General features: G+C 45.1%; 3 protein-coding genes and 1 pseudogene across 6 annotated transcripts; 1 reads left to right on the top strand and 3 right to left on the bottom strand.

Moving 5' to 3' along the window:
* Positions 1 to 7,479: 7,479 nt before the first annotated feature.
* Positions 7,480 to 13,221, bottom strand: LOC123145745 (protein FIP1). The gene is made up of 14 exons (XM_044565230.1): positions 12,921 to 13,221; positions 12,085 to 12,172; positions 11,770 to 11,878; positions 11,620 to 11,669; positions 11,247 to 11,313; positions 10,893 to 10,965; positions 10,372 to 10,427; positions 9,804 to 9,903; positions 9,197 to 9,278; positions 8,738 to 8,800; positions 8,531 to 8,590; positions 8,142 to 8,234; positions 7,970 to 8,032; positions 7,480 to 7,883 (listed from the first exon to the last, which is right to left on the bottom strand). The coding sequence occupies exons 1-14, from the start codon at positions 12,983 to 12,985 to the stop codon at positions 7,785 to 7,787; spliced, it is 1,068 nt and encodes a 355-aa protein (XP_044421165.1). The 5' UTR covers positions 12,986 to 13,221; the 3' UTR covers positions 7,480 to 7,784.
* A 2,117-nt stretch (positions 13,222 to 15,338) lies between these two features.
* LOC123145744 (probable histone acetyltransferase HAC-like 1) lies at positions 15,339 to 20,580 on the bottom strand. 2 transcript variants are annotated; one of them, XM_044565228.1, is made up of 10 exons: positions 20,274 to 20,580; positions 19,164 to 19,485; positions 18,795 to 19,070; positions 17,719 to 17,847; positions 17,437 to 17,637; positions 17,137 to 17,276; positions 16,743 to 17,055; positions 16,463 to 16,602; positions 15,825 to 15,903; positions 15,339 to 15,743 (listed from the first exon to the last, which is right to left on the bottom strand). In XM_044565228.1, exons 1-10 carry the CDS (start codon positions 20,306 to 20,308, stop codon positions 15,555 to 15,557), a joined length of 1,824 nt encoding a protein of 607 aa, XP_044421163.1. In that variant the 5' UTR covers positions 20,309 to 20,580; the 3' UTR covers positions 15,339 to 15,554. The 2 variants fall into 2 exon arrangements, with proteins under 2 accessions (XP_044421163.1, XP_044421164.1); XM_044565229.1 differs by lacking the exon at positions 20,274 to 20,580 and adding an exon at positions 19,895 to 19,913.
* A 1,739-nt stretch (positions 20,581 to 22,319) lies between these two features.
* LOC123145743 (isoleucine--tRNA ligase, chloroplastic/mitochondrial) lies at positions 22,320 to 33,638 on the bottom strand. Of its 3 annotated transcripts, XM_044565225.1 has the most exons (22): positions 33,376 to 33,638; positions 33,133 to 33,301; positions 31,935 to 32,089; positions 31,750 to 31,851; positions 31,027 to 31,096; positions 30,761 to 30,873; positions 30,467 to 30,535; positions 29,883 to 29,990; positions 29,114 to 29,258; positions 28,302 to 28,533; positions 27,942 to 28,228; positions 27,698 to 27,834; positions 27,187 to 27,334; positions 26,404 to 26,535; positions 25,866 to 25,994; positions 25,372 to 25,499; positions 25,138 to 25,302; positions 24,596 to 24,721; positions 24,132 to 24,205; positions 23,781 to 24,030; positions 22,931 to 23,110; positions 22,320 to 22,842 (listed from the first exon to the last, which is right to left on the bottom strand). In XM_044565225.1, exons 1-22 carry the CDS (start codon positions 33,397 to 33,399, stop codon positions 22,594 to 22,596), a joined length of 3,192 nt encoding a protein of 1,063 aa, XP_044421160.1. In that variant the 5' UTR covers positions 33,400 to 33,638; the 3' UTR covers positions 22,320 to 22,593. The 3 variants fall into 3 exon arrangements, with proteins under 3 accessions (XP_044421160.1, XP_044421159.1, XP_044421161.1); XM_044565224.1 differs by having other exon boundaries at positions 25,138 to 25,499; XM_044565226.1 differs by lacking the exons at positions 29,883 to 29,990; positions 30,467 to 30,535; positions 30,761 to 30,873; ... (3 more) ...; positions 33,133 to 33,301; positions 33,376 to 33,638 and having other exon boundaries at positions 25,138 to 25,499; positions 28,306 to 28,533.
* Positions 33,639 to 45,735: 12,097 nt separating this feature from the next.
* On the top strand, positions 45,736 to 48,647 carry LOC123142675 (disease resistance protein Pik-2-like; annotated as a pseudogene).
* The last annotated feature ends 12,301 nt before the right edge of the window (positions 48,648 to 60,948 follow it).

Raw genomic sequence — 60,948 nt, 5'->3', positions numbered from 1 at the left:
GATCGCGCCCTGATTAAGTTTGTCATAGGTAGATCTTGCTGTATACATGCCCGAAGGGTCATGCGGCCAAGCAAAGGCATCCTCCATGTGCACATCTCGTTGAACAGTGGCGACTGCGTGTCTCAGGTGGACAGTTTGTAGAAGTGCCCCAAAAGAAGTCTGTGGTTGGACATCGAATGCCCATCTCTCATCTTCCAAGGCCTGAGCGACCATACGGGAGTTCCTGATCCTCATTTCCACACCAGCCACCAGCGTGGGCGCAATATCTCTGACAGAGAAGCCGTGGATCCATCTATCTTTCCAGAAAAGTACCTTATTTCCTTTGCCCACCGTGATCTGAATCAAACTGTCAAAGACCTGTCTAGCATCATTGTCCACCATGAGATCCAATCCATGCCACGGCCTTTGCGGGTCCGTGCGCCCTTGCAGACTTAGGTTTTTCACCCCAAGACCACCGAAACAGGTTGGCTTGCAGATTGAACTCCATGCCACTAGGCATTGGCCTCTGTTAACTCGATCTTTTCCTGCCCAGAAAAACGCGCGCATCCAGCCATCGATGTCCTCCAAAACCCAGCCTGGGGCCTTCATTACGAGCAAATGATGCACTGGTCTCGCCTGAAGCACCGACTTGACAAGCACAAGCCGACTTGATCTCTGCAATAAGCCTCTCTGCCAAGCCGGGAGGCAGTGCCGAACTTGATCCAAGAGAGGCCGCCAATGCGCCTTGGTGAGGTGCTTGATGGCCAGCTGCAGCCCAAGATACTTGCATGGGAATTCTCCAATGGGGTACTGCGCAGTATCTGCTCGACTCTTGCTTTGTCTTCATGATCTTGAGAGATCAAGATAGCCGAAGATTTCCTATAGTTTACTCTCAGACCCGAAGCATCTCCAAATAGTTGCAGCGCGATTCGGACAAATAGGAGATCTTGGGGTGTAGGTTTGACGAATAGTGCCACATCGTCCGCATATATGGATAGGCGCTGCGTCGCCGTAATTCCAGTGAAGGAGCTCAACACACCGTCAGACATGGCTTTAGAGATCATGGCCGTGAGGGCGTCCATGGCGATAACGAAAAGTAGAGGAGAGACCGGGTCCCCTTGTCGCAGTCCTTTTGCATGCCAAATTCTCCTTCCCGGTACTCCGTTCACCAACACTCTGGTGCTCGAGGATTGCAGTAGCACCGCCAACCATCCGAGACATCGATTTCCAAATCCCTTGGCCCGGAGCACTTCAAATAAGAAAGGCCAAGACAAGGAGTCAAAGGCACGGGAGATATCCAACTTGAGAAAAACACCTCTGTTCTTTCTGGCGTGTATTTTCCTGGCCACTTGCTTCACTAACAGATAGTTGTCATGCAGATTTCTGCCACGGATGAAAGCCGACTGGTTGGTGGCCACAAGGTCCTTCATGCACGGTCGGATTCGATTAGCCAGGAGCTTGGCGAACAGCTTGGAGAAGCTATGTGTCAAACTGATCGGTCGATAATCACCCACTTCTAGGGCATCCGGATTTTTAGGTATTAGCACGATCAACGCACGATTTAACCTCGCAAATCCACGGCCATCTCCTACGCAAAGTTTGAGTAGCGCTGCCATAATGTCGTCCTTGATAATAGGCCAGGCTCTTTGGTAGAACTCGGCAGTAAATCCATCCGGTCCAGGAGCCCGATCCGGTGCCATCTCCTTGACAACTGACCAAACCTCCTCGTCCGTGAACAGCACATCCAGACAGCCCAGATCAAGCATGTTCATGCCCAGCGACTGTAGGTTTAGCGTGTGCACTCTTGCCTGTGCCGTGCCAAGCAAGTTATGAAAAGCCTCTGTGAAAATTTCTTCCTTGCGGCTCTGATCAGTGGCGATCTCCTCGCCTCGCCGAACCTGGGGTATGAAGTTCTTAGCTCTCCTCCCGTTGGCGACCAGCTGAAAAAACTTGGTATTGGCATCTCCCTCACGAAGCCATCTGTGTCTCGATCTTTGCCTCTCGATCGTGCGCTCGAGCGAAGCAAGCCCTAGAGTGCAAGCTTAAGGGTTCTTCTTAGCCACATCTCCAACTCGGTGAGCCCTCTAGTTTCCATTGCTTGATCCAGGCGAAAGATCACCGCCGTGGCAATCGCCATCTGAAGTTTAATATTCCCTACTTTCCGCTGTCCCCACGCTTGAAGTGCTGCCGCTGCGTTGCGGAAGAGTGCATCGAGTCTCTTGAAAGGATCCACGATGGCCTGATCGCAAACCCATGCATCCTTCACCGCCTGCTCAAAGCCCTCTAGCTTGACCCAAAAGCTCTCAAATCGAAATCTTTTCCTCGGCCAGTAAGTAGCATTTGTCGAAAGATGGAGTGGGGCATGATCGGAAACGCTAGTCGAGAGTGCTTGCAATAAGTAGTCTGGCCGCGCCAATTCCCAATCCACCGAGACGAGGATCCTGTCGATTTTAGTCATTGTCGGGGCATCTCTCTCGTTCGACCACGTAAAATGACGCCCATGCATGTAGAGCTCTTTAAGTTCGTTATTGTCGACGAAGCTCCTAAACTTGTTCATCATGGCCCTGTTAAGATTCAAGTTGTTTTTCTCCGAAGCTCTAAGGATTAGGTTGAAATCGCCGAGGACCATCCATGGCCCCAGGCAAGCTGCTCGCCTCGCTGTCAGCTCCTCGAGGAATAGTGTCTTGAGGTCGTCTCCTTGTGGCCCATAGACCACCGTGACCCACCAATCCTCCCCTGACTTGGGGTGTACCAACCCAGTGATGGAGTTTGTGTCACGCGAGATGTGATCAACTATCATCACAGTGGTATCCCATGCAAGAATAATCCCACCTCTCGTATCGATCGCCGGTAGATAAGCAAAGCCGTCTAAGGACGGTCCACAGCATTGCATTAAGAGAAAGTTATCGACTACATCGAGCTTAGTTTTTCTTGTAAACACACTAGATTAGGCCGCACCGACACTAGGAAGTCTTTGACCGCTTGTCTCTTCGCTGGGTTGTTCAAACCTCGAACGTTCCAGCACGTCACCGATGGGTTTAAATCCATGGAACAGATTTGCACCCCCACCCCTCTCGGAGCACGCTCAGTGTGCGCTGATTCCCTCCGTCGCTCCGGTACTAGCTCCAGAAAGCTGCCCAGGCAAAGCCTTGCCAAACAGGGCTGCAATCACCCGTACATGCTGCTCGCGTAGAGGAGAGTCGAAGAGCGACTTGAGCTCTTGCACAGCCGTGTCCGTCATCTCCAGATATTCCGGCACAATTCCCAATGTGCGCAGGAGCACATTCTCCGCAGGTGTGGCTCTTTGCGTGTTCTGCCGAGCCGATTTCTTGGTTGCCCGAGTGGTTCTTTTGGGGGTGAATGGTTTTGCTTCAAGCCGCAAGGTGGAAGCCTGGACTTCCTTGAGAATTGGTGGTGCTAGCTTCTTCACAATGAAAGAGCAGAAAGCCTTGAGTTTCGCGTACATCTCCACCTCCTTGGGTGTCAGTCCATTGGCTGGGTTGTTGGTCACTACCATCTCTAGGCACGTCTCTTTGGCGCCCTCTGCCACAGGCCCCTCGGCAAACCTTTCTCTTTCTGCATGCACAATCAGTGGCACAACTACGTGAACAGAGTCACATGCAACGCTTGCATGAATCCCATCAGGGTGGGCCCCGACCGACGCGTGACCATCCGCTGGCTGCATGGCTTCCACTACCAAGGCCACGCCAGGTGGCACCACCGCAAGCACCTCCAACGCGCTATCATGCCTTGGGTCCGCTGCCACCTGCTTGTCCACAAGCGACACGTCCGTCATCGGGTTGGATGGGCCTCCCCGCGGCGCCACATGCAGATTATCTGCGCCAATCGAGCACCCAATATACTCTCTCCCTTGGGATCCCAGCTCCTCCACATCGACTGCCACCTGCTCGAGGATTGGCCCCACTTTTTCGAAGGCGACAGGAATCTTTGGAGCTGTCACCTGCGGCCCCGCCATCAGCGCACCAGACTGGACAGCCATAGCGCATGTGCCCACCACTTCCTCCCGTTGGTCTGTCGCCACATGCCCTTGCGGCCGGGGCGAGAGGATTTCACTCGGTTCTGCGCCAACGTTCTGCCCTCCTCCACTTGCTCTGAGGCCAGCACCAATTGTCCGGCCAACCTTCCTCCGGTCTCATTTGAAATCTCAACGTCCTTGCTGGTCGAAGCATCCCGATTGGCTTGACCAGTCAAGCGCTTGAAAGCAGACAAGCGCCGCGTCAGCCTGCTCAGGATAGGGACAGCTGGGGTTTCCATCGCGGCGACAGGTGGGGACTCCACGGGGGGGAGGCGCCAGTCATGTCCCACTGGTCTGGACCAGGCCCCACCCCCTTCTCCGGCGGCGGCACCGCCGTGACCGCCGATGCGGACATCCGGAACACCGAACTGCCATGCCAGCCTACGCGGCCTCGGACCGCCACCCGCAAGATCACCATCATGGCTGTCTGGAAGGCCACTTTGACCACTGTCCGAAGAGCTCCCGAAGAACCACGGCTCGCCGGCCTCCCTCAAGTCCATGACCATGCGATGTGAATGAGAACCTTATATTGCAGAAGGGCGGGCGGCGCCTCCATGCCCGGCTCCGGCACAGCCAACCAACGGGTCGTGGGGATATCTTGTGGGCTCGCCGTCCATGCCGTGAGCTTGAACGAGGACAAGTCGGAGCGGGAAGCCGTCTCTGGAGCCACCGCCTCCACCTTGCAAGACGACCCGAGCAGCTCCTCCACCACTGAGCGATCCCAAGCATGGGGGGATGCCCTCAATTACCAGCCACACCTTGAAACCAAACACCGAATGAACTGCCTGCGATTGCCGATTCCATGGCCTGAAGTGTAGTCTGTCTCCTTCGAACTCCACCGAGGGGCAAGCCGCCACTCTGTTCCGCACCTCCGCCGAAGCAAAAACCACCAGAAAATCCTCTGGCCTGTAGCAATGCACTGACATGAGCTCTGGGGGGATGTCCAGCCTCCCAGCAAGAATCTCTTTCACGCGCGCCGGCGCAAGCACCCTCCTTTGGCCGCCCACGTAGGCCACCATGGCGAACTGAAGGCGACGCTCCAGATCGGACACCATCGCGGAGCGCCTGACGACGCAGAGCTCCGCGGGCACCTCGACGGCCCTGGACTCCACTTGAAGCCGCGGCGGCGCCAGGGGTGGCCACGCCGAATGGACACTCCGAGACGCAGACTGGGGCGCCATGAACTGGCCAGAGCCGCTGGGCGCCGCCGCGGGTGCCGGCCGCGGGGAAGGAGCCGAGCGACGCGCGACCTTGGCCACCGCCTCCCTGCGCAGCTCATCTACCGACGAGGGGCTTCTCGGCCGCTTGCAGTCCTTGGAGCCGTGGCCAGGCAGGCCGCATCTGAAGCAGACGATCTGGTTGGTGCACTCTGGTCCAGCCAACAGACACCGAGTCGAACTCTCTTCGAATAAAAAAGGTCCTTAGGTTCCCGGCTTAATATAGATCGAGACGGCACCGCCGCCTTCACCGCCCCAAAATCCGCCCCACTTTCCGCGGCGAGCCAGTAGCCAGTAAATCCGCCCGCCCACCAATGCCCGGCATCAAAAGGAAGGCGGCCGGCTCCGGCGATGCTCCCAACGCCGGGGCGGGCGAGGCGTCCCCGAGGCGGCGGGAGAGGCTCAAGGCAAGTCTGCTAAGCTTCCCCGAGGCGGCGGCGCTGGACGAGCTTCAGCTGGACGATGCGGCCGACAGGATCTTCAGGGAGTACGACCCCTCCACGGCGACCCCGACCCCCGAAGGCATGGTTCGCCTGGACGACGAGAGCATCATCGCCGCCTTCAGCTTCGCCAACCGGTTCTTGACCTCCACCGCCGAGGACGAACCGCCCGCCGGGGTGGATCCGCTAGGGTGGCTGGATGAGCGGAGGCGGACGCTAGACGAGGAGACGAAGAGGTCTGAGCCCAACAACTCGCGGCTCGTCATCGCCAAGATACGCGTCGACTTGCTCACCAAGGGCTACGTTGAGCTCCCCAGGGCGTACGTTGAGTGCATTCCCGTATAGCCCGCCCAAGAACATGACAGCAGTGGTGGATGGATGAAGCAGCTATGCAAAGTATGATAGATATATAGATATTAGATAGATAGACATGATAAATATAGGTGCAGGACATGTCAACCATGTTTATACTCCTTAGCTTCTGTTATGAGTCTTATATGACTTGCTTTTTGGTATGAATTGAAAAAAAAAAATTTGAACCGGGCGTACCCCTTTCCATTTGCATTAATGCATTAAACGGAAATACAGTAGTTCCAGACATAACCAGGAAGAAGGGAAAGGGGATAGCTAGTTCAACGCATCACCAGAAAACCCATTGTGCCCGTCCGCCATCGAAACGAGCACTATGGGGCGAAAACCTGACAGCATCACTAAAGTATATCAGATTACAGAGCCGGACCCAAGGTATCATATTTATCTAAACATATCCCAGCAAAAGACGCCTGAATAGAGAGTCGCGACGTAGAGCGGCCGAACATCGGTCCCATGTACCGTCCTGTTGACTTTGGTTACTTATAAATAACCTGTCGAGTTTTCATCTTTAAATTGTCGTGATCTGTTGACAGCTAACCTTTTTTTAAACCAACATTCTTCATGTTTTGCCATTTATGCGAAATAAACAGTATAGTTTGAGTATGTAGTTGACTTTGGTTATACTCATTAATGTAGTACGTATCAAGTGTGCATCTTTAAATCCGTCATGATCTGTTGACAGCCTCCCTTTTAAAAATCAACATTCTTCCAGTTTTGCCTTTTTTAAGCAAAATATATCATATTATTTTAAAGCAAAGAATACCATGTAATTGGAGTATCGGCTAAAAAGGACGCTCAAACTGGGAGCATTTTTCATCAGAAGAATCTCATGTGCTTAATTTCCGCCAGATGAATCTGATACTTTATTCTGCTGCACTTCATGAAAAAAATAATGAGCATGTTTCTTTTGATCTCTTCAACGAGTGCCATGGTTATTGCAATTTATATTACATGTATGAGATTACTGGCAGCTTATACAGGTCGACTTTACCTAGAATTTTAGCTCCTGAAGAATCTTGTGTGCTTAATTTTCCCCCAGGTGAATCTGATTCCTTATTCTGCTGCACTTTATGCAAAAAAAAAAAAGTTCTGTTTGATATCTTCCATGAGTGACATGGCTATTGCAATATACTCCCAATATAAGAGCATTTAGATCACTATAGAGGGAGTATATTAAATGGCAGCTTATAAGGGTCGACTTTATCTAGAATTTTAAATCCTGGACGTGAAAGCTCACAGGCTCATGCTTCTCCACAAATACATACATGTATGATGTGTTTTTTCTAGGTCAACAGTTCACCGCCTTCACTGTCATAAAAAAGTGTTGACCACCTTCCATACTGTAATTTGTCGGCAAATAATACGCTGCTCTTTACATGCCAAGGTGTCATTGCAGAAGCATCAAATAGAAAGGCTCAAGACCCAACCAAGCCTATGCTAAATCCCCCATAATCCATTAAGGCATTAACCAACTCTTTTCAGATTTATACATCACACTGTGCATTCACAAGAGCTGCCACATACGCCTATTCCTTCTTCAGATGCATATCAGGCAGCATACTGATCCTGTACTACGTTACAATTTTAGTGAAACTGCTGATGCTCCTGGAGTTCTAAGACCTCACATGGGATGATTATCTTTGGTCAGTTGTCCTGGGCGAAACCGTCGGCAGGTGAAGAGTTGCTAACCAGCTATTACACACCACCAGATGAATCTATTCTATTCCTAGAACAGGGGAATCAGACGTGTTGCTCCTTATGCAATTGCCCTCGGAATTTTGCAATGTTCTTCCGCAGTTCAATGTTTGACAGTCGCTCTGCCTCCAGTGCCCGTTCAAGCTGTTGAGCGCATCCAAAATGTTATGACGGGGGAGAGTATGAGAATGCTACAGGTCAAACAATAGCAATTAAATTATCCAGAGTACCTTTGCGGCTCGAGAACTCCATTCTCCAAGAATAGCTCTGAGTCTATCATTTTCTTCAACATACTGCACCCAGCATGTTCATAATCAAGTAAGAATGCTTTGCAAGCAGGCGTGGGAAACATTGACTTGATCGTCACGCTATGGAAGAATGCTAGTATTTGCTAAAACATACCTGACTGTTGCTCAAACGAATACGCTGGATCTCCGAGTCCTTTTCATCAATCAAGCCACGAGCAAGCTGAAGCTCTGAGTGCACTTGATTCATCTGAACATTTAATTAGTATGGGATGCTTCACGATGGAAGATTCACTAATGGAGTTAAAGATGAATGACTCAAGTAAATGGTTCTCATATCAATATTCACAGCTTTTCTAAATTATAGTATGATTTTCAAATTAAAAGACACATGGCAGTGCCAGCAACTAGTTTGCACAGAAGATATGTACTCTTATGTAATAAGTTCATGTAAGCATTTCCTTTAAGTGGCCCGACACAGGTGGGCACATGCCTTGCAAGCTGATGAAAAATGGCCGCCTTGCTTAAGATAGTACAGACTATTACCTCGGCGGAGAGTGCTCGAAGTTCTTGGTCACGAGATGCTAAAAGATGGACAAGATCAACCTGCAGAATTAGAGAAGGGAATAACTTCAGGCAATCCACCACTTCATATAGTTCATATAACAGCTGAGTTTCTTCTCCAATTTTGAGCCTATGAAAGTGCCAGTTACAGAAAACTAATGCAGAATAAGTAGTCAGTGTCGTACAGACCTGAGGAGTGTTCCCAACATCAGTTCTCTGGTATTTGCTCAAACATTCTTGCAAGCGCAGCACCTTTCAAGAACAGAAAAAGAAAACGGTTGGTCAACAACCAAAGTTCTCAACGTGCAACTGACTTAGTATTATAATCCGTGTTAATTTGACCAGAAATGTAATCTAATCCTTCAGTGCCAAGTATGATCTGACTGAGGAAGGCAGCGGAGAATTAGAAAGGTTCAGCTCATTCCTCCTTTCAGGAAATAATATGACTAAAAGTTCAGCTGCTTATGTTGCACAAAGATTTAAATGAAACAATCGCGATTTAAGGCAATAAGATTTTAAAATGCACATAGTTACGCTACATGTTACCTTCTCTAAAACTGTTAAAAGGATCTAAGTATACAAAAGAGAATAGATTTAGTGAGATAGGTCTTGACTTCAGTATCACAGCTGTTTTCATTTTCTACGTACCTCCTCACTCAGGTAATGAATATTCTCCCTTTGGTATTGAAGTAATGCCATCTGCTGGTCAGAGAGACGGCCATCATAATATCTGGTGGAAAATAAATGCATCAGTGCGCCTAGCTAGCTCTACTAGCAGTACCATGTTCAGTGATCTATATAATCTATATAACATAGTTTTAACTCTTTGAAGTCACTTGCTGCTAGACATGAGTTCGGTAGATATATTTGAATATTTTTGTTTCTGTAGATATGAGTTCGAGAATCCTATCCGACACAGGAACCCCCCCCCCCCCCCCCCCCCCCCAAAAAAGTCTGCCGTGGTGCAGACTGTGTGAAGAAGACAGATGTTGTATGTGCAGTTATAAATATCGTTTGTATCGGCTGGCTGCTGATACTGAGTATCGGTCAATATTTTGGTCAATATCGGTCGATACTTCAGTCATAACACTCCTTTCAGGCTAAGCCAGTATGAGCCCAATGTCTGATATTTTGAACCTTGATGTGCACAGACAAGAGTAACCAGCGAATTTTCAAATATGAAAATATAAGATATATATAAATCAGTTAACATAGGAAAGTGCAGCTTATCTGCAGTGCCCTGCTACTTAGGTACCTTCGATCTTCCAAAGTCGTAGTAGATGGTTGAAGTGCAGAATATAATGACTGCAAGATATCAGGCCGCCCATCCAAAGAGTTGTACTTATGGATATACCCTGTAAAAGGAACCAATCCGACGTTGCATCTTAAGACCATCTAATGGGAGCAAACATGCATTTATAAGGGGATAAAACACAAGGCACATGTATTTATTTAGGTAGATGAACTGAAAAAAAATCATGAGAAACATGTGGAATACCATTCAAGGAATGGCAGCGTTGCTTGATTAATATAATTCCGAAAGAAATAAACCTAATCGTGGTTGTAAAAATAAAGATTTCACAGAAATTTGAAGATGTGTGCCATGGTAACAAACTTGCAGAACAAATTGACATGATTCTAGCTATCTAAAAGGTACTCCCTCCGTTCACAAATATAAGATATTTTGGATAATTCAATATGGATTATACATCTGAAATGAGTGAATAAAAACACGAAAACGTGTATATACATCCGATTCAGAAAAAAGTTAGAACATCTTATATTTGTGAACGGAGGGAGTAACAAACAACAATTTAACTCACATATGTATAAGCTCATAAAGCATCCAGCAAATGTCGCTTCAACCACGATAGCAATCCTGCATTATGGCAACTGGAATTGTAAGATCAGTTTAGCTTGGCATACTATACTATAAAAGTTAGAAACAGGCTCCCCGAAGCGATAAACATGTTAAACTTCAGCCCAGGAACTCTGATCTTTGGGCCAACTGACAGCTGAACTTATGTCAACAGAACAGAATACTAGAATACGGGTTTAAGCACAACAACATAAGTAACCAACTGAAACTTTAGAATGAAACAACAGAAACATGCCATATACGCCCATCCATTGCCTTCTCTTGCCATTTTGCTTGAGAACATGCCCATGTATTTTGCTTTGTAGTACAATGTATAGATCAAGTTAAATGGCATAATGCTTTTCTTGCCAAGTTGCAGAAAATCATCCCAGGTAAGCTTAGGTATCCTCAACTTCCATTAAACAATTATGATTCAAGAGAGATCTCACAAATTTACAGAGGCTAAATACAGTGGCAAAGGCGTACCTTAGTAACAGTGAAATTGATAGTATATGTACAAAAGGTTGCCAGATTATGAGTAAGAGCATTAAAGCAGTGCCTGCAGAAGCAATACACAATAACAATGAGTCAGTTTGACTGAGAAACATTAGAATGCATGAATCACCTAGACCTTAATTCATTGTGTTAATAGATTATTAAATCAGCCCTAAGAAGATAAAAATTAGAACCAAAAGCTATACACACTCTCAAGAGATGGAACCAAGGTGAAATGTGATCACATAAATAAAGCAGCAGCTCACTATAATGCTAGTTATAATTTATAAAATAATGATAAATTCTGGTTTAGAGCATCGGGCAAATTTGTTTGGTACTGCTCACCATAAGCAATAGTGGCAAATGGAAGTCGAGCAATGTGCTTCAGTTTCTGGCTAAAATCGTAATAGCCCTGCATGTCAAAAAGAGACGCAGCATGTTAAAGTACAATAAAAGGAAAGGTAACAAAATGCGACTATAGCACAAAAGGTAACAGAATGATAAGGGAACATAAAAGCTGATCATATTTATATTCAAACATAATATTGAAACATATTGAGGAGAATAATCGAAAAGACTTTTCACTGGGAAGCATATATTCATGAAACTTACAAAGTGTCGATCAAATTGATTACTCCAACAAACATATCACCACTATTGCATGAAATATTTAGAAATAAAACACACTAAAGTAAAGTATCTTTTTGATCAGCCGTACCTGCAACCTTACTTTCCTGACCTGGTGAACCCAATATTGTTGAAAAATGCCTGCGTTGAATTTCGCATGAACATTAAGTAAATAAATCACATCAAGAGACATAACTTGAAACAAACAAAAAAAAATGAGTCAGTCAATCTGATAGAAAACCTGTAAGAAGCAGAAGGATAACATTGGAGCTGCATAGCAATGGAGGGATCATGCCTGGTACACGAAGAAATATCCATGGAGCTGACACACACACAGCAGCATAACCTACCTAGAGAATAAGAAAGCACAGCTATAATAAAAGTGGATACAGAAAGTGAAACAACATTTTGCTGACTAATGACAGTCCCATGGGATAATAAAATACATAATTTTGTAGTTGGTTTGGATAATTTACAAAACAAACTTATACCCAAGGTAATCTTCTTTATGCATGATAACAATAAATGAGATTGGTATTAAGAAACTTGTCCTTACCAACAATATACAGTACAAGGTGCCACTGACTATGCTCCTAGGCTCTCGATGGCCAGACAGGGGAGCTTCATGTAGTAAATCGATAAACCTACATAAAAAAGAAGGATTACACATACAGAAGAAACAGTATGATTGCCAAAAAGTAAAGCAGTAAGAACTATACAAGGATAACGCTAAATGCTGAGACAGCTCAGCTAACTATCTCTGTTTCCGCTAACTAACTCTGTTTCTGCATCACCCTTGGTCGTGCCGCTAGCTATCATGGAGTTCACACAAAATTCAGTTAACAATTGCACTGGGATTAATCCTGCATTGCAACTTAAGCTAATCCGAGCAGCCAATCGACGAATCACTCAATCCAATCACTAGCCCCATGGACAGGCAAATGGCTTCAGATCATCCAGAAGGATGCCTACGCACAAGCACCAAACAGTAACATGGGGGAAGAAATGCAGATTCAGAAAACTAGCCCCACGCCTTGTTTTCACATAACTGCTGCAAACTTCACACACCTTCAACACAACTCCAGACTACACACAGGGCACAAATACAGAAGGCCAAAACGTTAGCCAACGCTGTGCCCCTCCCTCCCCACCTCTGCTCTCGCATTCAACGCACTAGCGCGGAAATTTTCAACCCATGGCTGGGGCACGCGGCACCAACACCGCGGAACCAAAACCCTGCCGCGAGTGAATTGCGGACCACAGCGCGGAACCTGACACGGGCCGAAATTTCACCGCCATTGCCGCGGAATTGAGATCAGAGATCATCGCAGGCGCGCGCACAGACGGAGCATCTACTGGACCGACCTAGAGGGGTTAGGGCGGCGGACTCACAGCGCGTCCTCCTCGGGGGCGGGGGCGGGGACGGCGGGCGGCGCCCCGCCCCGCTCGTGCGGCATCGCCGATGCCGCTTGCCGGTCCAGGGGAGGAGTCCGCTGCCCGCGCGCGCCTCCTCCGACCTCCGGGTCGATCCGAGGGGTGGTCGCGGGCGGAGCGACTCAGGCCGCGACTCCAATCTGATTAATGCGCGCCTTGGTGGAATTGACGCGAGCTCGCTCCGGTTTGATTGATGATCTGTGCGGGGGGTAACGTCAGCCCCTCTCCCTCTCCCTCCCTCCCGCCGATGAAGAAGACAAGGTGCGAGTGGCTAGTGCTCTGGGCAGTCTTGCGACGTCATCTAGTCGTACTCTTTCTGAGGCTGCCGGTGGGTCCCACCCCACAGCCTCTCTCGGAAACTTTTTGCAAACAAAAAAATCAGATCTATTAGAAAATTTCAACAAAGTACAAATCACCTCAAACATAATAATAATAATTACTTCGAGGTCTCTAGACCAGCGAACAACCACTACCATCGTCGTCAGAATGAACCGTTGACGCGTTGTTATCGACGCTCACCTGCCGGAGCCGGTTTGACCTTGTCGATAAGTTTTCGTGCATGTGCCTCTAAGGACCAGCATCCTGAAGCCGCGGTCGTCATCATTAAACCCGGATAAATGTGAAGAAATTGACACCAAACCTCATTGTCGCGCACACACGATAAGAAACCGTAACCTCGCCCTTCCAAGGAGATGGTGATAATCTACGTCGGAGCTTCGCCGACTACGTCTAATGGACAAACTCGAGGAGGGTCGAAGCACTGAAGGCAAACTCGAAGAAAAAGCGTCATCATCCGCCTTGGCGCCGCACTTGCGAGGATTGAAAAACTCTAACCTAAACTACTAGTCAAAGCGAAGGCACCGGGATCCCCTCCACACCATCGGCCATCGGAGCGGTAGGTAGGGGGGAGGCGAATTCATGGACTCAACAGCAAAGCTCCAGAGGAGAGAGTTTGCCCTACCGCAGCGTCTCTCAAGTAATATCACACCCCATTTGATTACAATGGAACTTGTAGTTCACCTCATCTGCAGTTTTTTGAAGCCATTGTAATGGTTTATCAATCTGAATTATCAGTGCCATAGTTTTCTTATTAGCAACATGCACATGGCTTAGTGCCATACCTAGTTTATTTTCTTTTTCCCCCGGCAAAGTGCCATACATAGTTTGTGCACAAAACTGAATCACAATTTTGTGCTCTTCAATGCAATTACAGTAAGGTCAAAACTTTAATACTGCAGGTAAAGATTGTATGTTGCACATGAGAAAAAATATAAGGTTCAAAAGATGTAAGTGACGGCTACGGCTACAGATCTAATCTCTTTCGGCTCCACCGACCAACCCATCGATTGTCCTTCCTCTGCCTGCCACTACAACGGCCGGTGATGGGGAGGGTTGGGTTATCATTTTAGCATGGATGGCGTCCAGGTGGATGGCGTCGTCTCACCTTTGAGTTGGACTTTCGGGTTTTGATCCTCCTCGAGTTCATCCATCAAAACGGGTTCAATGGAGCTCGGCATAGATTCCTTTCATCTCCTTCGGGCAGCAAGGTTAGGGTATCTCGGCCCGTCTTCGCATGTCAAGCGCTTCATATCGATTCAAGGGTTCAGTCGTGCCGGCTGCAGCTCTAGGCAGTGGCGGAGCTACAAATACAAAGTTGGGCAGGCTAGACCAAAACTGACACCAAGTCTAGGCTGCTGATCCTATGTAGTATAGTTTTGTAATTTTACTAAAAGTCTGGACGGGCCATGGCCTATTCAGCAACAACGTAGCTCCGCTGGTGGCTCTAGTTTGTTGGTCCTTAGAGGCACGTGCACAAAGACTTCTCGACTGTCATTAAGGTCAAGCCAACCGACTTCGGTAGGGAAGCAGTGACAATGGCACATTAACACCTCGTTCTGGTGGTGGTAGTGGTCGTCCGATGGTCCAAGGACCTCGGTATAGTTTTAATTATGTTTGGAATTTTGTGTACTTCTGATGAACCTTTATAATAGATCTAGATCCTTTCACCCAAAAAAAAAAGAAACAAGTTCCAGATACCCCTATATCTCCTCTTCTATCTTGTTCAGTCGAGATTCGGTATAACAGTCACCGGTCACACAGCTTTCTCCGTGGAGCAAAGATCGATGAATTCGGTAAAACAGTCACTGCCGTTTCTCGGCCTAGTCTTAATCAGACTGTCAACGAGCATAGTAGCAGTAAGCAGCTTGTACTGTTGAATGGTAAGTGGCATTCCAAATTCAGGGGCCACAAACAGCATTTAGAACTCGCGACATTTTGCACATTTCTTGAAAGTGTCCAGGTGGAAAATGACTGCAGAAAGCTAAGCCATAAGTAGCAGCACTAAGTAATGCATGTGGGCATGAAACATCAAACTCATATCCAGCAACATCAACACACTCCTCAATCGCCTCTTGTTCAGTTGAGATTCGGTATAAAAGTCACAGCTTTCTCCGTGGAGCAAAGATCGATGAATTCGGTAAAACAGTCACTACCGTTTCTCGGCCTGCTTCATAAGTGGAACGTCAGGGCCGGTCCTGACATATATATGTAGATATATATACCCCTATGGACGGGAGTAACTACACAGCACCATTAGACTACAGTGGGATTATGTAGGCGGTACAACACCATCATCGACGAATGCTTGGCACGGCGAAGGGTGTCAAATTGGTAATGGTTCTCTTGACAAAGACTGAGAAACGCGTGCCTGGTGTCGAAAAACTTGCTTTCTATGATACCGTCTCCGTCCTTTGTCTCTTCAGGCACACCCACAATGTCAACCTAAATGAAAAGCATCAAGTTAGATTTCCTCTTTTCTTTTTCTAAAGAGAAGAGAGAAGAGAGTCTTGGTTAGCTAGTTACCGGATGGAGCTCATGAGTTTCTCTACTATTGCTCGGATGCCTCTCCCTCTCTTCAAGCTCTTGTTCTGCGCTGTAGCACCTGCATGCAACAGGAAGACACAAATGTTCACAAACACAACTTCAGAGGAGCTAAAGGTTTTTCGAAAATGGCGAGCTGTATACGTAACTGCAAAGTACAAACAACTCATCCCAAGGATAGAATACTTCTTATATATACAGAATTTCCCAGCACATGTAGTTAATTTCATCAGGCCCCAGCTAGCCCTGATGCCGTGGTTGGGGTGGACATCAGTCCCCCCTTGCCTTTCCAGGGGAGGATTATGCGGTCATCTGGGGTGAGCCCAAGAGACACCCCAGTTCAAGGATACAACAGTTTGTGTGGTAGACAAAGCTACTGGGGAAACCCTTTTTCTCAAAAAATTATTACCTCCGTCCCAAATCTAAGACAACTAATTCGGGACGGAGGGAGTATATAATTTGTCATGCAAGTGCCTAGGCACCTGGCCCTGAGGAAGAGCAATGATGCAAAAACCTGTTGGCACATACAGATGCTTTCGATTTCAATTGTGATCACATATAGATCAAGTACATGTGGGCTCTATAGCACAGGCGTCATATGGTTCAAGAAATTGACTTACTTGTCACAGATGTAAAAACTTCTGCATTGATGACAAGCCCAACGTTTTCCAGACGACATAAAGCTACGACAGTTGCTACAAGAATACTGCAAATGGACCATAATGAAATCCTCCTTCATTGGATAAATGGTTTCCCCAAGCTGCATACATCAAAATCGAATTCATGGTAAAGATGTCATCGAACTGAAACAAACAATAAGTACATTTTCACAAAAATGAGGGGGTTCCGAGAGATATACAGTATTACAAGAGGTGCAAGAGAATCACAGAATAAAATTACCTTTTGCATCAGCATATCATCCTCGGAAGCGTTCCCACTTAGATCAGTGTGGCCAGCAGCTTCAAGAGCTCTTTTTCTAATAATTTTCTTTGCATTACCCTTTTTCTGAAGCTTTTGGTCATCTTCTTCTTGATGCAGTTGATTGACCATATCTTCGGCAACTCCTGGCCAGTAATCTCCATCGAAGTAAGGCAAACGAGAAGCAGTAACTTTAGCCTTGCACTCTCCCGTAGTAATGAAGAAATGGTCATACAGATTTGTAAGCTCAACAACAATCTCCTCCTTAGTAGCTTTTCGAATCATGGCTAAGCACCTGAGTGTGTAAGACATTGGAAATCATGCAACCAGGAGCTAAATGTAAGCAGAGTAACACGTGTGTCAACCAAGGCCTTACCACTCCCGGAGTTTGTCAGATGTTCGAGTCGTCTGAATCGTAGGATTGCAATAAAAAATATTATCACCTTCCAGAGGTGGGCGAGCCCATATATAACAGCTTGTGAATCCACGCTGCTTGCAGTATTCAAGATATCCTATCTGTACACATCGAGAACTGGTGTAAGATTACAGGAAAATGCTAGCTCAGAGAGGAAGACATCACGTCTAGTAGTTTCATACAGGAATTTTTTCTGACTAGCCTAGCAACAGAAAATATATTCACAACTGTGATTAAAATCCAGCATATGCAGCAAGTTACCAGAATTTCATGGTAGACGAATGTACACAAGGCCTCTCCAGTGGCTGCTTTAATCCCAGGTCTTAAGTATTTCACAGAATCCAGGTATGACAAGTAAACACGACGTTGGTTCGGGAAAGCGCATTCAGCACCAAATTCTTGAACATACATTCCAAATAAGCAGACTTCTACACCATCTATTTTCTGGAACAAAAGAACAGCCTGCCAACAATCATAGGAATAGAATCATGGATATCACTCTCTGTTGTCAGCATAATTTATACTTTAGGCATAAGTTCCTACCTTGGACTTGTAAGGGAATTCCGTCGGGTAATTATCTTCTTGAAAAGTTTCCAAAAAACGTGGTTTAACTCCAACCTTCTTATCCACTGATGAAACAACTCTGACCACAAGACCATCTGCTCCAGCAACCTAACAAATATGGAACAATTAGACTTTAAAAGTGATGGAGGAAACATTTCTATCAAAATACTAGTTCACAATGATGCCAAAATATATGGTGTCTGATGTGATTCAAGTTACAGGAAGTCCCTGTCTCAAATAATACATAATCAGAACTCAACAAGACATCATAGAAAAAGAAGCGCATAAAACATCAAGATATATAACATACTTCAAGTACACAAGTAAGCAAAGCTCATATACACTTCAGACTTCAGGTCTCTGAGCTGCCAAAAAGATCATTCCTATGTTGATTTTTCAAGTCATCCATCTTTTTTGTAGTCCATTTGCTGTTATTGTGTTTTTTTATTGGGTCGTAAATAATTAGATGAAATTTTTTTGCACTATATGCCTGCGTTGCAAACTATAAATACAATACAATCTGTTTTTTTTTCATATAAGCCTTTGATATATAGTTGAAGCACCCCTTCCGAACAATAAATGGGTAATTCATACTATTAGTTAATTCTCCAAAATGGTATACCCCATTACGGGTTGAGATCCTCTGCAGTACCATATGGTGCTGTAGTGTCGATGACATGTGGGGCCAGGTCACATACCAGGTCGGAGTATACAGCTAGATAAACTGCTAGGTCATCCTGGTTGATGGAAAAAGTTGCTACGGGGTCTGAAAGAAAAATTAAACAGGCCCCACATTTGGTCTGTTTTTTCTCCTTTCAAATCCGGTAAGTGCAAACATGGACAGGACAATCATTACAGTAGGCTGCAATTATTTGCATGGTATTTTTTAAAAGGATTTGCATAGTGTGTAGGCACTTAAAAAACACTATCAGGTAGCATATTTTTTGTCACAAAAGGTAATATACTACCAGAGTGCATTAAGGAGCCATGCATTGCGGAGAAACATAAACAAATGAAGTACACGTGCACTTCCACCAACACTTAGTTTCACTAACCTCATCAAAACTACGTCCTGACTGAACTGCACGAGCCTGTCTCTCCAGCTTAAGCCGTTTAAAAAGCCGCTCTTCAATATGATCGCTAAGAGCAGTTCTTGGCAGATCACTTGCCCCAAGAACAGCACTCTGTGGTGAAGGCACGTGCAGCCCACGCTTCACTTCCTCAATATAGCAATACAGGCAAGTATATGCTTGTTTTACATCATAGTTTATGTCATTAAACAGAGCACATATCTGATGCTGCCAGCAATTACATCTTTCACAATTAACCCACTGTGGAATGCATCATTCAGAGAGATTTAGTAAAAAACAAATATAATCAAAACTACAGTTATACAACCATCAGAATAGAAATACGGAACTTACACATTCTTCAGTTTCCTCATCATTTCTTTTTTTCTGAAATCGGGCCTTCGGAAACATCTGTCCTTCAACCTCAATGGTGTGACCACGGGACTTATTGTAACATGGAATGCAGACAGAGTGGTGGGTATCACGAGTATCATAAGCATAGTATGGTCCATTTCGCCTTATCCGAGCACCACAAGGGAAGCAATACATTGGTGGGGGTTCAAAAGTGAGTTTTTCCTGTTTGCAGAGCTGGCATGCATTTTCATTTATACTATCAGACACCGGCGGCAGTTGTTGACCATATAGGGGATCTTCACGTAGTGAATCAATAATAAGCCTACATAAAAGAAGGATTGTGTGTCCTGAGAAAACATTATGACTGCCAAAAACTAAAGCAGTATGGACTATACAAGGATAACGTAAATGCTCAGACGGCTCATCTAACTATCTCTGTTTCTGCACCACCCTTGGTCATGCTGATTGCTATCATGGTCGTGGAGTTCATACAAAATTCAGATAACAGTTGCACTGGTATTAAAGTGCGACTTAAACCAATGCAAGCAGCCAAACTACTCGACGACACTCGATCCAATCACTAGCCCCATGGACAGGCAAACGGATTCAGATGATCGAGAAGGAACCGGACGCACGGGCACCAAACAGCGGCATGGGGGAAGAAGTGCAGATTCAGAAAACTAACCCTAATGCCTTATTTTCATAGCATTATTTTTGCACACTTCACGCACCTCAAACAAAACCCTCGACCACACACAGGGCACAACAAATCTAGAAGGCAAAAACGTTAGGCACGAAGAATCGGTCGCGCAGACGAGCAACGCCGTGCTCCTCCCTCCCACCTCTGCTCCCGCGTTCAACGCGCCAGCACAAGAAACTCCAATCCATGGCTGAGGCAGGGATGCGGCACCAACATGCCAAAGCCCCCAGCAAACGCACCAAAAACCTGCTGCGACTGAATCGCAAACGGCGCCGCGGAACCTGACACTAGAGACAGGCCGAAATTCCTCCGCCATTACCGCGGAACTGAGGTCAGAGACCACCGCAGGCGCGCGCACGGACGGGAGCGTCTACTGGGCCGACCAAGAGGGGTTAGGGCGGCGGACTCACCGCGCGTCCTCCACGGAGGCGGGGACGTGCGCCATCGCCTCCGGCCCCCGCTCCGCCGCCCGCGCGCGCCTCCTCTGAGTCCGAACTGTGGATCCGAGTGGTGGTGGCGGGCGAAGAAGCTTAGCTGCAACCCCCGTGTGATTAATGATCTGTGTGGGGGTGGAATTGATGCGAGCTCGGCTTCGGTTTGATTGATGATAAAGAGCCGGACTCCTCGAACGCGAAATCGCGACCCAGCCGCCTTTCTACCCGCCTTCCGCCGCCAAAGTTGGATCCGCCCCACGCTGGTCGTCTGAACCGCACATATTGTCTCCAATTTTTTTCTCTACATCCATCCTCCCCTCAAACAAAAATTTCTGCATACATCCGCATTCTGGACGTAACTCTAGTCACTTTACTCAGCGTGCGCCCCAAGCTTCTGTCCGGCAATCTTCAGCCTTTTCCGGCATGGTAGGCAGCGGATACTGACTCTAAAATCTCCTATTCCATCGACCGGACCTCATGCCATGCGGGGACGAGGAGAAGATGTCCGTTCGCATGGCTCTTTGCCGCTCTCGAGAGGAGTGCGACCAACCGCGTTCTGAGTCGATTCGGTGGGAATCCATTGCGTCAGCGTAAATGGCGCCGGACGTGGTGACCACCGGCTGACGGCGCAACCCCTTTGGTGATGCCTTGTCCCCGTGGTGTTGGGCTCGGAGTTGGAGGTCAACACTGACATGGTTTACGCCCCAAACTGGCTAGGAGGCGTGGCGTGCCCGCCGTGCGAGGAACAAGGTGCGGGAAGCCGTGGAAGCCCTCAAGATCGAGATAGCGGAGGCGGAGTCGCATGCCGGCCTGGACGAGGAGGCCCTCCGTGCCTGCATCCTCGAGAAGCAACAAACAAGGATGACACGTGCCCTCACAAGGAAGCAGAGTTGAGCGGTCCAGACTGCTCACCACAAAGGAGGAAGCCACTGGCGGATCGAACAGCTTCGGCTGTATTGAGTCTTCGACCGCTACTTCCATGACAAAGACGACAAGAGCAAGGGCAGCAGTGGGTGAACTTTCTCCATAGCTCTAGCCGCGGCCCTTCTTCCGTGAGATTTTACAGTCGCCAAGTTGGTATGTAGAATATTGTCAATTTTTGGCAAGTCCGATGACGTGTGTGATGAAGTAGGCGCAGATGCCAATTTTTGGTAGTCCGATGACATTGCATGATGAAGTAGCCGTATGCTGCTACTTGTACAATTAAGATGTAATACATGAAGTTAATTTACATTGAATGACATTGTATGAATTTGAGGATTTGTTAACAAGAGATCGGTTGTGAATGCAGAGATATGAGAGGTTACTGGTCATTGTCTTCGGACGCATCCATGTACATTTAAGGGGGTGGATTAGCTAGGTCCAGCCATATACACTCTAACTTCAGCCCCTTGCACACACAAAAAACGCCAGCCCCTCTCTCTCTCTCCTCGACGGGAGTGCAGCAGGAGCACCCCCTCGGCGGCATGTCCATTGGGGGTGATGGAGGTGGGCATTTGGAGCACACACGACATGCTGGCAGCACCAGGCGAGTCAGGTTGGGCGCCCTCTCGTGATCGGAGAGACACATGTTCACTCCTCTTTCGTCAGACATGTCATCTCTCCGGTGATGGTGATGTGTCGGCCTTTAGACGTTCCTGTATGTCCTGTTGTGCTCGAGACCTAGCTTTGCTAGGTGTGGTGTGTTCTTTGTAAAGGTTTTAGCTCGGTTTTCCTCAACTAACCAAGCATCGGTTTCTTTACCGCTTCCTCTTAATGAACAGTAGCAGCTCTCTTTCTATCTTTAAAAAAAATGTGCGACTGGGTACCCTGGGTAGTCTTGCGACGTCACCTCGTTGCACTCTCCCTGAGGCTGCCGGAGGGTCCCACACCACAACATCTCTTAGATGACCTCACACCTTTTGTGAATGATAATGGAATCTGTAATTCATCTCATATGTGCTGTTTTTGGAAGCTGTCGTAACAGTGTATTGTTCTCTGGATTTTCAGTGGCCGTGTTATTTATCAGCAACATCCATCAAGTTTAGGCGCAAAATAGTTTCATCTACTGTATAGTGGGAAGAGTTCTGCAATACAGGTACAGGAAGGTCAAAAACTCCAATTACTAAAAATTGGTCAAGCTTGTGTGTAGTTGTACTACATACAAAGAAAATGGGGTTCAAAACCGGTTTCAGAAGCCCCTCAAAATCTTCTCTTCTATTTTGTTCAGTGTTCAAATCTTCGTGGAACAAAAAGTCGATGAATTCCACCTACAATCTTCACAATGAATTGGAGGTTAGATCCAGGTCATCACTCTTCAAGCGACAGCGGCGGCGGCAGGAGATGCTTGCGGTTGCAGATCAATGACGCCGTGGCACCGCGAGCATAGCGTAGGATGGTCACCGAACGACCCAACGTCCTTGGTATAAACCCAACAGCGCTCGCATTTCATGCCATCCGCACGAGTCACACCGATCCAGATCTCTCCCGTGCGTGGGTCGCTGAACTTTCCTGCGTAGGACACGCCTGATGTGGTTTCCTCACTCAGGGATGGGAGAATCTCCACCTGCAGAAAGACAGAAAAGGGGAGGCGTCAAAACAAAATTGAATGCAGAAAGAGGGCCTCTGATTTTGAGAAAAGACAAATGTTCTACCTGAGACGTGATAAATAGGCGATGAAGGGCATCTGCATCATTGGTTGCAGAAGCCAGCTCCTTCAGTTTGGATACCGTATCAGGATTTTCAGCATGGAGATAAACCTTTGCGTCCAAACTAGCGCCGATCAGCTTTCCTGTTCTAGCATTCTCCAAAATCTTGTTCACCTCTGATCTCAACTGATTAACAAGCAAATGCAAGATATCTGTAAGAAATCAGTGCTGAAGATATGAACTCATGTGTGGCAACAAAATATATTAAAATAATGACCATAAAATGATAATAATAATAATAATAATAATAATAATAAAAGAGCTGCAAATGTTCTAGTATCTACACCCTCTGTTCACTAGTTGAACTTTGAACTGCCAAAACGTCTTACATTAGTTACACCCTCTGTTCACTAATGCAAAGACGTTTTGGCAGTTCAAGAGGTAGTAGCAATTAATTAACCAATTTAACAGAAATGCGCGTATTACACATCAGAAGTGGTTTCATCTGTGTCTGATCAATATGATGGAACTTGGATGTGTTGAACTGGAATGTTCCAAGTTGGCGGCACGGGTTTCATAGAACATTTATTGAAGAAAAGATGGCTGGCCTCTAGGAATATATCGGTCAAGTTATAACCTACAACTAGGGATGCAGGCAGTGCACCACATATCACACACCCCGGTACACATCAGTGCTAATTTTGTGGCTATAGTTCGCTAATTGCATAGTTTTGCAGGACAGGGAGGGCAGCACTTGCATCCCTACATCTACCTACAACCCATATACCATGGCAAAGAAACACAACTATTAGTATATGAATGGATGCCTCTAAAGTGATGCAGAAGTGTTGTGTACCTCCAGGATAACACTCAGAAAATCAACATCATCCTTTTGAACCGAGCACCATTCTTCATTCTTATCTGGCCATTTTAGATCAAAAGCAAACTTGGCAACAGATCCATCTTCCAAGGTGTGTTCAAAGGGCAAGTTCTGCCAGATATCCTCTGCTAAGTGTGGCATAATCGGAGCAATGGCCCTAACAAGGTAGAGTAGATGTGCAGCAAGGACTGTCTGGCAGCTTTTCCTCGTGTAGCTAACTCGGCCACTGAAAACATAAGATGACATAAGTTGCATTAACAAACAACACTAGCTAGATTCAACTCTAACTAGATGCAGATGGAAATGAACATTGGATGAATGTCATACCCAACATAAAGTCGGTCTTTTGCAACATCAAAATAGAAATTGGACAAACCAACGATGGCGAATCTCTGAAGGGTCTGAAATAGAGAGAAACATATGTCAGCAATGGCATCCTGAGCATATGGCATCACATACTATAACAATTGTGCACCGCATGTGATCTGAAATTCTGATAAGAAAATTAAACAACTTCCAGAATGCAGAATGAAAACAAAGGAGTAACTGAACAAGATCATTCCACTTCCAGGAACTTTGATCATCCAAATCCAACCAACTCCTAATTGGCAAACCATATATTCAGTAGCCACACTTTGTGTTTATCAAAAATATGACCTGAATATACCAAACCAGATAAACATAGTTTACGCATGCATGTGCATAGAAACACGTGAACACACACGCACAGTGTAAAAAAAGGAAGAACGGGAAAGTCTGAATTAGTGTGACTACACAAAAATGTTACACACCTGATATATTTTATAGAATTGGTAATTATCATAACTATCCTTCATGGAAGCCACAACATTTTCCAGTTGGAAAAGTGCGTACTGGTCAATTTTCGGCAGATCACTGTAGGGCACAGAATTCTCTGGCTATAAAGAGGAACATAAAAAAAAGACAAGATTAGAAAAGAAGCATGCACTGAAAGGAACACTGTAAAAATAAATAAGAAAGGGAAACTAGAGAAATAATTAAAAAATATTAACAGTACGTAGTATTAGCTAGGGAGTATATACAAGAAATATCATGCCCTCCTCCCTATTATCTACATCTAATGAAACAGTTCCCAACTCAAAGCATTATATTCAGCTAACCAAAATTAGTTCAAAGCTTTGGCCTGAGAAAAGAAGTTAAAAGCATATAGTCTGAAGAAGTTCACTAAAATGAGTATGGGTTCAAATCATCAAAAAAAATAACAATTAAATGCGTAAGAATATCTGTTGTTCGCTAGGGCATCGGTATTATCAACAAATGAAATGACAATATATACTTGGCCACCTGAACTTACGTTCCAATCATGGAGATTTGCTAATAGAAAACGCATTGTGCCTCGTAGTTTTCTATACATGTCAGACATCTGGCGCAAGATTTCCGAACCAATCAACACATCTCCAGTGTAATCAACACTAGAAACCCATAGACGGAGAACATCTGCTCCATAAGGAGGCTCTTTCTGCACAAGGTTGAGAGATATTTCACTCCTCAAAACTAGAAAGTAACACAAGTTTCTGTAGGAACATACCTTAGAATCTTTCCCACCAAGAATCACTTTCTCAGGATCCACGACATTACCAACAGATTTGCTCATTTTTAAACCGTCTTTGTCCAATACAAAACCGTGGGTAATAACACTGGAATATGGAGCCTTTCCTGTTTGTTTAATGGGAAAAATGGAGAACGAAGAACCTTATGTCAGTCTCCAGATTTCAGATGCCAAAAGTATTGAGAGCAAAGAGCGATGAGTGTTCAGATTTCAGAGTTCTCATGAAAAAATAAACAAATAAAACATAATTGCATTATTGCATATGGATCATTTTTCATTTTTTTACATAAATATGATAATAGTTTACAGAAAATATAACGAAAATGTCTTTAAAGATATCTTGTAGAATGAACTGTTGATGAATCATGGTGTAGACTCTTAGTGTGACGCAGTAACTTATATCTTATATAAGCAACATCTATTCCTAAGAAAGTAAGGTAGCAACAAGAAGTGTTTCTGGTGCCCATAATTACCTGTAGTAGCGATGCTGGTTAACAGCGAACTCTGAAACCATCCACGATGTTGGTCTGAACCTTCAAGGTATACATCTGCAGGGAAATTAAGGCCATCCCGTTTTGCTGAAACAGCAGCCCATGAGGAGCCTGGATCAAGAGAAGATGTGGAATCAATAAATAATTAGTGTTCTTAACAATGCTCAATCTCGAGATATATTATTAAACATGAGTGCTTTGAGAGGTAAGGACTAATGACGTCAGGACAAAAGGTGGCATCAAAAACCAAATAAGTCGGAGGATTGGATACACAATAACAAGCCCAATAATGACATCAATGCAAGATTATAACACATGACTAGGGTGGCTTGGCTCAGTTTGAAGGCTCCGCAATTAAAATGATGGCAGCTGTCAAGATTCACAGTGTGCGGGCACCCGTACACACACAGTGATCTATGGTGAACACTGATTTATGCATTGTCACAACTGATAATAATCATCACCAACTGAACTTTCTAAAATATATATTATTAGCAGAATAATTAAGACAGGATCCTACCAGAGTCAAACCAAACATCCATTGTATCAGTGCCCTTACGATACTCAGATGCTTTGTCGCGATATTTATCTGGAAGAAGTTCCTCGGTTTTCATATACCACCAGGCATCACTGCCTTTCTCTGACACTATAGCTGCATAACAAAAAAAGAATTGGTGGGCATTCATGTGATTCTAAATCCAATCTTTAGTAAAGAAAAAATAAATCTGTAAGAAGGAAAGAAAGCATGGCAAGCATAAGGTCATTTATAATGATTCAGAAAGTACAAGTACAAATGGATCAAAGCTTCATGTCATAAAGGATCACATAATGTATCTTAGAGATGTCTTTGAAAATTTCTAAACTGGACTTGGTACAGATACAGCAGACGTATTTAGGCTCAGTTTAGGGTTGCTGAATGTGTTGAGCTGTGCTTATTTATTATATTGACAATGCAATGTGCTCAATCTATAATCTGCTGTCGGAAAATACTCACGGAACTAGAGATAAGTTGGTTAAACAAGCACCAAAATAGGCAAAAGCTGGTTGGATAAGCTAGATTGTCATAATTCACCGCCACAATGTCAAATGCAGTCTTAGATGAAAATACTGTGAGATATGGCACATAAGATAATTCAGTCCATATGTTGCACCAGAAAGTTAAGATATAGGAGCATTATCTAAAAAACCTTGAGGGGCACCTTGAAACAAGACATTTAAGTTAGCAATTGCTTGAGAATGATGGTGTTGCGAATGCAGAGGGAACCTAACAAAGAAGTGCAAGAAATCATAATCATCGGCATACCCTTGATATGTTCAATCGTTTCTTCAGTTATAAGAGGTTCTTGTGTGTCTACATGATAAAAAACAGGAATGGGAACTCCCCATGTTCTCTGCCGGGAAATACACCAGTCAGAACGGCCAGAGATCATGTTAACAATCCTGTTTTCACCCTGAGAATGTTGAAACACAGGCAAGAAACAAGGTTAACTTGTCAGACAACACCAATAGCAATTCAAGAGTACGATTAGGTAACTCAACAATATTGGAAGGCAACACAACAATATTGCATGAAACTGATATATGGAACAAAGAAATCAGTTGCCCAAAAAAAATCAAGAAAAGTAAGAAATATGCACTAGTTAAGATAAGAAATATGCACTGAGCAAACATCCCAAGTACTGTTGCCAAGCGTGAAGTTTTCAGTACTAAGCAGATTAACAGTTCAAAGAGGTTCAGTGAGACAATAAACCAAAGGAACATAAACACAGTTGCTGATTCGAATTTTAAGTTCAAGAAATAAAGCAGCTAAACACCTGAGAAGGAACCCAGGTTACTCTCTTGATTGCATCCAGTGCAGCATCCCGAAAACCATCCACAGAGGCAAACCACTGCTCAGTTGCTCGGAATATGGTTGGTTCTTTCGATCTCCAATCATAGGGGTACTTGTGTTCTGACAACCAAAAAACACAATGGGCACACAATCTTCTAAATAAAATCCTCGATATTCACATGGCTTTTATACCAAAAACTTTGAATACATATTGTGACGTTACTCACTGTAAGGCTCTTCTAAGATGAGTGAAACATGTTCGTCCAGATACTTCACAACTGCAGCATTACCAGCTCCCAGGACAGATAAGCCACTAAATTGTCCAGCTTCGGCAGTGAAGTTCCCTTCATCATCCACGGGAGAAACAATAGGAAGACCATATTTCAAACCTGTCAGGTAGTCTTCCTGGCCATGGCCAGGGGCAGTGTGAACAAGGCCAGTTCCAGATTCAGTTGTTATGTAATCTCCTCCAATAACAACAGAACATTCATTGCCATTCACAGGATGGAGGTATCTGAAGGCACCAAGCATAGCATGAAAAAAAATCAAGCACAACCATAATGAAGTTAGAAGAGCAAAATAAATACCTACAGTGCTCCAAGACTGAACCAGGAAATGATTTCCGGATTACAAGCTTCACACCCCATTTGGACTCTAGAACTGAGACAAGATCAGAAGCCACGATGATAAATGGTTTCTCGATCCCAGAGCTCAAAATACTCCCAAGTTTTTGTTGCTTTCCTCCAGATGTTGACTCACTTTCCAGTACAGACTGGAGCTCAACTACTGCATAACTAAGCTCAGGGTTCACAGCAACGGCTGACACAAGAAAAGGTTTTTACACAAGTTAGTACAATTCCAAAAAATAAGGAATGTTTGAAGCAAACTCGTACACAGTATGTGCAACAACCATGCAAGTGTAAGAGAGTAAACAATGCTATATTCTGATTCCATAGTACCAATGAAATTAAAACAATGTCATTGTCAGGTAGCAGAATAAAAAAACTTCAAATGCAATACATTACCAGTGTATGTGTCATGATTTGCGTTCAAGCTATGTTATTTAATAGTCTTAATATTCATTTATCTTGATTATCAGTTACAGCATCTTCAATACTGCTAGCTGATTCTATGATATTGGCATTTCATACTACTTTAGGAACTAAAGTAGCATATTGCTATAAAAAGAACTCCACATGGAAATTTAATATATATTTTCCATGAGTTGATTTGGTTATAGACATACAGCATGAAATCAGACAAATACTTTACTTTTACTGTCATCCATCTCCCGCCAGTTGAAAATTTCGAAACTGTTTTAAGGTGGCTGTCATGACACCCCAGTTCAGAGTCGCTGGACGTTTCCATTGAAATAAAAGCAAACAAGGCATCATCTCACCAGCATTAGCAGGAATTGTCCATGGAGTAGTGGTCCATATGGCTAAGCAAACATTAGGGAGAAATTCATCTAGCAACCCAGAGCTAGACGGGCTGGTAATCTTGAATGCCGCATATATGCTTTTGGAAACGTGATTTTCTGAATACTGGAAAAGGTAAAAGGAGCATATGTAAGGAAAAATCAACAGATAAATCGACAACAGAAGAAAATATAAGCACCTGTATGCCCAAAAGTTCCAACACAGCTCAAAAATACAAATAAAAATTTCTAGGATTCTCAGATTATCCACAAATAGGTCTACCAGAGTGACCATATAAATTTAAGTTCCAAAGCCATTGGCAGTAAAAGCATGTGATACTATCACACATAGGTTTAGTGCAAGACTACTTTATGTAACAAGTTTTGCAAAAACACACCAGGCTGGTTGGTAAACATAGGCATTAATCTCAACATGAAAGGACTTACAAACGAAAGTTACACAGGTTGGCATGCAGCATGTTACACAGGTTGGCATACACAGGGTAACTTTTGCTCAAAAAACTAGATAGACAACTAGTAAACTACGCCAAGCAACTTCACAAAGAAAACAAAAATTAAAGCATGATTCAGCATTTAAGTCCACATTGAAATAATTCAGAATTATCAATTGTTTATTTGCATACTCAACACTATCGATTATTCATTTGCATTTAACACTCACTTAAAGATTACTGTGCAACAAAGTGTTTGACAATAAATTAATGCAATTGAGTAGAAAGATTAAGCATACCTCTAACTCAGCTTCTGCTAAAGCAGTACGTGAGGATGGACTCCAATGGACAGGCTTTCGTCCTCTATAGATATATCCTCTCATAACCATTTGACCAAACACTTCCAACTAGCATATCAAAACAAAAGGTTGTTACTGCCATGGTAAAATTTAATTATCAGTAAGGGCTCCTGATAAGGATGAAAAGAACTGTCGATATTAATTATCATAACATAAACTAGAATTATACCCCAGCATATTGTCTTTATACTGGCATGGTAAACAGGTCAAAAGAACAGAAAAATTAGCTGCTCTAATTGCAAGCAAGATAGAGATGCTGACAACCCAATCAAGTCATCCAATCTCCGAGCCATTGTTTATAAGGCGTCTCGCCTTGGACGCTTAGGCGGCAAGGCACCCTGGCAGCACCTTACAATTATGCCTGCTTTAGGCGCTTATGCGTCAGGGCGGTTGGTGCTCGCCTTAGGTCGCCTTACCGCCTTAAAAACAATGCTCCAAGCTCTCACTCAAGTGAATAGGATAGATACATATAGATGCATTTCCATGATTTTTTACATAAATAGTAGGAGTAACAGAGTGAAAACCTGAGCAGCTTCATATTCTGGCGAAAGAGTTAGGTAAGGGCTGTCCCAATCTGCCCATATACCGATCCGCTGCAAGCACGGTGTTATTTGTTAATATACAAGTAAGGAACTAAAAGCTAAAACGTTTTGAAGGCTTTCGGTAAGCAAGAAGAACATGTGCCAGGCATTACATGACTCGGCCTTGCCTTAGAAAACTGTAAACACACCATGAAATACCACAAAACTTAAATAAGTGCATCTGACTCGCTAACCAGACCAAATTGCCACTAGAATTTAAAATGAAGAAAATATTACCTTGAAAGAATTCATTTGTGCATTAACGGTCACTTTAGCAAATTTTGCAGCCTTTTGCCTTAATCTTATAGGTGTTAGAGCATTCAATGTTGCTTTGTCCATTGACTTCAGAACTGCAGTAAATGATCAACTGTTACTTGGTTATAATCTAACACATGCAAAGCAGGCATCTTCTAAGTGAACCCACCCCAACAACAAAATAACCACAATTAAATACACTTTTGAATATGACAACATTTCCAAAGGTCATATAGAGTTGAACTTACCTTTTAATTCTATCGGAAGGCCATGGCAATCCCACCCAGGAATAAAGGAAACCTTGTGATTCTGAAGCAGCTGTGCAATAGAAGAGAGGATCAGAACACTGAATAAATGGAAAATTATGGTTTCATTGGGTCCATGTTCTAATTCATATTTGTGTACTGATAAGGATTTAGATCATACCACCATCAGAAAATATAAAGGGTCGCCAAATCAATATGCACATCATTGATTATTGAACAAAATGACTTCAAAACATTTCAACAGAAGTGAGTTGCCAGGACAACATAATAAAATTTTATAAAAATCATCATGTCGTACAGAATCAACTACAATTAGGTGTCCATCTAAAAAAAGAACTTAGGTGACCCAGAGCCAGCATATTATAAGATTTTATACAAGAAAAAATTCTCATCTGGAATCTTATATCTCATACACAATCAATTACTCTTAGTCTTGTAGAACCTAAGCTGGTTTATCTAGCATTCTAGCATGAGCAATGCCATTTACATAGGTCCAATCTTTGTTGAACTGTCAACATCAAGCTGAATATGCAGACTTTACCATTTGAAGATAATGGCACACGCATCAAAATATGGGGTGGCCCAGAAATTGAACTGACACAGAATATGAATCCGTACCAATTGTTTCCCCCAAAAAGAAATATGTCAATTGTTTGCAAATAAACATGTGCGTACAGCTAGATGAAATTCAAGGATAGCTGATACCTTGTAGCGATTTATAATATCTTTGAGAACTTTATTCAGCGCATGACCCATGTGAAGATCACCATTAGCATAAGGCGGGCCATCATGAAGAGTAAATGTGGCCTAATCAAACAACCAAGAAAACCAACTAGGTCAGATGAATAGTCTCGTTTCATTTATAGCTCTACTTGAAAAAGTAAGCTCACCCCAGTATTCCTTTCGGACACCCTCTTCAGCACCTGGTTCTCCTCCCACAACTTCTGGAGCTCCGGTTCGCGCATAACAGAGTTTGCTCTCAAGCCAAAACTCGTCTTTGGGAGATCCACCGTGTGCTTGTATTTCCCATCTTCTTGTTTCGCACCTAGGAAAAACCGACAAGCTATCAGTTCCAGGTACCTCCGTGTTCTAACACCCTAAGGAGGACCAATGACTAAAACAAGACTCAACCTGTCAAACATCAATTAACTGCTTATTTCAATTTCAAACGGTCCAGATCAAAACACTTATATCATTAAGAGATTTTCATTTTGAAACATGCCAAATCGGACTACCTATACTGTTTCCCGCAAAAAAAAGGACTACCTATATACCATTAAGGATCAGTAGCTCAATTAAAACGCCTGCTAGTAATGATGTCTTATTGAGACTCAATGAAAGGAACTTTTATCCCCATGACTGCACTCAGGTATATTAAACATGGAGAGTTTTTCTAACTTTTAACTCTGAACTTCTAAGAAAATAGCAAAATTATTCATTAAATCATCAAATCCCCATATATATAGCATATAATCTCAATCGGTTAGCATCATCACACACACAATCACCACCGTCTGAGCGCTATTTCCACCATCCAACATCTAAAATAAGCTCACCTGTTCTTCTAGTTATTCACAAAATGAAAATCAAGATTGCTTTGATACTGAGACACCGGATGCAGAAAGCTTATATTGAAGGAAGTCTCATACAGACCAAAAAGAGAACATGGTGACAAATTGTGATGAAGGCGTAGAAACCTTAAATAAAAAAATACATACATAATGACCTAATTACAATGAAATGACCCAGCATGGGACATTTGCCAAAGAGCAATATCTATCAAGCTAGACTGACCAGATTAAGCTCAAGTTACACGCATCCATCAAGTGAAGACCCCGTCAGTTCCAACTACGACCACGGGCAAATTTCACTTAGAACCCTGATCAGCAATCAATCCGAAGCTCTCAAATTCATTCGTCTAATCCTACCACTGCTTGTGTCCCTAGTCCCTAGCGCCGGATGCAACTCGCGAGCAATCCACCTCAAAAAACTGACGCCCCATCGCAACACCTAACAGACGGTCGCCGATTCCCCAAACCAAAAAACCCCACCCTGAACCCCTAATGACGCGAGCGAGAGACGGCTCACCCTCCGCGGCCTTCTTCGCGGCCATGACGGGGCCCCGGGACCGGCGCTTCGAGGCCGACGACGACGGGGCGAAGAGGTCGCTCAGCTCGGTGGAGAACGGCCGCCGCGCCGCCACCGGCGCCGCCCCCAGCCTGCGCAGCGGGAAGCGGCATCTCTGCGTCGAGAAGACCTGCGGAAGATCGGGGGCTCGTGAGGAATGCCTCTAGGAGCTTCGGCGGTACAAGGGAGGGGGGGCGCGCTTACGCGACAGCAGGAGACGGCGTCCATCCGACGCCGGCGCCGCGAGACGAGCGAGCGAGCGGGCGAGCTCGAACTGGTTCCGTTGGGGAGGGGGGCTGCCCGGCCGGTCGACGGCTAGGTGGGCTCTGCTATGGGCGCGGCAATGGCGGCATCGGGGGATAAGGGGATTGGCGAGCGAGGGGAGAGGGGAGGAGGAGAGAGCCTGAACCGGAGAAGAGGGGTGTGGAGGGTTTTTTTTGTGGGCTAGGTGTGGGGCCCCCTTTGATGGGCCATTTGTTCGTGAGGAGGGCGTCATCATGGTTGGGCCACTTTGTGAGGAGGGAGCTACTGGGCTAGGCCGCGCTGTAGACGTCAACTTGGGCTCTCTTAGCTGTTCGACACGCTCCCCGGCTCCCGTGTCCACTTGGCCCAGTAAATGGACAGGCTGCGAATAGTTTTTTTTTCGCTCAAAAATAATAGTTTTGTTTTTTGAGAAGGCAGCAGTCTGGAGAATAGCGAGAAGAACCTCTCAAAGAAGGCAATGTATCGGGTGAAAACGCTTGTTCAGTGAAAATCTGAAAACTTTCCCTCTTAACCATCAGATCTAAAATGAACGGATAATATAAGAGGTGGGATCCCCCTTAGCCACTTAAACGTATTTGACAGAAACCCCCCGGTCACATCTTAGTCTCTTTGTACAATTTCATCTCCTACCTCAGGCCGATCTAATCTCTGTGAAAACAAATCACCGCCGGAGCTCGCCGGAGACCCGGCGCTCCTGCCACCGGGCGATGTGGTCGAGCCCGCAACTTTCCAGTCCTGCTTTTGGTGCTCCACCTCGATGCATACCAATTTGTAGATTGTCAATTCCTGAAAGCGACGCTGGCCGACGAGCAAGTGCTGCATGGCGGGGTGTTCTAAACGGCGAGTGAGACACGCCCTCGCTGCTTCCGATGGACACAACAGCAGGCCCCTGCCTCACATGTCACAGGGCACGAGTACATAAGATTAGCGTAGTCGTTTTCTTTAGTTAGATGAGATCTGCACCTAGAGTTCTTACCTCTGCTCAATTTCCCGCTTGTTTGATACTCCCTCCGTTCCAAAATTAGTACAAAGTTGAGTCATCTATTTTAAAACGGAGGGAGTATTTATTTGGTTTGTAGTCCCGTTCGGCAAGTCCACAAGTGTGAGCTAATTGTATCATGAATCTGAATTTCGTTACAACTGACCTACGAGTTCCTCTACTCATGAGCTCGCAGCCCCTAAATTCATTGAATCTGAAATTGATTGCAAGAAGTCCTTCTAGGATTCAGATTGATTGGAAGAAGCAGCATAGGCTGGCTCATGCACAACTCAAGTCGGTTCAAACAGAGCTTTGTTACCGTGGACAAATCTCAGCTCGTTTGCAGTTAACATCGCAACCATCATCCCCGAAAACAGAAGTTAAAAAGGTTTCGAAAGTTCAAAACCAGGACCTCTCGTCCACTCATCATGATTTAAAAGATATTCGGCTTCATGTTTGCTACGGCCAATCTCCATGCATGTTCATGGTGGCGCGATGGACTCGTAACTCTTTACTTTAGTTTGCTCGGAACATGATGAGGCACCGAGTGTCACAAATAATGAATTAATCTAAAAGATAGCAGTATAGTACATGATGTGGGAACACCAGAGAAATTTTACCTGAAACCGGGGCCATCTTCCTCACGAGCTGGATGTTCGGCCAAGGTTTCAATCTCTCAAATCAGTGGAGAGACTTTTACCTTGTACCTGTATATATATAAAAGCACTTACTTGCGTGCCAAGTGTCCTGTTAAATACTTCTACAATGCATCACGAGAGTAGGAATTAGCATTACGCAGGCTCCATGCAAATTGAAACTTGTCGGAATTAGTTACTAGTATATGCTCTGCTACGGTAGAAGTAAATTAGAAGTCAATTCGGTTAAAAGAAAACTGCGGCTTGGTCCTAGCACGGCATATCGAGAACGCTAAACTATACCACGTCGCCCTCGGAACTGATGGAGCTCATGTTGCACATACGTACATGCAAGTAGTGTGAACATGTTTAGCAGAAGGATATCCTACAAACAAGTCAATGTAGGTGCCCATGGTGTGTCCAGTTGCTCTCTTGAGGTTAAGGGACGTGTGAGACTTGAGATTTGTTGGGTGTCAGTGCATCTCCAATCGAACCCTAAAACTTACGAATCCGTATAGGACGCATCTAGATGTGACTTTGTTATCCCTCATCTAAATGATGTCATCTCTCTCATCCTTGACTTGCTCTCCTTGGGATGCCAGCTCGTGTACGTCTCGAGGAGTAGCACCCTATTAAACCCATTAAGCGTCGCGTGAAGGGCGGTCAACTGGCTATGACATGTGGCGCAAACTGGTCGGCCGCGGTGAAAAGACTTTTGGAATATTATTTTTAGATGGAGTGAGGAATTTTTTAAAATATTTTTTTCCTTTTTAGATGAAGGTGATGACCCCACATATTTTTTGAACGGAGGGCTACGCAAAGTGACGCTCGCTAGTAGGCTGTGTTGATGATTTTTTTTCCTAGATGGAGGTGAGGACTCCGTCTATTTTTTATAAATAAAAACGTGCACATAACTTCCTCTCAAGCGGCACCACAAGATGGCGCCCCAACCACTAGTATTCAGTCAAGAGAGAGAGAGAGAGGTGCGGCCGAAGGAAACTCTTGCTAGGAGTTGGGTTCGGTTGTTCAAATTTGAGCAGCGATGGACACTTCTCCTCAAACTTTTTAGGAGTTAAATCGAATGAGTGTTCGGTTAGAGTGGGCTTAACTCCTGAACGAAGAATATTTAGAGAGGTTAAAGCATTTTAGGGGTTCGGTTCGAGTTCCCTACCTATATTCAGTGTCCAATTGGCAGAGCAAAGGATCCTCTGATTCACCATGAGTATTGGGAGAATTTCGTGTGCTCCCATTCATCATATGCTCCCATATTAAAAAAAACACTTTGATTTAAATGTTTCAGTTTTTTCTTTTATGTTCACAATACATGTGACTACAACTCCTACAACAAAATTCAGATCCAAATTCAAACTACACATGGAGATACAAAAGACAAATTCTGATATGAACAGTGTCATTTTTTTTGCTTTTGTCATTTGTGGCACCATTCATGTTGGATTATATGAACATTGTACAAAAAATATGTGGAACGGTCGTCACATAGTCACGCCCAAATTATGACCGTGATTTTGGAAGCCCGGTCATATCCCATTTTTGTTGCTTTGAGACGCGCGTGCTTGTCACCTTCAGCTTGCTATCAGGATGTGCGACCTGGCTCTCAAAAAAAGGATGTGCTACCTAGCTCTAGTAAAGCACTTATCTATGATGAATGATCTCTTTGATGGGTGGCTTCAAACAGCTGGGTAGATAGCTATGGTGTGGTCGGCAAATCAACGCATGGCAAGCATTGAACGATCAGTTCAGTTCAGTTGGCCACGAGCTATCTGTACTGCTTAATCAGTTTTGCTCCTGTCCTGCCTGCACGATAAATGTGCAGTGTCCACTTGAATGTGATCGGGAGCGGAGCGTCCGATTGGTCCATCAGGGGGCGACCCCTTTGTTATCACGATCAGTTAATCAAACACTCCCATCTCGGTGCGATCGATCAAGCGCTCTATGCATGTCGACCGGTGGCGCGTCACGCGGGCAACGGCTTCCACGTTCTGACCGTGCTCTGCCGGACGGCAGGTGGGAGGGATCCCAGCCCGCCGAACTGAACTTCCTCTGCAGGTTGGCAACGGCCGGGGTCAACGCCCGGCCGCACCTAGCAGCGCTTCGGCGCGCGCGGCTGCGGTTCGGTTGCCGTACGTGTGCCGCGTGATCGCCGGCGCCGTACGTACGTTTACACCCACACTACACACGGCCGTTTACTAATCCGGTTTCCTGGGGTTTGCTTCCGGCTCATGTAAACGAGTGCTACTAGAAGTGTCAAATTTTGACTTGGGGGTGTATATAACTTGATGGACTGAACGCTGTGAGAAGGAACGGTCGTACGTCCTATGTTGTGTTGACCTCGGCAGCCAAATTAAAGACGCGGTAGTTACCGGTAGAGTGCCCTGTTGCCTTGAGGAAGTGGCGTGCTTCTCGTCCATGTACTCCCTGGAGGATTGGAGATGTCAAAGTCTTATTCGTCTTGCATCCATCAGCAACGTGTCATGGGCAAATCTCGTTGCAGTCTTTGGACCTTCGTCTCAGCGAACCAAATCTGTTGATACATAGAAATTTGTATAAGCAGTGTCTGAAAAGTCGGTGAAATAAAACCAGAAGACGCCGACGTGTTGGCGTTTTTCATGTGCGTTTCGGACGTGTCGGATCTCTGTAGCGCTCTCTGCAGGTTGCTTGCTTGCTTGCATACACGCTCTACGATGCGTACGGCGTCCCCGTCTCTTTCAGCTGCTTGATCAGGAATGTACTAGGTGTAGCACGTACGTGCTTATCTTGTGATCGCTCTGATCTAATGGCCTCGAATAGGTAGGCGGGTAGTCATGGAGCATGTTGTTTACTAGTAATAAATCTTGCTCGTGAAACATCTGTACGTGTCGATTACTTGGGCCCCGTCTTGCCTGCCTGCATGGTAGTCTATAGTGTCCACTCGGGAGGTGATCGAGCAGCGGAAAAGCCGGATTGGTCCATCAGTCATGCGTGCCCTCACGTACGCGACCGGCCGGGCCGGGACGAGTTAATACTCCATCGTCTCAGTGCGATCGGTCACGCCTAGTACATCGATCGGTGGTGCGTAGCCGTGGGAACTTACGGCGAGCAACGGTTTGCACGCTCTACCCGTGCTGCTCTGCCGGACAGTGGTGCCGCGTATTATGTATATATAATCATCGCCGGCGAATCGTACGGACTTGCTTCCGTTTACACGTACACACACGGCTACAGCCGGGTCTCAATCCCCATCCATTACTAACTAACCCGGCTTACTAGTAGTTGCTTGTTTTGCGGCTCATGTAAACAACTACGAGTAGTTGGCACTAGTGGTGTCAAGTTTTGACTTGGGGGATTATATGTGTTCAGTTTGACCGACTACTGACGCTGTGAGAAAGAACACTTCGTATGTTCTGTCGGCCTGTGCATGTGAATGAATGGGTCGCTTCTCGTCGCGGTAGTTACGACCGGTGGAATGTCCTGATGATGACTTTGTTTCCACGAAACAATGTACTGTTCAGATGATCGAAAGATGCAGCGTTAGTACATGCATGCCATTTTCTTCCAAGCCAATCGGGTAAACTCCAATTAACATCTCGAGGGTACAGAGTTTTGGTCAACCCGCGCCGCAAACGTCTCATTCGAGCTCGCGACGTAAACTTTCCAACATGCCGAACTCGGTGAAAAAACAGTTGCGTGACCAGAACCGAGAAATCTTTGCCGGACCTGGAAAACCGGTTTAATGCGTTGCCCAACTTTCGACGGTGGTAGAGCGGCAGAACTAGAGCACTTTTTCGACGAAGAACTAGAGCACTTGCGTACGCCAATGTTAACACAAGAGAAGGCGACACAGCTTTGTAGATTTTCTCTATCTATCGGAAAGTGAAAGACCAAATCAACACTTCCGTAGAGATAATTGAAAGACCAAACGCATCCAAAACGTTGACAAGTCCTGCCGGATAAAGTGACGCACACAAGCTTTATTTAGCCAGCATGCTAAGCAATCATAGGTGGTTTTGTTTAATCAGTCTCATGGAAATGAAACAGGGGATAACTATAAAAAAAAATCATGTATGAAACGAAATAGTCCAGAAGCGAAATCTGACCAAAGACAAAAGCGGCAGCCTTTACTTTTCTTGGGGGTCAACGCACGGTTTTCCCCTTGCGATGGAGGTCACGAACGTCACGCACGCGTGTTGCATATTGCCAGGCCATCGCCGCATGCATGCTGCCCGGTCGAGAGAAAGAGTCCAATCCAAAACGTGCGTGGATTAAGCCGTCTCTAACGTGGCAAGTCCATATGTTTTACAGTACTGTTCTTTTTAGGAGGACAAGACCGTTGTCTCCGTCCGACAACACGCATACGCCCATCGATGGAGCGAGGCAAGGAAGCTTCTGCAATTTTCGCCTGGCCTCCCGTGGCACGTAGTGCCCTTTGACAAATGGCAACATGCATGTGATGTGACCAGCTGGTCAAATCTGGATTTCGTCTACTACACTGGCTACTACTCCCTCCCTCCGTTCCAAATTACTCCCTCCGTCCCAAAATTTTTGTCTTAAATTTGTCTAAATACGGATGTATCAAGTCACGTTTTAGTATTAAATACATCCGTATCTAGACAAAGTTAAGACAAGAATTTTGGGACGGAGGGAATAGTTGACTTAAATTTATCTAAATACAGATGTATCTATACTTGTTTAGTGTCTAGATACATCATTGTCTAGTTAAATATGTGTCAAGTAATTTAGAACGGGGGAATACGTACTCCTTTTGTTTCTTTGAGGGAATGTGCTTAATTGTAGTTCAAGGATCAAGTTGCAGAACTTAATTAACTGTTTCATGCATGAGTGCACGCACAATATATGGAACTGAATTACATGCCCTACGATTTCTGCTCAAGCATATCGAAGACCCTAGACGATAAGATCATCGAGCAGCAGCAGCATCACTTTTCGTGGTACAAATGAAGCCGCTTTCCGCCCTCTCCAACAAATATAATATATGTTGTCAAAATCCGCGTTGTCGTTGAGAGTTAATTTGAGAACGGAAACATACCTACGCCGTCCTGTCAAACAAACATCTTTTTCTTTTAGGATGGTGGGTGCATCGTCATCTTTTTTTCTTTTTGTTTTTTTACACTTGCGTCGCCATCTTACACTTTCACCATGAGACGATGATGCAAAGCTAGCAAAACAGAACACACAGCCAGCCAAACGCTTCCTTCCAAAAGCGAGACACTCTAAGAAGCTGCCGAACACTGAGTGACATGTAACGCGCATGCAGTTCGTTTCATAATAGTCCCTTCGTTCCGCAATGCAATTCATATTTTGTTTTCCAAAAATCAAATATATATATGTCTGACCAAGTTTATGAATAAACTATCAACATCAAAATAATAAATTAATAAAATATGAAAGTATATTTCATGACGAATCTAATGGTACCGACTTGTATTGTGGATGTCAATATTTTAGTTCTTAAACATGGTCAAACATTTAGCAAACAAAATATGCACTATATTTTGAGACGGATAAACCTGTTGATTTCTCCATCTCAACTGCTAGAAGCGTCTGATATTGGACTCGTGTGTTGCTTGCACATAGTTATGATGTGCTTGCAGGCACTCTGTACGGGCGTGCCTGACACTCACTTCCAGCTTGATCGATCAAGGATGTGGTAGCTAGTAGTACTTGCCGTATGGTCTCTGTGACTCTGATCTATGGCCTGAGATAGCTTGGCAGATAGTTATGGGGTGGTCGGCAAATCAATGCTTCGCAAGGGATCGATGAACGATCAGTTAGCCACGAGCTATATATTCATGTACGTACGTGTCGATTACTACTAGGGCTCTGCCTTGCGTCCACTCGATCGATCAGGAGTTTGTCGAGATGCTTGCCATAGCAGAAAGCCCGATCGGTGATGTCACGACTCACGATGGAGACCGCACCACGACCAATGAATCAAGGAAATAGTCCATCTTGTGAGTGCGATCAATCAGGCATACATTTCATCGGTGGCGCCTCACATAGGTGATCAAACGGTTTCCACGTTCTACCCGTGCTGCCCTGCCACTGAACTACCTTTTTTTTTGGAAAAATGAGGAATATCCCCGGCTTCTGCATTTGAATGATGCATGCAGCCATTTTATTAATTATTCACAAAGACCTTATAAAGTAGTACATCAGGTAGTCTGAATCCATCATTCTAGCAACAACTCCTATCCACCTGATGAAGGGGTGCCGATAGTCTGAGCTAATAATATCAAACAGACATCGCACAAATGCCTAACATCTAAAGCCAGAGGCCCTAACCAAGCCACATACCGGGTTCGGGGCACAAGCTGGTCCGACGCACTCTCTGTGTCGTCGCCGCCATCTTTCTTCAATCCATCTTCAGAGCAGAAACTAATGCACCGACTTTGCCAGGCGTCTCTGCCATCGACGTCACCATGACGCCAGACAGCACCCTCCTCCTGCGCGAGTCCATCTCCGTGCATCGGACGCCGAGTCTCCACAACGCCATGCCGCCGAGATCCGCCGCCATAAATGTGTGAGATGAAACACCGCTCCATCAAAGAAAATATGTCATCTGGTCCCTCGATAACGGGTGTACCTCCAAGAATGACGCCCCCAAGGGGGGAACGACACCAGAGCGCCGTCGTCATCCGATCATCCGATCTAGGGTTTCCCCGGAGGTAGCAAAGACTGGCCTTGAACTATTCCATGGCGATGCCTTCAAGAAGGGAACGACGCAGATAGCGCCGCCATCGCCGGCCTTAGCAGTAGCCGAAATCAAGTTTTCGCCTAGGTATGTTCGAAGGAATCAAACTCTCGTGCACGGGTCGCCGCCACCACCAGCAGCACCAGGCCGAGCACACGCCGCCACCAGCACCTCCACAGTGCCCAGAGGCCGTGAGACTCGCCGCCACCAGCCTCACAGGCAGCCACGGCCGGGCCCGAGCACCACCCAGATCCAATCTGGGGTCAAGAGCCCGAGGCCGCAGCCGCTGTGTAGGCGGCACCACCGAGCGGGGACAGGCCCTCCACCCCGCCGCAGAGTGAGCCGCCGCATGAACTTCTAAGCACCGCGCCACCAAGCCCACCGGGAGCGACTGCGCCGCCGGATCTTAAATTAAGGGAGAATTTCACTTCCCGGACCTCTTCACCAACTAGAGATGCATACAACCTTTTAAATATGAGTATTAGGATTTTTAATCTCAGCCACTGAACTACCTACCTCTGCAGGTTTGGCATCGGCAGGTCGCGATGACGCCATCACACGACCACGCACACGTACGCGCGCGTGTTGGTTGGTTAGCTGCGGCGCCGTGTGTCGCGAGATCATCGTACGTTGCTTCCGTTCACACATCCGTACACACACACAGAATGAACGGTCAATATTATCCAGATGCACTTTGCTAACTAACGCGGCCGGCCTCTTCGATCGAGTTGCTTGCTTGCTTGGGGGAGGCTCATCCGCTCATGTAAACAAAGTAGTACTTACTTCTAGTGGTGTTAAGTTTTGACTTGGGAGTTTGTTTACATAGTTTGATTGACTGACGCGCGCTGTGAGAAAGAACAGTCGCGGTCGCGCGTTGGTGTTAAGTTTTGACTTTGGAGATATTAGAATAGTACCGGTCGAGGAGGAGAGGAGAGGCAGCACTTCGAGCAGCACGTTGTGTGCAACTCGTCCACGGCCGCCCACGCTCGCTCGCTCGCTCGCAGGACGGTGCCGAAGACCGCCGCCCCGCGAGCTTCCGGTCATGCTTCAGGCTGTCCACGACGCGCTCCTCGGTCCTGCCAATACACCCCGTCGGCGGCCTATCGCCAGGCGCGCGCGCTCCATCGACGACGGTAGCACCACGAGGAGCCTCGCCGGCAGGTGGGTGCACGCCTCTAGCCGCCGGAGCTCGTTGCCAGCCTCGTGGACGCGGGCGTCGTGAGCCGCCATCATCTCCTGCAAAGGTTCCGCGCCATAACCCGCTCCGGCGCGCCCCGCCGTGAATGCCATGGCCTCCGGCCGCGACCTCCCTGCTAGTCGCCGCGGCGGGCCTCAGGGGCCGGCGGCGCTGCTGGTGTTGCTTGCTTTGGAGAGGTCGAACAGAGGCGTCTGGCTAGGAGGCTCCCGCGGCCGAGGAGGCGCCTGAGTTGATATGCGGCAGCCCGCCATGGCGACTAGGCATTGGAGGAAGATGATAGGAGGAGAAGGAAGAGGGCACGGGGAAGCAGCTCGTCCGGGCAACGGCGCTCGCCGGCCGCCGGGGCTCCGGCGGGTGCAGCTGCCGGCCCTCCTGCGCGTGTCGGCTGATCCTCCCGAATCCCGATGCGATCTCATTTCATTTTTACGTATCTAAGGTTAACTGTTGATCGTGGCCTCGTGGGAGACATAAAAGAACTTAACGCCCACCCGTGTAGCATGTTTGCACTTCTTTCATATACGTTGATCCACGTTGATTTTGTTTTACACGAATTCTAAAAGAATCTGTTGGAATTTCAAAGCCACATAGGCATAGCATGTTGTGTGGGCGTTAGAGCGCTCGCCCATACGATCCGCGGCGCGCGGTCGCCGGTTGCGTCATGTGGGCGAATCAGTTCCCGCCCACACAATCACTACCTAGTCCGCTAGCGTGTGGGTGAACTGCTCTTCGCCCACACGACGACTCGTACGGTGATAGATGGCAACTGCAGTTGCACGTATGTGGCAACTAGGTAAACACACATGGCAACTATGATTCGTTGACAGATGGCAACTGCAGTTGCGCGTACGTGGCAACCAGGTAAACACACATGGCAACTATGATTAACCATACATGGCAACTATGGTTGGACCACACGTGGCAACTAGGTAAACACACATGGCAACTACTGTTTGACCACATGTGACAAGTAGTTAATCACACATGGCAACTATGGTTTGATTTCACACGGCAACTACCATAAATTAGACATGGCAACTAAAGTTAACCAAAACAGAGAGTTGCCATGCTTTTACAACTACATTTGCCATCCCAGATAACTGTCATCTCCGGGGTAACTAAAGCGTCATCCCGCGGGTAACTAACGTAGTTGTGCTAGGACGTGTGGGCATATTTGGTTCGTGCCACACGCGCGGGGTAGGGATGAGTAGTGTTTGTTGGATGTGTGGCATGAAGTAGGTGCGCCCACACGTGTGGGCAGTTCTAATATTCGCACACACATGACCCGCGTGGGCTGCCTCCTGGTTACACCACACATGGTGTGTGGACGCATGTTGCTCCCACCACACATGTGGGCGTTATCAGCGTCCAAGAACTTTTTTGTTCTTTATTCAACTTATTTTTATTTTTTCTTTGTATGACAGATGGACCCATATGGCAGCAACATGACGGTCTCCCCAAACCGTTATCCCAACCCACGTGGCCCTGATGGATGGGGCCCACTGTCAGTTTTTTGTCAAAATGTGGTCAAACGTTGTTTTTAGTATTTTCAGCAAATAATTACTAAAAAAGGTATTTTCGGCAAAACTTTTAGAAAAACGATGGCGACGAATTGTGGTGTTTTTATGGCAATTTACTATAACTCTCCCGCTATTGCATTGATGTTCCCCTCTAATTGTTTCCTCCTCTCTTCATAAAGAATGGATTTTATTAAGTCAAAAAGAAGCATCAAAGTGATAAAAACATAATGAGCACACAGGCAGCCACTGTATGACTAAGATGCATGCATCCAACAGTAACAACAACAAAAATCATAAAATGAGACACGACAAAAGCCTCGTGTCGCCTTTAGGGAAGGCTCGGGCGGAACCCTAGACCGAGCCGCCGTCATCAGCCCCCCCCCCCCATATCCAACCCCCCTCGCCATCGTCGGGTGAGGCCATTGGACTAAGTCCGTGTGGCGGACGGTGGCGGCGGGGCATCTCCTAGTCCTGCGGCTGGATCTCGTGGTGGAGGGAGGCTCGCCCTCTCGCGGTGCGTCGCGGCGACCCCTACGGCGATGCTCTCAAGGTCTTCGTCTTCGGCTCCTGTTGCCAAGGTGATGGCTTTGACGGGCCCATGGGCTACAGCCCGGTGCTCTCGCTGGCGTGACGGCGCGGAGTGGCGGCACCTTTCCAGCCTTCTAGAGGCTCATCCGCACGCGGGCCGGCCGGAGGTCGGTCTATGCTTCCGCTCGTAGCATCGTCGGTCGTTTTTGCGGTGGTCACGGCGTCGACAGGTTGCTGGTGCCGCCCGGTGCTCTCGCCGGCGCATCGGGGCGTGGCGGCGGCCCCCTTCTGGCCTTTTGGAGGCTTCCCCGGGTGAGGGCCGGTCTCTGGTGGTTCTGCCTTGGTGCTGCAGCAGGAGGTCGCCGGATCAGTTCCCCGGATCTGGCTCGTCAGTGTCTGTCGGCGGCGAGGTGATTGCTCATGCGTGCGATGACGCCGTCTTCATGCTTGAGGTGCGCGAACCAGTGGGCGGGTAGGCTTGTGACTCTTCTTGGTCACCGACTGCGTGGGTTGGAGGACTGAGATGCTTCAAATGAGAATCTGCCCGGCTTTGTCTGTGTCGACGACGCGTCGCCCGTGGGCGTCGCTCCCCTCGTTGGAGGGTCGTCGTGGAGCTCTCCCTTCTCCTCCACCCCGAGTCATGTCCTTCGTGCGAAAGCTCAAGACTCCGTGTGAGTCGGGCAACGGCGTCGCTTCCACGTCACTCCCCCCTTGGGGCCGTCGCCTTGAAGGTCATGGTCTCCTATGTGCTTCCGCAGGGGCTGGACGTGGACATCATCGCGGTCAGTAGGTGCCCGACCAGCATTGCGACGTGTGTGGCAACGACTACGGTGACGAGCAGATCCAAGTCGCGGCTTGTCCTTCTGATGTCGACGGTCCGGTGCGCCAATGGGTGCGCCTATGCTGATTTCTGCCCGTGACAGAGAAGTCGGAGCTGCGGGCGGCGGAGCCTCTGCGGCAACGATGATTCCATGACGATGGTTTTTAGAGGGCGGTGCTCTCCGGATGTTGCACTGGACTAGGTCAGTGCGAGGGTTGCAAATTTCTTCTGTGAAGCTCATTGGCAAAATCGGAGCTGCCTTGTTCTTGATACTTCGGTCGACTGTTTGGTGTTTGTGGTCAAGTCGTCCGCGTGTGCCCCATGTAGCGTTTGTAATCTAAGTTTTCGTCTGGTTTTCCTCTAATTAACCGGGCAACTCTCTTCTTCTTAAGTAATGAAAATGACAATTTTTTTGCCTCGTTTCAAAAGAAACAAAGCATACAAGATCGAAGATATTCCTAGGTGGAGCAAAAAAAACCTCCAAAGCGATCAAAGCAGCGATCGACGAACTACAATGACGAGCATCTGCACCAACCATATCTTGGCCCTTTTCGGAAAAAAACATATGTCTTCACATCACAAGGATAACAAGAAAAATTCTTTTGGTCCCTTATATGTGTTCACCTAGCCAGGTGTTAACTGTGGTTGGCTAAAAAAATCACGCACATAATAATGGTTCAAGGTCCATGGATAACTTAATTAGACTCACCTGCCTCTGTGGAAACGCACACGGTTTTTTATGCTGGAGCTAGCTCTTTTTTTCTTTCTGGACTTACAACAATTTCTAACGTTGACATACCTATGGTGAAAACAGGTACCTTATTATGATCGATGATGTATGGACTATAGCAGCGTGGGACGCAATCTTTTCCAGCTTGCCAGAGAACAAGAACAGCAGTAGAATCATTGTAACTACTCGCATAGAGACTGTCGCCAAAGCATGCAGTGGTAGTGTTTGTCAGGATTATTACATCTATCCGATCAAGCCTCTTAGTCATGAAGATTCGAAGAAGCTATTCCTCTACAGAGCATTTGGCTCTAAGGATCCCTCTTGCCCCCCAGAATTGGAAGATGACATGCTCCGCATTTTAAGAAAATGTGGTGGGCTGCCATTAGCCATTGTTAGTATTGCTAGCCTTTTGGCGGGTTACAGATCGCCCGAGTGCAAAGGTATGTGGGGAAGAGTTTGCTCATCACTTGGTTCTCATATAGAGAGTCACCCCACCCTTGAGGGGATGAGGCAGATACTGACACTGAGCTACAGCCACCTGCCGTATGACCTTAAGTGTTGCATGATGTATTTCAGTATCTTCCCAGAGGATAATGTGATTGAAAAGGGTAGGCTCTTGAACCGATGGATTGCCGAAGGATTGGTCGCTGAGAAGCGCGGATTGACCTTGTTGGAGGTTGCAGAAGGTTACTATGATGAGCTGATGAGTAGGGGCATGATTGATAGAGCCGATGATAATGTTGGCCACATTGATGGAAGGGTAGAGACCTGCCGGGTGCACGATATGATGCTTGAGGTCATGGTGTCCAAATCCTTGGAGGCTAACTTTGTTAGCTTGGTAGGTCGGCAGTACCAAGGGATGTCATACGACAGGATTCGCCGCATTTCCATCCATGGTGTAGAAGAGGGATCCAAGGACTCTCTACCGAAGAAAAAGGCAGCAACGCGTGGCATGAGAAATGGAATCAAGGGGGCAAATGTGCAGCATATCCGATCACTGAGCTCTTTTCAGCAAGAAGGGCACATGCTGCTTGATCGGCTGGGCGAGCTCAACCTGGTGAGAGTGCTTGACCTGGAAGATTGCAATGGCCTAGAAAACAAGCATATGAGGCATATCTGCCGGATGCACCTTCTGAAGTATCTGGGCTTGAAGGGCACAAATATCAGTGTGATGCCTCCGCAAGTTGGTGATTTAGAGCACTTGTTGACGCTTGATGTGCGTGAGACGTGCATCGAGAAACTACCAGAAACTGTGACAAAGCTTGAGAAACTTGAGAACCTTCTGTCCACCTACAAGCATGGAGGGGCGTTTCGGTGGAAACTGCCCAGGGGCTTTGGGAAAATGAAGGCCCTGCGTAAGGTAAACAAAGCAGTTATCACTAATGATATTGATGTTGCCAGAGAGATCGGTGAACTAGAACAACTACAAGAGTTTGGTATTTATTCCAGTACCGAAGCAAATATTAGTCCGGATGTTCTCGAAGCATTTGCCTATCTCACTTGGCAAGTTACACTCCCTTCGGTGGTTCAACACTGGCGACTTGGAATATGGCCATCACGCCATGAACTTTCTCCATCAAATCCCCTCGCCGCCGCGGCTCCTCGAATACCTGAGGATCTCTGGTAGCATTGATAGATTGCCCGATTGGGTTGGGCAACTCGCTAATCTTGTTGACTTTTCCTTAGGGTGGACATTCCTTGATGGTGACCAGCTATTCGGCGTCCTGTGGAAGCTGCCCAACCTGAAGAACGTCACGGTGGAGGCGGGGTGCTACGCCGGGGAAGAGCTTGTTGCGCGTACCAGTCATAAGTTTCCGGTGATCAGGGATCTGAGGCTAACGTCCTATAATTACGGAGATGCCGAAGTGTACAGATTTGAGGAGGGGTCCATGCCAACGCTTGAGAAGCTGACAGTGGTTTTTCCAGATGGCATGGAGAGGGCAATTGCTGGTATCGAGTATTTGACGAGCCTTAAAGAGGTGAATGTCAGTGGTAGCAGAGATAATCGCGCATTGGAATGTGGTCTGGAGGAGATGAAGAAGGAGAACGAGAGGCGCCCCAAGTCCAGTCAGTTCAAAGTTGTTGCTATATGGTGACTGACCACTGTACTTTTTGGATATGTTTGCTGCAAGTTGGCCAGGTTGGGTTTGTTTTGTTATTTCAGTATGTTCCTTTCATCAAGCTGTTCGTCAGGTTTTTGTGCCACCTGATGCCAGCAGTTTAAATTTGTTTCCGCCATCGCGTTGTTGCTTCTGTAAAGCTGGAATCCAACCCAGAAACCCAGTCTTTGTGTTTGTTTAAGTGTTTGTAATAATAAGAGTAGTTGGACCGGGTTGACTGTAAAAGCAAGTGATTGTTATTACTCCCTCCGTTTCTAAATACTTGTCTTTCTAGAGATTTCAACAAGTGACTACATGCAGAGCAAAATGAGTAAATCTACACTTTAAATATGTCTATATACATCCGTATGTGGTAATCCATTTGAAATCTCTAAAAAGACAAATATTTAGGAACGGATGGAGTATTTGTTAAGGTTGTACCAGGTTGCTCGGGAAGTGCTTCTGTTCTTCTCTAGAGATCCATTGTTCCATCTTTTCCAGTGTATGTTCTAGTTTCAGTCCCCAATCGAGATCCATTGTTCCATCAGTTAATTTACAACTACAGTTGTTTTTGTTCCCACTATAGGATAGTTGCTTCGTTTCTGCTCCGGTGCTCCCCCTGGGCTGAACGCGAGGTGGAAAAACACATCGACGGCCAGGATGAGCCAAAAACGGTTCATAACAAGGGGCGCGATCGTCTTTGTTGCCCCCGCGTATAGCCGTCGAGGAGCCCTGGGAGGCCCGTACGGGCCCGGTTAGATCGTATGCTCGGCCGTATACGTATTTGTATACGGCGGCCTTTCGTTCACGCGTGCAGCCGCCCGCGCGTGGGCCAGCACGTGTCAAGGGTAGTTGCCAAAACTGTCCCATCATATAAATGTGGACGGCAACCACCTCCGGCCGCATCGCCCACCATTTCCCCCCGCCGCATCGTCTCCCTCTCTCCACTCCCCACTCCCTCTCCTCTCCAACCTCCTCGTCTCCCTCACCGCATCCTCTCCATCGCCCATGGCGGACGCAGGAGGCGAGCGCCCCGATTGGGGCGCAGATCTGGTGAAGCAGGCGCGGCAGGTCGCTGCGGGCACCTTTGTGAGGGGACGTGCCGGCGTTAAGGCGGTGCTCCCCCCGCCGCAGATCTGGAGAAGGCGGGGGCGGGCTGCAGCGACGCAGTCCAGCCAGATGCGCCCGCTCTGGCGATCTCCGGCGAGGCGCAGAAGGTGGAGGCGGGCTCTGGCGAGGCGCAGAAGGTGGAGGCGGGCTCTGGCGAGGCGCACGAGGTGGAGAAGGTGGAGGCCGGCTCCGGCGAGGAGCAGGCGGAGCAGAAGGTATCTGCTTATCACTTTTAGTTGGTAGTTTTTAGATTGTAGGGTTTGTGGCCAGAACTTTCTTTGGTTAGATTTGTTGGATGTAGGATTTTCTCTGCATTAGGGGTTTTCTGTATTTGATTCCTGCAAGAATGGTGGACCACATATGATTATTAGATTAGGTTAGAAGTAGCCGAATTGAGGGATGATTTTTTTTCAGATGCTTATTAGATTAGTAGCGGAATTTTTGCTTGTTAGATTTTAATTAGTATGAGGTTGAACACCTTATTTAAGGGGGAATTTAAGGTCAGATAGACCATATATGATTATTAGATCTGTAGTTCAATGCTGCAGACATATATGATTATTTGATTTGATCTGTGGTTCAATGATACTGGGTGGAAACATATTTGATTTGTAATGCATTAATTTTGATGTGCCAATGAATTTATTTAGATGATACAAGATTCATCTATAGTATAGTTTGTTGTTGTTTAGGTAAGTAATGAAATTTTAGATGTTTGTTGGAGACGTATGCATTTATAGTTGAAGTTGCACCTAATTAACTACTGCATTATGTTAATATGTGTAGGAGCTTTGCTGCATTATCCCAAAAACAGTAATTTGTGCATATTAAAATTTGTAGTTGGCTTCTGTAATTAGTAGCAATGGATGTAATTTTATATTTAGGGGGCTAATAGATAACTCACTGTACAATTGCAGAAGGGTGGCCTCAAAAACAATAACATGGCCTTGAAATATTGTCCTTGTACAAAATTTTATAAACCAAATGTTGTAGGCAGGCCTATTGTCCTTGTACAAAATTTTATAAACAAAATATACTATATGTTTCCGTTAAGTAGTGTGGGGGAAAATTCCCTCAAAAGAAAAGTGTTGGGTTAATCCAGGGAATGTCAAGAATCCAGCTTGGATTTTCATTAGCATTTATGAAGGAAAGCATTTGTCTGTTGATTGATTGCTTAGATTCTGTATTTATAAGGAAATCATTTATTTGTATGTACATATCAATGAACTTGTATGTTGATAGCCCTACTGTTTAATATGTAGATAGCTTAATATATAGTCTATTAATTAGTTGTTGAAATGTACATACCATGTGTAACCAGTGCACTTTTTCAATATGGATTGGAGCTTTCCATCATTATGCAAAAACATATTCTTTAGGTAGCTTTACTTGTTTATCTATAGGTTTCATATTAAATTATTTTGCATTGGAAAACATATTGATAATATTGGTCACTTGCAACATACCAATGTGGTTCACATTCACAATTTTGTTTGTAATGATATTCTTTGAACTGCAATTCAATTCATTGTAATTGATGTGCTTGTTTAACAATATAGCAGGAGGAGGAGGATCTTGTGGGCAACAAGAGGAAGTGGGACAAGACTGGGTTCTACCCATATGATAGTGATGAAGATGAGCCGTACGAGGTAAGGCCTAGTTGAAATGTTATTTGTGCATTGAGTTAGTCTTACGTGTTTATAGTATTTGAATGCATAATGTATTAATGTCAGTCATTAATGTGTGCAGTATGAATCTGGAGATGATGTGGTCGAGGGGAACGTCGAGTCCTTTGAAGAGAAGGAGGTGTTGAAGATCAGGGCCCAAGCCCAGGTCTAGGTTATTGGAGCATCTGATGGAACATTGTCGGGCTACATCGATCTCCAGTGATGACTACAAGATCAGGGCTCAGCATTCTGCCCTCCTGAAGGTCCTGAGAAACCCTAACATCTAGTCCTACATCATGCTAATCATCAGAAGCTGGAAGCCGTACTCATCATCAGTATATTTGATGATGTTTTAGTTTTGGAAAGTTGCATCTGGGTCCGAACTGGTGGGAAACTAGCTCTATTAATGTAATGTAATGTATTGTGTGTCTGAACTGGATCTGTTGTGAACTGGCTGGTACCTGTGGTGGTAACCTAGAATGCTATCTATATTTGTGTGGCCTTAACTTTATTGGTGGTGAATGCTTTCTTCATGTTTAGTTGTTGTTTCGATGGTGCAATGATCACAAATAGCGCTTCAGTGTTGCTTCACACATGCAGCAACACTTGTCTATGCTGTGGGCAAGTGCAACATGCTGTGCCCATGTGCCAATCATACCAAATATTGAATCTGACAATGTTCCAAATTAGCTGTCATGAATTATAGTACATGGGGTTTAGTAAAGTTACTGATAATTGTTCATCCTCACACATTCCATCAATGCATAATTTGAATAAACAAAAAGATCAAATGTTCCATCATTTGAACCTATGTTGCAATAACAGAGCAAATATTCCATCATCAAAGTGTGAAGGAATTAAAATGTAAATTTAGAAGAGTAATGTAATACTAGTTAAAAATAAAGTGTGCAAAAAAAGGACTTTGAAATAAGATGTACTTTATTTTTTAATAAAGTTATATTACCCTACTCATTAGAATTTTGAAAATGTCACTTATTTATAAGAAAAGAAAATATAAATATTCAAAAAGATGTGTTTGGTAAAAATACCTTTTGAATTTTTGGTATGTTATTATTTGAGGGGTCATGTAATTTTTATGTTATTTTTTGAGTGCTCAGGTAATTTTTATGTAAACAGAAGGAAAAGGAAAAAAAATAAACAAAAGGAAAAGCATGGGCCAGCCTAGCCTTCTTGGAAACCTAGCTTTATAAATAAAAAAATTCAAAAAAATGAAGAGGGAATTAAAAAGATAAACAGATATAAGAGGGCATTATAAATTAAAAAATTCAAAAAAATACAAAGAAAATATAAGAGGGAATTATAAATTTCAAAGAAAATATAAGAGGGCATTAGAAATTTCAAAAAAATTGAAAAAATATATTTTACAATGCCCCCTTGAGGTATAGACCGATGTTTTGACCAGTCAGTCTAGAGGGCATTATAAACTTTTTAAAAAATAAAAACAATATAAAACCTTGGAAATGAAGCTTTTTTTGTGCAAGTGATCATGTGTGCAAAAATTGAGGTGATTTGGAGGTGGTCGAAAAAATGCCCGCATTCCGGAGGGACCATTTGGTCACTTAAGCCAGTTTTTGAAGAAATGTGATTTTATCCACCACCTCCAAATCATCCAAATTTTCATGTACATGGTGACCCACATGTGCCAAACATGGCTATGAAAGAAAATTTGAAAAAAATATATTTTACAATGCCCCCTCAGGTATAGACCGATGTTTTGACCAATCAGTCTAGAGGGCATTATAAATTAATAAAATATTAAAAAAATAAAACCTTGGAAACCTAGCTTTGTTTGTGTAAGATATCATGTGTGCCAAAATTGAGGTGATTTGGAGGTGTTCTAAAAAATCACCGCATTCCGGAGGGGCCATTTGGTCTAACTTAAGCCAGTTTTTGAACAAAGGTGATTTTTCCCACGACCTCCAAACCACCCAAATTTTCTTGTACATCCACATGTGCCAAACATGGCTATGAAAGAAAATATTAAGAAAGAATATTTTACAATGCCCCCTTGAGGTATAGACCAATGTTTTGACCTCTCAGTCTAGAGGTCATTATAAATTGAAAAAAAAATCAAAAAATATAAAACTTTGGAAACCTAGCTTTGTTTGTGCAAGAGATCATGTGTGCAAAAGTTGAGGTGATTTGAAGGTGGTCGAAAAAAAACCTAGAACACTGCCCCGGCGTGACGCAACATGCGTTTTGTGTCCGAATTCGTGCACACCTTGCCTGGGGGGCCACATTGGCCATGCCCACATGCTCCCAAAAGTTGGGGTCATCTCATGCATGCCCCCACATGCACCATGTACAAGCCGGACCATTCGGGTCTGCCGGAGGGCAAGTCTGAAAGAGGTTTTTCTTGCCGGTCCCACAAAATGATCCCAAACTTTATGCACACCCTACCATGACCATGGCATGCATGTGGGAGGAGAATTCATACACCACGGCCTCACTTTGTTTGAAATCCCATTGATAGCCATGTGTATTACATGTAAGTGAGCATGTGTAAAATTTATTAGGTGATTTGAAGGTCAAAACATTAACTTGTCATATATGCAAAAAAATATGTATTGCATGCAAGTGAGCATGTGTATAATTTAGTATGTGATTTGAAGATCAAAACACATGGCAATATGCCAAAAATAATGCCCACCTACCAGAGCAGGAGAATTCATACACAACGGCCTGCACACGACTAGGAACCCAGCCGTTCCTGGGCCAGGATGCAGGCCGGTGGTGCAGAATATCTCTGCTGCTAGTAGGCCCCACGGGGCAGAGGGGATGAGAGTTAGGCAATGTACTGCCTGCATATGATATGAGCTTGGGAGGGGAGTCGCAGCCGGGTATATAAACCGGTGCGGCGCTCTCTTGCTTGGCGAGGTGGGACTAAACTCGCACCACCCCACGGCTGTGCGCTGCGCGGCTGTGCCTTGGGCCCAATTCGGGCGGGCTGGCCCAGGGCAGCCTTACCCGCGCGCTGAAATAATTAACTTTTATAAGTTCTTAAATTTGTTTCTGTTTTATATTGTCTTTGTTTTTCACTTCTTAACTTCAAAATTTATTTTCTTTTTTATATTTCTAATATTTTAAATCAAATCTCTTTTTTTCTATATTATTTCTAACAGTGTTTACTAAAATTAAAAAAAATTGCCAAATTCTGTTGTGTTTTATTTCATTTGTTCGTTCTCTTTTTATATTGATAATATTTAAGAAATATAAACTAAAATGGTGTGTTTTATTTCAATTCTTCATTCTAATATTTCTTATCTTTATTATATTTGAAATATTTTTAGTTTGTAAGATAAAATGTTCTGTTTTATTTCACTTCTTCATTCTAATATTTGTTCTCTTCTTTATATTTGAAATATTTTCAAAATGTAAGATAATATGTTATCTTTTATTTCACTTCTTCATTCTAATAGATCTTATCTTTTTTTATATTTGAATTATTTTTTAAATGTAAGATAATATGTTGTCTTCTATTGCACTTATTCATTTAAATTTTTATTCTGTTTTCTATATTCTCCTCTTTTCTTTGTTCTGACAGTTATAAATTTAAATAATGTATGATATAATGTTGTCTTTTATTTCACTTTTCATGGTTGTCTTTCCTAATTATAAATTTTCTTCTCTGTTTGATACTTGAAATATTATTAAATCAAATCTAGTTGGGACAATCGCATGCATGCCTCCACTTGCACCATGTACTAGAAGCAGGTTTTTCTTCTCGGTCTCACCAATTGATACCAAACTTTATGCACACCCTACGATGAGCATGGCAAGCATGCATGGCAACTATCGTTCATTTCGGACACTCGATGCATTTTGTAGGCGTTTTGCAGCGATAAAACCCTAGAACAGTGCCACGACGTGACGCAACGTGCGTATTGTGTCCGAATTCGTGCACACCTTGCCTGGGGGGACCACATTGGCCATGCCCACATGGTCCCAAAAAGTTGGGGTCATCTCATGGATGCCTCCACATGCACCATGTACCAGCCGGACCATTCGGGTCTGCCGGAGGGCAAGTTTGAAAGAGGTTTTCCTTGCCGGTCCCACCAAATGATCCCAAACTTTATGCACACCCTACCATGACCATGCCATGCATGTGGGAGGAGAATTCATACACCACAGTCTCATTTTTGTTGAAATCCCATTAATAGCCATGTGTATTACATTTAAGTGAGCATGTGTAAAATTTATTAGGTGATTTGAATGTCAAAACATTAACTTGTCATATATGGAAAAAATGTGTATTTCATGCAAGTGAGCATGTGTATAATTTAGTGCGTGATTTGAAGATCAAAACACATGGCAATATGCCAAAAAAATGCCCACCTACCAGAGCAGGAGAATTCATACACCACAGGCTGCATACGACTAGGAACCCAGCCGTTCATGGGCCAGGATGCAGGCCCGTGGGGCAGAATATCTCTGCTGCTAGTAGGCCCCATGGGGCAGAGGGGATGAGAGTTAGGCAATGTACTGCCTGCATATGATAGGAGCTTGGGAGGGGAGTCGCAGCCGGGTATATAAACCGGTGCGGCGCTCTCTCGCTTGGCGAGGTGGGACTAAACTCCCACCACCCCACGGCTGTGCGCTGCCATGTGCCCTGTGCGGCTCTGCCTTGGGCCCAATTCGGGCGGGCTAGCCCAGGGCAGCCTTACCCGCGCGCTGATCTGTTTTATATTCTCTTTGTTTTTCACTTCTTAACTCATAAATTTATTTTCTTTTTTATATTTTAATATTTAATATCAAATCTCATTTTTTCTATATTATTTCTAACAGTGTTTACTAAAATTAAAAAAATATGCCAAATTTTGTTGTGTTTTATTTCATTTGTTCGTTCTCTTTTTTATATTGATAATATTTACGAAATATATACTAAAATGGTGTGTTTTATTTCAATTCGTCATTCTAATATTTCTTATCTTTATTATATTTGAAATATTTTTAGTTTGTAAGATAAAATGTTCTGTTTTATTTCACTTCTTCATTCCAATATTTGTTCTCTTCTTTATATTTGAAATATTTTCAATATGTAAGATATTATGTTATCTTTTATTTCACTTCTTCATTCTAATAGATCTTATCTTTTTTACATTTGAATTATTTTTTAAATGTAAGATAATATGTTGTCCTTCCTAATTATAAATTTTCTTTTCTGTTTGATACTTGAAATATTATTAAATCAAATCTAGTTGGGACAATCGCATGCATGCCTCCACACACCATGTACTAGAAGCAGGTTTTTCTTTTCGGTCTCACCAATTGAAACCAAACTTTTTGCACACCCTACGATGACCATGGCAAGCATGCATGGCGAGTATCGTTCATTTCCGACACTCGATGCATTACGGGTTTTGGAGCGATAAAACCCTAGAATAGTGCCCCGACGTGACACAACGTGTGTACTGTGTCCGAATTCATGCACACCTTGCCTGGGGGACCACATTGGCCATGCCCATATGGTCCCAAAAGTTGGGGTCATCTCATGCATGCCTCCACATGAACCATGTACAAGCCGGACTATTCGGGTCTGCCGGAGGGCAAGTCTGAAAGAGGTTTTCCTTGCCGGTCCCACCAAATGATCCTAAACTTTATGCACACCCTACCATGACCATGCCATGCATGCATGACAAGTATCGTTCATTTCCAACACTCGTTGCATTTTCTAGGGTTTTTCCGATGACAAAACCCTAGAACACTGCCCCGACGTGACGCAACGTGCATTTTGTGTCCGAATTCGTGCACAACTTGCTTGGGGGACCACATTGGCCATGCCCACATGGTCCCAAAAGTAGGAGTCATCCCATGCAAGCCTCCACATGCCCCATGTACAGACAGGACCATTCGAGTCTGCCGGAGGGCAAGTATGAAAGAGGTTTTCCTTCCCGGGCCCACCAATTGATCCCAAACTTTATGCAGACCCTAGGATGAGCATGGCAAGCATGCTTGACAAGTATCGTTCATTTCCGAGACTCGATGCATTTTGTAGGGTTTTTCCGGCAAAAAAAAAACCCTTGAACACTACCTGGACGTGACGCAACGTGCGTTCTGTGTCCGAATTCGTGCAGACCTTGCCCGCGGGACCACATTGGCCATGCCCACATGGTCCCAAAAGTTGGGGTCATCTCATGCATCCCTCCACATGCACCATGTACAAGCACGACCATTCGGGACTACCGGAGGGCAGGTCAGAAAGTGGTTTTCGGTGCCGGTCCCACCAATTAGGAAGTCATAAATAGGACAACATTTAATCATACATATTTGAAATTGAAAACTATGAGAAAAATTATATGGAAATATGAAACATGAAAAAACAATTAGGAATAAGGTGGAGAAAACATAAAATAACAGGAAAACCAAAAAAGGAAAGAGGAACATTACATTTGAATTTATAATATTGCAGATATGAGAGAGATACTATAAATATTGTTAAACATATACAAGTATACAATAACTAATAGGTGAAAACAAAGATTATATATTGTTTTTGAGGGAAGAAACAATGATGTTTATTTTGAGCAACGGAAAAAAAAACATTATGGTTACAGATGTAGGTTGGTGGGCCGGCCCAGACCGCAAATACCTCTCGGATCCATTTTGCGGAGGCCAACAATGGTGTGCTTTCCATGCACGTCGATCACATGCACGTCGATCACGGGAGTAGTTGCCGTTCTGTTACAAGATTCCAGGATCGTGCTAATCCATATTTTCCTTATCCCTACGATTGAGGAGCACGTTTAGCCTCGCTTCAACCGAGGAAAATATAGATCCCGCAATTCGCCTCAGGGAAGTTACGATGACCTAGGAGTCGACCCCGTATATAATCTCCACCTGCTCGCACATGTCGTCGACTAGATCACCTCCTGTCGGTGAGTCGTCGACAGCTCCTTCCGCCGCATCCCACATGCTAGAAAAACCCCGAGAAGATCAAGGTCGTCCGCACGTGGTGGCCGCCCTCGACGAACTACGTCGACACCGCATCGCCGACTTCTTTCATCTTCATCGACCGATCAAGTAAGTTGTCCTCCTTACCGCCTTCATAGCAAGCTAGTTCCTCCGTGTCATTGCTTTCATTGAGTTAGGTTTAGCATATTTTTTCAAATAGTATCAACTCCACTAGATGCGTTATTACCAGACGGCGTAGATGAACTCAATCTTTGGTTCTTTCATAGCATGGTAGAATAAGATGTTGTTCCCCGACAAGCATGATGCAATAGATTTATTGTCACATGATCCAATTATATTTTGTCACATGGTCCAATTATATTCTTGTGCACATAGAACATTAAAGAGTTATGCATTAGATGTTGATGAACCTCAAATAGGTACCATTGCTATAGACTGTAGTTATTTACAGCTGATCAATTTGTCACTGTGTTAATAAGACAACCGGACGAATTTCTAATAGTTTACCATATTAAATTAATTGATTATATAATTTATCTGATACTCAAAGAACTTGATCAGATGCAAGTAAATTCAATTACCAATTGTAGTTATTTTTTTATAGCCTCATATCAGCACACACTTGGCTGCATGTTGCGGTATACATGGTGCAAGTTTAATATTTGCATTAGTGTTATTTTTGCATTAGTGGTAGCTACTGTCAGAAAGTTTTATATATTTGCATGTCTATTGTTATTTTTGCATTACTGTTCGCTTATGTCACGAAGTTTTATATTTTGTTTCGTCAGGATGGACGAGCTGAATGGAGAAATTGTATGTGCCGTTGAAAAATGGTGCAAGCTTGTTAATATTCTATCGAGCGGTCAACGCGCAAGAGTCGCCGATACTACATTGCGCAGCATGCTTTAAATACCATATATTAAAATTCGTACCCTACTGATTAGGTATATGGTTGAGAATTTTGAGGCCAACACGGCCAGATTCATTATACAAGAGCAGGTTGGGGAGGTGACTCTCGGTGCGGTCGACGTGGAGTGCATCTTTAACCTGGAGAACCAAGGACTGTCCGCTTCAGACATTCTGATTGAAGAAGGCGAGGACATTAAGGAGCGGGTGCCGCCACAGTTTCTCAGTAAGACAACAGGAAACATAGTGATAGATGATCTCCTAGGGGACATTATTAAAAATAAATCCACCGATGACGATTTCCTTCAAAAATTAGTCCTTGTCATGTTAGTAACAATTATTGCTCCCATGTCCAGCAAGATTGTGCCTAAACAATACTACGCTTTGGTCGATGATGTGAAACGTATTTCAAAGATTAACTGGAAAGCGTTCACCCTCTGTGTTCTCCTTGATTGCCTTCGCATAGTTAAAAAAGGCAAACACCTCCGCCAATGGCCAAAAGGCAAATTGGCTCTCTTGCAGGTACACATATGAGACCTGTTGCATAATGTCAATTATTATATCATTGCAATTTTATGTGATGTATTGTACTAACTCTATATCTTCTTTTTTTGCAGTACTTGTACTGGGAGAAGGTGCAACCTCTGGAAGGTGATTGCGCTTTCAATCCCAACTTGTCCATACAACCTCTGATGAGGAATTAGACCGAAGGTGCAGCCACTAGGAGAGATCGGTTTGACTATGACAATGGGCGCGGACCGTGGTAACGTCAAGGTAAGTCATTGTGTTCTGTCTTCTTAAATGTTTTGTAAGTAAATAATATTTACTTTTAATTCATCACATGCACTTCAATATTGCATGCAGATCGAAAACAATATAACCCAAGAATATAGGGCGCAGGAGCCCCAAATCCCAAATAATGCGCCTACATAGAAGCCAAAAACCAAGCCCACCAATGGAACCGCAAAGAAGGCGAAGACAGCCCCAAACACGGATGAGGTGATGGAGCTTCTAATGAAGCGGTGTATGGACTTGATACACACCCAGATGAGGCAAATCCCTGATCTAGTTGCTGAGGTGTCCCACCCTAACTTTATAGTTTACAGTATGTTTATTGTTTTGAAAACCATGTAGGCAGTACTAACTTTATATTTTCTATTGCAGAGATTGATGGAGAAGTTGAACAAAGCAGGTCTCATGTACAAGCCGGCTGCTGCCGTGCCATCCGCGGAGAATGATGCGGACGAAGTGGATTCGTTCGAGAATGGTCCATATGAAAAGAAGGAATTCGTGTACAAGGAAGACATAGACAGTGATGGAGAGCCGGTCATTGACATGACGCAGCCTGATGAAGTGGTTCCCAACCATAAAGCCGTACCTGAGGTACTATGTATTTATCTTTCTGTCTATAATTTTCTCGTTTAATTTTTTTACGTGCTGAAATGTTCACACGATTTAGTTTGCCAAACAGAAAACCCCACCGAAGATGAATGGACACAAGGAAGCTTCACCTGTTAAGCGTAATGATGAATGTGGGGCTACACCGGAAAACCCTTGGGTGGTTGGTACTTCTACTCTAGCACCTTCATCGGACATAGACATTTGTCCATCTTCTGTCAGCAAGTTCATGGCTAAGGCGAATGGAAAAAAGGATGCAACAATCGATAAGGATGAGGAAGTTA

This window comes from Triticum aestivum, chromosome 6D (genome assembly GCF_018294505.1).
Source record: "Triticum aestivum cultivar Chinese Spring chromosome 6D, IWGSC CS RefSeq v2.1, whole genome shotgun sequence".
Taxonomy (NCBI): domain Eukaryota; kingdom Viridiplantae; phylum Streptophyta; class Magnoliopsida; order Poales; family Poaceae; genus Triticum; species Triticum aestivum.
The sequence above is the reverse complement of the archived record's forward strand: the minus strand, read 5'-3'. Positions and strand labels throughout refer to the sequence as shown.

What these genes read in the sequence shown, in the direction of transcription:
- LOC123145745 (XM_044565230.1), bottom strand. Translation starts at nt 12,985, where the DNA reads ATGCCGCACGAGCGGGGCGGGGCGCCGCCCGCCGTCCCCGCCCCCGCC. An exon ending in ATGTTGGGAACACTCCTCAG is followed by an intron (nt 8,591 to 8,737) that starts GTCTGTACGACA and finishes CTAATTCTGCAG; the next exon opens with GTTGATCTTGTCCATCTTTT. An exon ending in TTCGTTTGAGCAACAGTCAG is followed by an intron (nt 8,033 to 8,141) that starts GTATGTTTTAGC and finishes TGCTGGGTGCAG; the next exon opens with TATGTTGAAGAAAATGATAG.
- LOC123145744 (XM_044565228.1), bottom strand. Translation starts at nt 20,308, where the DNA reads ATGGCGCACGTCCCCGCCTCCGTGGAGGACGCGCG. An exon ending in TCGTCTACCATGAAATTCTG is followed by an intron (nt 17,277 to 17,436) that starts GTAACTTGCTGC and finishes CGATGTGTACAG; the next exon opens with ATAGGATATCTTGAATACTG. An exon ending in ATGATATGCTGATGCAAAAG is followed by an intron (nt 16,603 to 16,742) that starts GTAATTTTATTC and finishes TGATGTATGCAG; the next exon opens with CTTGGGGAAACCATTTATCC.
- LOC123145743 (XM_044565224.1), bottom strand. Translation starts at nt 33,399, where the DNA reads ATGGACGCCGTCTCCTGCTGTCGC. An exon ending in TAGCAGAAGCTGAGTTAGAG is followed by an intron (nt 29,259 to 29,882) that starts GTATGCTTAATC and finishes TACCTTTTCCAG; the next exon opens with TATTCAGAAAATCACGTTTC. An exon ending in CAAATCTCCATGATTGGAAC is followed by an intron (nt 24,722 to 25,137) that starts GTAAGTTCAGGT and finishes TCCTCTTTATAG; the next exon opens with CCAGAGAATTCTGTGCCCTA.